Below are 72,089 nucleotides of genomic sequence, written 5' to 3'. Positions count from 1 at the left end.
GTTAAAGGAAACAAACAAAACCAAATGGCAAAAGGACAAGGGGGGGAGACACAAGGGACTTAGCCCACCACTTCAATCAGTCCTAAACTACTGTGTTTAATCTGAGCTTGACATTTAGTGCAGCCATGACAGGCTGCAGCCTAATAATACTGGGACTAGACCTCACCATTACAATAACCAGGAAAAGCCACAAACCGTACCCTGTGGGGAACCAATTAGAATTGAGACAAACAAGTACTGGATGCTCCAAGACATAAAGGATATCTTACATCACTTGTATATAGGTTGCCAATTTTCTCGCAGCAATGACAGTACCAAACCCCATTTGACAAAGACTTCTGTTACTTCACTCCTGCCAAAACAGGAGTTCAAGCCCCATCTGAATCTGGAATTGCCCTGCACCCCCATCCTTTACTCCTTAAAACCCCTGCCATAACTGAGCTCAGTGCTCCCCCTGATTCAACTGCTGTATCAGAATGGACAGGAAGCCCAAGCTTAAGCTTCAAATAAGGGCTCTTTGCTTTTGCATATGAACTCAGACTCCTGGTGATCTCTGGGGGGCTCATGATGTGGCATAACAAACACCAAGTTTTATAGAAATGGTTTGGAATAGAAATGAATGTTCTTTGGATACTAGACATTTGGGAATCCCACAAAGAAGGCAAAATTAGATTATATACATCAAGGATCCACCGACATTCCAAAAAAACATGAAGAAAAGCTGATGCAAGTGGTAATTAAAGACATACTCCATCTGTGAGTCAATAATGTGATTATCATCTCATTCTGAGCTAAGTGGAAGCGCTGAAGAAACAGCTGTCGCTTTGGGTAACAATCCACATTTTGATGTTTTCTAGCCAAGCTCAGGACGGATGACCTTCAACACAATTAGCTCTTTAATCACCAGGATGCCTCATGATTATTTGATGTCATCCTGCTCTCTACATTTACACAAAACTCTATTATTAGACTTACTTCTCTCAAAGAGTGCAGGCACAAAGCGAAACCAACCTGAACATTTGCATTTATAGGGAGATGCTGATTTATTCAGTGGGGAACCCAGTGAGAACTGCATCTGGCTAAGTAGCATGGGGATACAAGCGGACATGTTTATCAGATGAAGAGACTTAGCTTCCATAGTATCGTGAAGTGCCATGCCCCTGGCTTATCACATGTCATACATTGCTTTTCTTTCAGTCATTGTTTACCAGATAATATAAAACTTGCTGTCCACATAGTCAATCACTTTCTAGAAGTCATTGTCTGTGATAGCTCACTATCTACAATGTCACTTGAGGCTAAAATTTTGGTCCTTGTCTATTTTCTTGTGACTGAGTTTCTCATGTAGCTGGTGATAATGGAAAAAACCGTGTTGGTCTTCTCCCTTTCTTGAATGAGTCTGACCTTTGGGAGAAGCTTTCTTCATCAAAACACATTTAAATGGTTCTTTTGATCTTTGTTGTGATTTTCTTTTGGGAGGAGGATGCCTGGAAGGACAACTTTGTGACAACAGAAAGACACTGGTTTGCGGAAGGAAGGTAGAAGAGAGATGGAAACAAGGGCATGATGGACTGGGGTGTGGTTGGAAGCGGCTTGGGCGATGCAAGGATGGGGGTGTTGCAGGAGGAGTTAATAGAAAGTACAGGAGGACCCTGGATGGTTCACCTCATCTTGACTTTGGACTCAGGTTGATAAAAATACCTTTGCTTTTTTTCTCCTTTGGATACTGGAGGTCAGTTGTTGTTATCCATGCTGTGTACTTGTGATGGTTAGTTTTTCCTGAGTTGATACAAACTATAGTCACCTGGAAAGATGGACCATCAATTGAAAAATTATTTTTATAAGACTGGCATGTGGGCATGTGGGGCATTTTCTTAGTTGGTGTAGGAGGACCAACCCACTGTGGGGGGTGCCATACCTACACATGGAATCTAAGTAGCATGGGGATACAAGTGGACATGTTTATCAGATAAACTATTTAAGAAAAGTAATTGAGCAAGCCAGAGGGAACATAGGAATAAGCAGTGTTCCTCCATGTTTCTGTTTCAGTTCTCTCTGGGTTCCTGTATTTAGTGGCTGCCTTAGTTTGTCTTAATGATGCCCTAGAGATGAAATGAACCCTCTCCTCCCTATGTTGCTTTGTGGTGGTCCTAGTGTTTATCACAGCAACAGAAAGCAACCTAAGATGGTGGTGCTATCTTTGTGGCCCACTTTGCTCTATACTTCCTCGTGGTTTACCTCAGGCCTCCTGACCTCTCTAAATATACCCATCTTCAGGACAAGGAGTGGCTGTACTCTCAGTCGATATTTGGTCAGGAAACCACTCCCCTGCCTGTGCAGTCCAGGACTGGGAAAGGCTTAGACACAAAAACACCATTTTCACTCCACTGTAGGGAAAAGGAAGGCAAACATATTTTTGTTGCAAAGAGGGATCAGCATTCCAGACATTACTTTGAAATGTGGTACTTGGTAAAAGACCCAATTATAAGCTTGGGACCTATGCACTTAAACAGAGGCAATAAAGTACCCTATGAAGAAAGAGAATAATGTTCATTGCGAAGGAGCAATTTACTAAAAAGTTGCTTATAGATTTAATGAATCCTCATTTTATACTTTCTTTTTGTTTAGTTTCACATGAAATAATTTAAAAAAATCTCTACTGGTCTTGAGTAAAACTGACTCAGAATATGAAAGTTACAGGACAGTAGTGGCCAAAGATGAGAAGGCGACTGGAGGAATTAGGAGTTCCCTCCACACAGCTTAGTTTTTGGTGGTAAGCAACATCAGAGACAAGTGATACGAAGAACTACAATGGGGATAGAATAGAACACTACAAACAATTGTTTACCCCCCCCATTTCATAAGTTCAACAAAATGGATGATTTCCAAGAAATGTGCAATTCACCACAAGTGACTCAAAAAAAATAAGAAATCTGAACTGAGTAATAAGAATGAAGAATCTTTCAATAATGAAAAATACTTTAAAAATATTCTTAATTAATTACTATATAAGAATTCTTAATGAGATATCAGCAAACTGAACACAAAGAACATAAAAAGATTCATACCTCATGACCAAGTGAAATTTATTTTAGAGAAAGCAAGGATAATTTTTTTTAAATTTATTTATTTATTATACAGTGGAATGTCTGCATGTATCCTTGCAGGCCAGAAGAGGGCACTAGATCTCCTTACAGATGGTTGTGAGCCACCATGTGGTTGCTGGGAATTGAACTCAGGACCTCTGGAAGAATAGCCAGTGTTCTAAACCACTGAGCCATCTCTCCAGCCCAAGGATAATTAAATATATAAAAAATTCAATCTATGTAATACACTACATTAACACAATCAATGGCAGAAACACATGATCATCTTGAGTAATGCAGACAAAGCATTTGATAAGATTCAATATTCTTTTGTGATTAAGTCACTAGAACTGGGAATAGATAGAAACTATTCAACACAATAAAGGTCACAAATGAAAAACCTATACTAACATCATATTTGCTGACATGATGAAAGTTTTCCTCAAGTATAAAGAATAGGAAAAAGATGATAATTCTCATCATTATTATTCAACATGATATTAGAAGTCTAGCAAGAACAGTTTTGAAAAAATGAAGAGTCATTGCAACCACTGTGCACTGTTACTGGAACTGTGAACAATGCAAGCACTATGGCAAACATGATGTTCTAATATTTAGAATGTAGAAGCGAAAGGATTGAAGATTCAATGCAGACCTGAAATACATATTGAGACTGTTTCAAAATCTACTGTATGATTCAGTAACCCTACTTCTGGGAATATATCCCAAAGAGGTAAGATGACATAAGATGATTCAGGCACAAAACAGCAAATCCTTCATGACTCTATTTTCATATAATGGTCAAACTCTTAGAGAAAGCTGAGACATAGCAAGGATGGGGAGAAAGGTGGCAGCTATCATTTACTGTGCATGGAGTTTCAGATTCATGTAACAATGTGAATTAGCTTTACAGTGTGGAAACTACTGTGCTACCTATTTTCTCTTTCTCTCTCCTTCCCTTCCTTCTTTTTGTCAGCTTGACATAAGATAGTGTCATCTGAAGCAGGGAACCTCAACTGAGAAAATAACTTCATAAAATTGGCCTGTCATCAAAATACTTGACTTGTACTTGTTAGCTATGAACACTAGTGACACACTTAGGAGACAGTCTTAGAGTAATGACCTTTTCCACAGTGAGGGAAGCAACTAAATCTGGAACCATGCTGAGAAATTCATTCTTACCCTGTCCTTTCGAGGACTTCATCTGACTCAGAGAAGTGGTCTATTTAAATTGATAAGCTCTAAGGATAAAGCAAATGACCATTTAGTCTACCAAATGTAGCAGATAAAGACTTTTCGTGCATACTTTGAACTCACAACATTTCAGTGCTCTTTTTTCTATCTCTATAAAGAGCACTCCTCTGATTCAGAAGGGACAAGCTAGTATTCTGTGGCACCAAGAAGGTTTAAATACATGGAACTTACATACTAGTTCTTCTTGTCTGAAATTTTACTTAAGATTTTAGCGTAATTTTGCAACAGTTTGTGCAGATGTATAATTGGCTAGAAAAATGAGCAAAAGTTCTTACTGGAGTGTTATAGAAATCAAATAAGATAACTGATACATACTCACATAACGTACTGCCTTGCTCACACTAAGCACTTAATACATGTAGGTATTAATGTTAGCCAAGACAATGCTTGGATCACAGTCTGAGGGAGCCATTATGCTCCATGCTATTTGGTGTAGACATCTTCTCTCCATTGTACGCTGTTTCCATTACTTTTTGGAGAACTTTTGTGTATCAGGAAAAGTTGTAGTCAGGAGTATGGAAGACCTTCTTATCCTACACAACTCCACACCTTCTTTCTCTGTAGCAATAAATATTCTGCTATCCCAGAGTTGCTGTGGTTCTCTGCTCTTTGATTTTGAAGAGTCAGTTTCTAAAGGGCAAACAAAGAGCTGTTCCTAGCTCAAAGAAACCAAAGAAGACATTTAGCTGTTCAGTGAAAGGGCATCATTATGAGATTCAGAACTTCATGTGACTTTAGGAGGATGACATCCTTCCCTCCTTTTCTCTTTCAATGTTTAAAACCCACAGAATATCACTGAAATGATACACACAGGATGTAATCCACTTGTCCAATCAGATTTTACCCTTCTTACAGAACTGCACAACCACTGCCCTTAGCTTCTGTTAGAATGTTTTCTTTATCCCCAAAGAAGCTTTATCTATTACACAATCATGTCTGTGAGAGAACAGATCTATCTATACTATCCAAGTGACTAAATTTTGTGAACATACTGTATTTGACAAAATATCTACTCAGATTCTTTCTCCATTTCAAAGTTTGGTTGCATTTCTGTTTTTATGTACTCTCTGTACCAGGCCCTTATCACATCCATTGATTTGCAAGGATTTTCCTCATTTTGTGGTGCATGTCTTCTTCCCTCTTCTGATAGTATCCTTTGATATTCAAAAGGATTTAAATTTGCTGGATTCTAATTTGTTTTTTTTATTCTGTTGCTTATGCCTTTGGTGCCATATTTAAAGCATACTGACTAATTCAATGTCACAAATGTTTATGTCCCTCTATTCTATGCATTTCATGATTTGGTCTTTTGAATTTAGTAAGGTTAGGTAGAGATTGAGTCCATTTTAAAACACTTGGTTTAAAATTGGTTTTAGTTTTTTAATATCATGATGTCTCATTATTTGCAGTTCTTTTCCATCCAGACTTGTCTTACCAAACCAATCTTTATACAGTGAACTCCTTTTGATATGTTTAGGTCTCATGTCAAATTTTACCTCACAGTGTTTCTTAAATATTCCATCTAATATAAAGCACCTCCCTCAGCATCCTACTCTAAGATCAAATTTTGTTTTTGCTAAAGAATGTAGCACTTGGTTTCACTAATAGTCCATCTGTTTTATTGCATGTATTCACTATTAGAATGTGAGCTTGCCTTTTATTACCTTTTCCCAGTGCCTGCCACAGTTAGATGCTAAACAAGTCATTGAAGAACAAATTTGGTGGTCCTATAAATAGTAGCAATAGTAAAAAGTACTCTCTAAATGACTTTTCAACTAAATGAATGGCCTGCCCCCTCAGTGTAATAAAATGATTTTTAATGTTATAAATATTTTTCATACATGAGAAAATTAAGTTCTGGATGAAAGTGACTGCTTAAGATAAAAAAGGGAGTCTAGGGTTTATAGTGATTCCCATAGCAGTAATTTAGCTTGGTGGTATCCCACAAAAGTCAAGAAGAAAGATGTTGAACTTGATTCTAGTTTTCAATTCATTCCTGGAAATTTGTCTAAGTCCCAGAGGGGCAGGAGACAACACACCAGGTGGTAAGAGAGTAAGAGTTAATGGATGGATGTCAGGAACAGCAAGTTTTAGCTATTTTGAGTGGTACATTAAAACTCTTAAAAATGAAACATACTTTTACACAAGTTGGAAATATAGCTGCACTTCTGAGTGAGACTGGTTTCTTAGCTCATCCTTGGTTATCTCTGCATAACACCTGGTCGATAAAGCACTCAAAATGGGAGGATTTTTAACCACTCTGCCTCCTCCAATCCACTGCCCTCACATTACCACATCCTTCCCGAGTCTGTCCTTCCTGACCAGCCCTTGTCTTTAAGAGGCTGTGGTATGTGGGAAATAGGATGGAAAGAGCACTGAACAATATTTTTCTCCTCTGCAAGTCCTTGTCTCTTTACCCATTCTTTAATTATAGGTTATTCTTAGAATTGCCTCTGACTTTGGTCCTCACAGATTTTTGTTTGTTTGTTTTGGAAAGAGAGAGGCTTGCATGTATCTCTCAGGTTAGCCTCATTGGCCACGTAGCTGAGGATCCCCATGAACTTCTTTCTCATCTACTTGCTTCCACCTTCCAAGTCCTGGGATTACATGTATGTCTCACCACAACCCATTTATGTGGTCTTAGGCACTGAACCCAGAGCTTCATTCATAGTAAGCAAGTACTCTGTCAAAGTGAACTATATCCTTAGCCTATTGGCTCTTTTTATTTAATAGACACCTTGGTCATATCATCTACTTTTAGGATTAGCATCTTGCATATGAAATTTTATCCCAGAACCTTTGTTTCATCTCTAGACCCATGCAAATTTATATGTGCTACACATCTCTTCTGAGAACCTTTAGAGACATTCAAATCTAATAGCCATGATGAACTCAATGATTTGCTCATGGTCCTACTTTCCCATCAAGAAGATGATATGGAGAGGCAAGGGCACTGCTTTGTGTTCCCCAAAATACTGTGCACCCTAATAAACTTATCTGGGGTCAGAGACAGAACAGCCACTAGATACAAAGGCTAAAAAATGGTGTCACTCACACCTTTAATCCTAGCATTCCAGAGGCAGAAATCCCTCTGGATCTCTGTGAGTTCAAGGCCACATTGGAAACAGCCAGGTATGGTGACTCACACCTTTAATCCCAGAAAATGAGCCTTTAATCCCAGGGAGTGAGGCAGAAAGCAGAAAGGTATATAAGGCGTGAGGACCAGAAACTAGAAGCATTTGGCCTGGTTAAGCATTTGGCTGGTTAAGCATTCAGGCTTCTAGCAGCAGTTCAGCTGAGACCCATTCTGGATGAGGACTCAGAGGCCTCCAGTCTGAGGAAACAAGACCAGCTGAGGATCTGGCGAGGTGAGGTAGCTGTGGCTTGTTCGGGTTCTCTGATCTTCCAGTTCACCCCCATACCTGGCTCAGGTTTGATTTTATTAATAAGACCCTTTAAGATTCATGCTACAGCTGTGTACTGTTTTATTCTATCTTATAGAAGGGATATCCTTATGATCTCATTTTCTAAAAGCAATGTAGGTTACATACATACTTCTCCCTTTCATTCATATCCATTTTGACCCTTCCCTGAAGTTCTCACTCAGCCTGTCTTTCTCTGAGTACTTTTCCAAACCCATCATTTAGTAGACCCAAGAATCCCATGGGCCTAGGAAACCTTTCCTTTTATTAATTTTTATGCAATATATTTTGGTCATGTTTCCACCCAACTATTCCTAGATCTTCTCTAACTTTCTACCCACCCAATTTCACATTCATTCTCTCTCACACACACAATAAAAAATACAAACAAGCAATAAACTTTCCTAAACCCAAGTTTCTTGTTCTAAAAAATGATTTTTCAAGGTTGTTTTGAGGATTAAGTTTACTATTCAAATTTGAGAGGATTCCTCTCATAAGCCCTGTTGATGAATATTAGATGACATTTGCTGAAAATTCCCAGCAAATATTCTTGGGGACAGCCTCTCAGAAAGGCTTTCTAGACACAACATTTTTAGAACAGTTGTGAATCTATGATGTCTCCAGAAAGAATAAATACAACCCAGGAAGAAGTGAATGATGTTTTTGACTATCTTTTTTTTTTTTTTACTTCCCATTGCCAAGACAAAAATGAACCACACTGTAAGTTACTAGACAAATTGCCCAAATGTTCCCTGGAGTAGTGTTAACCTAGCACATAAAACTTTACCCAAAGTTCAAAGGTGAAGTTCTTTGGCCAGAGCTTTTCTTATGTGGTCTGTTTCCAGCAGCTGTTGCTTTATGGTGTTTTGTGGACAAATTATCTGACTGGTAGTGCTGTCTCCATTGGCTGTCCAGCTGTCCTATCAGATTACCACTGTGGAAAAGTCTGCTCTATGCTTCTTGATATGGAAGACATAGTCATCTGTTTTTTTCCTTCTTTTCCCTCCCTCCCTTCCTTCATTACTTCCCTCCTTCACCTATCCATTCATACATCCCTGCCTCCCTCATTGCTCCTCCTCTACATTCTTTTGTGTTTGTGTATTAACCTGTCAAGCTATACCATTCAACAAAAACAGAGAAGTGTAGCAAAGTTGTCAGAAACTGATATGGATATCTAAAAATCAGTCTGAGTCATTCAGGTCACCCAATTCTCAAAGCTCAGTGACTTGTCTCAGGAGATACAGGTAAAAATAATGATTTATTGTTTCTGGAATGCTATCTCTTGTTTCATAGAAGTTTCTGAAACCAAATTACATTATTCTCTAGGAAATGAATTGCAGTGGATTGGAAACTAAAAATACTGTCCTCCATTATTTGGCTATCATGTGTGGTAGTGTTAAAAATGTTTCAAAAGAGAGAATGATGAAATATAATGATATATGTGTGTACAAGCGCCATAATGAAACCAAATACTTTGTATGCTAAGTTTTAAAATGGTAAGGTAAGATGCAATAAAAAACAATATGAAGATTTTGTAGTTAGTGTCCTGGGGAGGGGATGAATGACAGGGAGAATTGAAAAAGTTGGGAGGCCATTTCTTTTTAGTTCTGAACTATGATTTAGGTTACTGCTTTAGAAATAAAATTCTACAGAATTGTTCACTGACTGGAGCATAAGAGATGGTAAACTTTTTCTAGGCAAACTGACCCTATAAACAGTTCAGTATAGGGTACCATAAAAAGCAGTAATAAAAAGATATGAAAACTGAAGTTTAGGGGTTCTAAATGCAAGATGATCAGTAAGAGAAAAAAGGAAACTTTGAGACATAAAAAACTGTAACCTTGAATTGCGTATATTACAGCTTTTTCCTAAAAAGAAAGCTTCTAAATATGTTGGAGAATGTTTTTGTTCAGTCAGGGGTCATGCAATAATAGGGACAGACCACCAAAGTCGATCTAACCAGAAGCAAACTTTATTCTAGAAACAAGCAAACAAAGAAGAAAAAACTTTCACAAAAGCTTGTCAGCTAGCTGACACCATAGCCAGTGTTCGTGATTCTGAGGCGATGGCAATGGAGGCAGTAATAGTAAGGGGGAAAGCATCGGGCATAGGGTACATGCTAGGAGTCATGTAGAAATATCAGGCATGGGATGCGGCATGGGATGCATGCTAGAAGTCACATAGAAACATAGAAACATACATTAAAAGGTCAATTTTGGTTCAGGCAGTTGTTGGCTATAAGGGGCAAGAGGGTTAAAAGTTAACCCCTGGCTGTTAACAGAGGAGCTGACTGTAAGCAGAGAGTCATTGTTAGAAGTTAGCCTTTAGAGTGATGACTGTCAGCTTTTATTTTTTAGGTTCACAATTTTATATTTCTATATTCCTGGACCCTTCAATTTTAAACCACTCAGTGCTTTTCCTTTAGTCTGAGCTATGCCATACCTGAAAGCCAGGTGGACAAACACTGACAAGGATGATGACTTCCTTTATTAACCAAGTACACTAATTGTAATCCTGAGAAATCCCTGAGATAAAAGCATAAATTGATAGTTTCCTGTAGCTACTCCAGTTTCCACAAAGGTATGACAGAGGTCATGTGGTCCGCCATTAAGGGTTAGAGCAGGGGACAAGTGACATCAGCAACTTGGGGTTTATCCTGTTTAGACACGGCTCTTTATTTGTAACATAATTATTTTTGCCAAACTGCAATTGTCCACAGGCATCCAGTATAAAAGAAAAACTTGTCAGTCTGCTTTATCTGTCACCCATATTTCCAGTCTTAGTGGCACCAGTGCTCATTTCACCATTAATGACCCCACTGACCTTGTAATTTCTCAGCATGCCAAGACCCTTCCCTTCTTTGAGTCTTTAGATTTATAGTTGTCTCTTGGGTTCTCGTAGCTCTTTATTACTTCTGATCTCTCTTAGTTACATTTTCATTGCTGTAATAACAAGCCCTGACCCAAACAAACAAACAAACAAAAAACAAAACAAAACAAAAAAATAAGAAACCTTAAGGAACAAAGGATTGATTTTCACTTTCAGTTTCAGAAGGACAAAGTCCATCAAGGTGAGAGAGACATGAAACCTAGGAAGGAAGGCATAGTGGTATCCATTCTCAGACAGTAAGGGGGCCTCAGAGTCAGCACAGAATACACCAAGACACAAACTTTTCAGCACAAAGGAGATTTATTTACATTGGAGGGGACAAACTGGGGGCTGCCTCTGAATCAGGCAGCAGGTGTCTCTGCAGAAGGGGTTTTTAAGGAGAAAAGGGAGAGTCTGTGCTAGGATGAGTTAGTAAGAAGCCCTGATTGGACATGTTAGTGAATGTAGCCATAAAATGAATTTTGGTTGATGGACCATGGTGTTTTGATAGTTGCATCTTGGTGATCAACCTCAGGAATGAGTCAGGTATAAGGAAGTGGCAAAAAAAAAAAAAGGAATGGATCTTGGTGGCTAGCTTTGGGAACGTGGAAGTGCCTAAATAAGGGAATCTAATTGTTATTTATTAGGCAGCGCAAAGTTATTTATTGAGTGGAACTATTTTAACATGTGAGAGAAGCCACGAGGCACAACAAAACCTTCTATGAGTTTATTAATAGAACGAAATAGAAGAGGTATGCATAGGCCTGTGGAATGCAGGAAGAGAGGGAAGGAATAGGTGGAATCTGCTTTGTTAGGTTCCCCCAACATACGCATATGGGCTTACCTAGCTACGCTACACATGCACATAGTTTACATGACCATGCTGCAAGCAGATTATGTGATAACAAAGTGGATTATGGAGGACATAAGGTCCTAGGATAACTAAGCATCTTGCCTGGCTACTGGACTGTAGCTGATGTTTTCCTGTGTCCCACCTGGTCCACAGCTGCTCAGACCCAAGTAAATACGCAGAGGCTTATATTAATTAAAACTTCTCAGCCATTAGCTCAGGCTTACTACTAACTAGACCTTACACTTAAACTCAGCCCATTACTGTTAATCTACATGTTGCCACATTTTCCATGGCTTTACCTGTATGTTATTACATGCTGCTCCCTGGATGGTGGGCTGGCATCTCCTGACCCAGCCTTTCTCTTCCCAGAATTCTCCTTGTCTGCTTATCCCACCTATACTTTCTGCCTGGCTACTAACCAATGGACATTTTATTAAACTAGTGTACAAAAGCATTATTCCACAACATTTCCCTTTTCTGTTTAATTAAAAAGGAAGGTTTTTAACTTTAACATAGCAAAATTATACATAACAAGCAAGAATTACAGTTACAATACTGGACAGCACACTTTTGGTCATGTAGCTGGGGAGTGGCTAGGAATTCTAACACGAATAGTTTAGCAAGGGAGAGGGAAGTGGGAAGGGCAATGCCTGCTGGTACCATGTTTGTCATACTTAGGCCTCTAGAACCCTTCAGTGAATAACCTCTATGTGGTAACAATATATAAGGTCTTAATGATCACCCCAGTGACCAACTACTCCAGGGAGCTCCCACCTCTTAAAGGTTCTACCCCCATCTTAATAATAGCCTTATTAGCCTGGGACCAAGTGTTCAAACATTTGAGCCTATGATGACATTTCACACTCAAACTATAACATTCTACTTGAGATCCCTCATACACTCATTGCTATCTTTTGAAACAAATTGCATTCAGTGGAACTTCCAAAGTCTTCACAGTCTTCAACAATTCTAACACTGTTCAAAATCCTAAAGGCTCTTCTTAGATAAAATGGAATCTATTAACCATTAACCTATGTAAAATTGTATACAATAGTATAAATATACTTTCCAAATCCAATGGGTGATTAGCAAGGAAAAATTCAATCAAAAATAAGGCCAAAAAAACCAACAGAACAAACATCAATTCATGAAGCTCCATGTCTGACATGTAGAACCCATAATGGAATCATCTTATTTCCAAAGGACATAAGTAGCCCTGCTACTCAGTTTAGCCACTTGTAGCATATATAGCCTCATTTGAGAGTTAGCTGCACCAGGTACACAGCTTTCCTTGTTTGACACCCCATGGTTCTATTCTCTGCAGCATCTTAGGAGGGCCACTGAACTTAGGTATCACCTCCATAACTTCCTACAATGGTCTCTCAGGCACTCAGTGGTCTCCTTGCAGGGACTCTTATTCTGCCACTTGTTACTTGGCCTTGTCAATCCTGTAAAACTAAGATATAAGACTCAATTACTTCCTCAATCTTTTTTTTTTCATTCTTGAAAAATTAGTACCATGTAGACTATATCACCAAAGTTCTGCGGCTACCTCAGGATATATCCCAACTGTCATGGGCAATAGTAACTTGTTGGCAAGAGCCTTTACTCATCAATAAATATTGCCAGTTCCCAATTATGACTTTTGTATAAAATATATGTTTCATTTATAAGTATACAGAATAGAAATAAAACTTTTAAAGAAAATTTATATGGTGTGTTTGGTCAGAAAGTTTCAGGGGTAAATGTGTCTACACATTCTCAGTGATGGGATTCTAAACATATACCACCACAAAGGACTTTTTACACAGCTTCTAGGTTTCAAACTCAGGTCCTCATGCTTGTGTGGCAAGCATTTTAACATCCAAGTCACTTTCCTAGCCCTTAGAACTAAAAGTTTTTCATTGACCTGAGAATCTTCCTATATTCAGTATCCATGGGTGCTGGAGCATGGAGATTGCTTTCAAGTTTTGAAAGCATTTACATGCAGACTTCTCAAAATTCAAGGGCAATGAGACTCTAAAAACGTAAGCTTGTGGGACCATTTCACATTCAAGCCATTTTACGCTTTGGGTTTGTTTCTCTGTGACACATCAGAGAAGCCTCTCCTAATGGTTCCATTTGAGAGGCATCCTCTCACCCTTACATTATCAAATAACTATTTTAGCCACTCATAGAGGTCCTTACTATTCTTACATTAATTATTTTCCTGTTTAACCTTCTCTATATCCCTGACTGCAAAGTAAATATTGTAAGGTCAGGGTTCTTGTCTATCTTCTTAACTCTGTGCTTCCTAAAGTTCCTACAGTGTTGGACACAAGTTGAGGAATAGCAAACTTCTTGATGTGTTTGTATTGCTATAACAAAATTCTGCAGCTACTTATTTGTGATGAACAAAATACATTTTTCCACAGTTCTAGAGGATCAGATGGCTACAAAGCATTGGATGGTTGAGTTTCTGGTGAGGGTTACTCTCTGCTTTGGATATTGGCCCTTATTTCTGCATGTTATTGAGCAGAAGAATGCTGTCTTCACGTGACAAAGATGGAAGGGCTACAGGCCAGGATCATTGTGTCCTCACATTGCCAAAAGGAAAGGCTAGAGATCTTAATACTACTTGAAGCCACCTTTATAATCAATTCCTAAGGCTTCCACCTTATAATACGAACACATTGGGAACACATGAATTTTGGAGAATATACATTCAAATGGAGGCAGTAAGTAATGGTTCACTGGTTGCCTTTGGCAACAATTAGCATGAGTGATGAATCCTTGCAGCATATATAAGAATTTTTAGAGAACTTAACAGCCCAATGGAAATGTTCTCTAAAATTACACTTTAGCATAAACATGCATTCATAGCAGTTAATATAATGCAATTTTGTTTAACTTATTCTATATAATTTGAACCAAAAATCTTGTACATGGGTTAAGTTTTTAGAAAAAGAGTCCTGGTTTATTTTTATCTGTTATAAATATAATAAATACCTTCCTTCAAATGCTGTTAAAGCAAGCAGCAAGAAGCATCAGCAATTTTATTTTTGATTTACTTCCAAATAACACATAAATTGCATGCTAAAAATTGGTACCCAAGCAAAACATCTTTAAAATGTTTTGGTGCCAGTTAATACATTGTATGGTGGGGGAGAAACCAATGTGTACCTTATGACACAACTGTGATAGCTATCCCATTTTAATAGTATATACAGCTTATAAATTGATATAGGCCAAGATGTGTTTTGTGTGGTTATTTTAAACTGTAAGTTCCAGTGGTATGTTGGAGCTAATTTATATTAGCTTGTTAAAGTTGACTATTATCCCTTCCCAATATCATCTTCATTGTAATCAAGCTAGTATCTTGAAATTTGATATCATTGGACTACAAGAATCATTGTCACAATTCAGGGCTTTGTTGTACCTCATCTTCAGACTCTGAAGGCAGTTATTAAACATTTATTACTATACTATGCATTGTTGTGATGGTTAATGTTCATCTTTACTTGGCTATATGTAGAATCACCAAGACACACATACACTTGTGGCCATGTCTATGTAGGTTTAAGTTGAAGAGAGATATACCTTGAATATGGTTGGTACCATCCCATGAGTGATTAAAGCCCTGTTGTGCAAGCATGAGGATCAGAGTCTGGGTACTCAGAACCCATGTAAAAGATGGATGGGAATTCAGAATGTAGAAAAAGGATCAGTGGAACAAGTTGACTAGCCAGACCATCTGTGTATCAGCAAGCTCTGGGCTCAGTTGAGAGTCCCTAAGTCAATATATAAGGTAGAGAGAGCGTGATCAAAGAAGACTCTTTGCATCAACTCCATGTCTCTGTACATATATGCTCATACACATACCACACACATATACATGGAAAAAAGAAAGAGAGAAAATCAGATGAGCAATTAAATTCTCTTTACTCTGCTTCTTGATACACTTCCTACCACAACTGATTGTATCTGCCATACACTCCCTACCATAATCAATTGTATCTGCCAAACTCTAAACCAAAATAAATCTTTCATCCTTAGCATGTTATTAAATAACTGATAAAATGTATCTAGTCACAGCAATGAGACAAATAGCTGATTCAACTTACAACTAATATCATCCATTTATCCACTGAATTGATAATAAAATTCAGTAAAGAAGTTGTTATTTCTGATTTAACTTTTTTTTACATTTATTGTTTATTTGCATATGTGTACATATATGTACAAACACATACCATGGCATACAAGTGGAGATCAAAGGACATCTTCCAGGGATTAATACTTTCCTTTCAGCACGTGTCCCAAGGATTGAACTCAAGTTGTCAGCAATGTGGCAAGAACCTCTACTTATTGAGCAACCTCTACAGTCTCCAGTTCTGATATTCATATAAAAAATGTAAGTTTCATTTCTAGGTTTTCAGTATAGAGCTAAAACTTTGGGGGAAATTTCATAAGGCATATATGGCCAGCAAGCTCCAGGGATTTATGTGTTTTCACATCCTTAGCACTAGACTTCTAAGCACACATCACCATACTAGGCTTTTTACTTGGCTTCTAGCATCCAGACAAGGTATTTATGCTTGTATGGCAAGCACTTTACCAATTCACTTTATCAGCCCCAAGAATTAAAACTTTTTCACTGGCCTGGGTATCTTCCTATATTTAACAGGTCATGGAGTCTATATGTTTTTGAATTTGGAAAGCACTTACATGCCAACCTCTCACAATTCATGGACAATTCATGGTCTTAATTATGACCTTAAAATAAATGCATTCTTCTTGGAATATATATATATATATATATATATATATATATATATATATATATTACATTTTATAAAAACCCAAACAAGGAAGCAACCATAGAAGAACAAACAACTCTGATAAAAAAGCAAAAATTAAGATGTGAGAAATATGAATATAGCTTCAAAGGATAAGTTACCAGAGAAAGTTTCACAGTGCTACTAACTTTCTGGCTTATAGTGCACACTAATGTATTGTTAACTCTTAGTTGGTAGGATTTAAAGAAATGGTATGGGTTGGCTGGGAGTATACCACACCTGAAACCAAGAGGCATTTCTACTTTTTGCCCTTCCCCTCTTCCATTTTAACCAAACAATTGTAACACCGTGTCTCAGCTATAATCTATAGATAATGAGTCAACACACTTTTTTTCAGTAAAGGGCCAGATAACAAATCTTCAGGTTCTATGGGTCATAAGATCTCTTTTACAACTACTCAACTCTGGCACAGTAGCATGAAAACATCCATAGATAATACAGAAATGAATAAATGCTGTGACTGCATGCCCATAAAACTTTAAAAAAACAGACAGCCTACTAGATTTGGCATGCACGAGCTCTGGCTTGTTGACTCCTTGTCTAGACAGCAAAAGGTTGTGGGAGTATTACTCTTTCTTGAGAAAAGCTACTGTATGTATAAGGCAATGTTTGTGAAACTAGGGCTAGGGATGGACATGGGAGTTAGAATCACCCATCATCCATGTGTTCTCTTTGTATATTTTAAATAGAAGATTTAGATGTTCCATGGTCAGTAGGAATTTTAATATTATTATAACTACTGTATATCATTCTATTACTTAAATATGTCAAAAAAGTATCTACTTCTCAATCTATGTCCATTGTCTTATGGAAGCATGTCTTAAAATTATTTGTTTTGTTTCCATTTGTTTGGCCTTGTTTTTGAGATAGATAGTCCAGATTGGCAAGAAACTTGGGATCTTCTTGCTTCAGGCTCCAGAGCTCTAGGATGATAAGTGTAAATTTCATGCCAGCTGAACAGCATACTTAAATGAACAGAAATCAAGTACTGTAGCAGGAATCTTAAAAGTTCTTATTCATAAAATCAAACCTGAGGCAAGTTATTGGGGTCCATGCTGGTAGATCAGAGAGACAGAACAAGCCACAGCTATCTCACCTTGCCGGATCCTCAGCTGGTCTTGTCTCCTCAGACTGGAGGCCTCTGAGTCCTCATCCGGAATGGGTCTCAGCTGAATTACTGCTCAAAAGCCTGAATGCTCAACCAGCCAAAATCTTCTAGTTTCTGGTCCTCACGCCTTATATATCTTTTTGCTTTCTACCACCACTCCCTGGGATTAAAGGCTGGCTTTCTGGGATTAAAGGCGTATGTCACCATGCTTGGCTATTTCCAATGTGGCCTTGAACTCACAGAGATCCAGAGGGATTTCTGTCTCTGGAATGCTAGGATTAAAGGTGTGAGTGCCACTATTTTCTAGCCTTTGTATCTAGTGGCTGTCTGTTCTCTGACCCCAGATAAATTTATTAAGGTACACAATATTTTGGGGAACACAATACCACCACAAAGTACAACAAGATCAAAACTAGTTCTTTCTGAGACAATTTTCAACTATTAGATTAGATATAATAGACATTTTCCCAATAAAGTACATCATTATTCAGTATGTACATAAGTACCTCTACTATCCTATTCAAGAGAACTGGAGGCCCAGTGAAAAGGGATTGGAAAGAGGGAAGTGAAAAAGGTAGTCCTCTCTGAGTTTCAAATAGTGATGATTCCCCAAGTGACAAGTGTAGTTACTAAATGCAAGGTAAAATATACCAGAGCACAGAGTAGAACCAACTATTTTGTATTTGCCTGAGTTTTTAGTCATATATCTCACACAGGTTTATATGCCTGTACATATTGACTTGTTTTTCATGAAAGAAGGTATGACCCTTCTCTCTACACCAGTGGTTCTCAACCTTCCTAACACTCTGACCCTTTAATACAGTTCCTCATGCTGTGGTGACCCCCAACCATAAAATTATTTGTGTTGCTACTTCATAACTCTGATTTTGCTACTGTTATGAATTGTAATCCAAATACCTGATATGTAGGATATCTGATATGAAACCCCTGTTAAAGGGTCATTTGACCCCTAAAGGGGTCTCTTCCCACCAGTTGAGAACCGCTACTCTACATAGTCCTATATCTGAAGCAGCGACTCCCAAGCAGGTAACAACTGAGAGATTGTTGAAAATTTCAGATGAGTTTACACTGCCAAAGTCAGACATTCTGTGCAAGAAGTCATCTGTCCCTCCCTGCAGGAAGTGCCTCAGTAAGCTCTTATTACAGTTGGGAATGTGGTTTATCAGTGGGTTGGGAAAGAAACAAATGGTTAAAAATTGCTGACAGGAAATAGCTTGATAAATGAATGTGTTCATGAATATAGATGATAAAAGACAGGGTAGGATTTATGCATGTATCCAGGCAGACAGTTTAGAAAGTTTAGTAGGCTCATTAAATAATTATAGTACAATGAATATATCAAGCTACTAATTCATTTACTTTTGCCTTTTGTATTTTTGCTGTAAAATGCAGAAAAACAAGACTGACAGCTTTTAGAGCATCCCTTTGAAGGTCATTGTAAAAGCACCACTATTTTGCTCTGTTAAGCCTTCCTCCTTATAACTCATTTTGAGCCAAGTTCCTTGGCATCTAAATAGAAGGGGAATAAGATCCATATGCAAAAGTGTTCAAAGGGGATGATGACGTTTCCAAAAATAAATGCAGTGTGCCAGGGTTACTCAGACATGAGAGAGATGGCATCAGGCTGAAGCAGGGCTTCAGGAAAGTTATTCATCTGCAGACCACTCAGTTCTTTTCCCAAGGAGAAAAGAGAAGTTCCTTGTGCTTTAGATAAGTTAGACCCTGATGGTTGGTGCTACTACTATTTCAAAAGATATTACTATTCTTTTAATGTATGACTTAAGTATGTTCTTTGGTTTTGTTTGTTTTCACGATAATCTAGCTATGTAATTCACATTAGCCTTGGACTTGTGATCCCTCTGCCTCAGTCTCTGGCATACTGGGATTACAGTTGTGTGCCAGCACATCTGGCTTGCCACAAATTTGTCTTTCAAAAATTTAATTCTATGCATTATACTTACTGTTTGTGTCGATGCTACGGAAATGTGAATGTATGCATATGTGTGCCATAGCATGTTTGTAGAGTTTGGAAGTCAACTTTTCAGAATCTGTTTTCCCCTTCTACAATAGGTTCTGAGGATCAAATATAAGTCCTTGGCTAGTGCAGAAAGCATTTTTATACATGGACTAATCTCTCCAGTCCTCAGTTTTTTCTTAAAGTTTCCATTGCATCATCGCAGAGTCAAAGATTTCTCTATTGGAGTATTATTTTCCCCAAAACAACAGACATCAGTTTGAAGGAAAATTATGTTTAAGGGTTAGTGTGTTCTCTCAGTTTTTTTTCAACTACCTAATCCCCGTGGTATCGTTTGGAATTTTGGCGAAAAAGTTAGGGAGAAGATCAGTTCCTCACCTGGCATTCAGCAGGTAAGGAAATGAGCCATAGAAAGTGGGTGTAGACACAAGTGCGCGTGTGCACATGCACACACACACACACACACACACACACACACACACACACACACACGAGGGGGGAAGAGAGAGAGAGAGAGAGAGAGAGAGAGAGAGAGAGAGAGAGAGAGAGAGAGAGAGGGCGCTGACATGGCAGCTGGGAGGTGGGAGGTGAGAGAGAGAAAGCTCAGTGCCCGCTGAGCTGGTTTCTACATCAAGTGCCTGCATGTCAGAGGCTGAGATTGAAGCCTCCAGCCTCCAGCGGAGTTGGAGTTAATTCCCATTACATTGGACTCCGCCCCTCTCTCCCAAAGGTAAAGCTAGGTTTGCAGGCATCACTGCAAAGAGCAACTGTCTGACAAGCTGTGAGGAGAAGTTTTCTTTTTCTTTTTTCTTTCTTTCTTCTCAAATCTGAATCAGAAGAAAGGGAGCAAGTCAATCAGCCTTCATGTTTAGAAGGTAAATATGCATCTTGGCCAAATGCAACTGAAGCAGCTGAACAGAAAACCCCGCTTTGCTCCCCCCCCCCGCCTCTTGCTCAGCCCTTCTTCTGCTGCTTCCTTGCTTAGGCTTCCTGTCCTTTCATGACAAAGCGCAGCAGAGAAGCTGCTTTTCTTCGCAAGGGCAGCCTGGTGTGTTTTTACTTTCCCATAGTTGGTTGTTTGCACAGTCTACGAGGGATCAGTGCTGGATTCCTATTTCATATAGACAAGGTTTGAAGGCCTAAGGGTTAAGAGCTAGCTGCTTTCCCCCAAGGGAGTTGGTAACCTGAGGAGAGGAAAGGCAGACTTTCTCTGGGAGTAGAGGGAGGGATTTTGTTCTGACTTGTCCATCCAAGGAAAAATGGATCTGATTTCCCAATGTGGTAGGGCAATGTCTTAGACTTGCTGCAATTGAAATTATGGGACTGAAACAATAATCAGGTTAAACTGAAATACAGATGTTGAAACCAGTAGAGCTGGAGTTAAATAATGGCATTCATTCAGAAAATGTTTATGAGTTCCTACTATGTGCCAAGTGTGATGATTTACAAGGAAGCTGAAAGACGTTAACTGTTAATCCATGCTAACAAAGAGCATTCAGCCAAATGGTTTCATTTTATAGTGGGAAAGGAAAAGTTGAGAAGCCCAGGAGCAACAACTGTCAGAAAGGTTTCAATGAGAGAGAGTGAGGGGAAGGTAGAGGAGACTTTCTTCTTCTGAGTAATATCAAGTTTCTCTAGTATGAAACAATGCTGTCTTCCTTGGTAGCACAAAGAATGGTTAATACCTACCCTCGTATCAGCTATATCATGTATGTTATGCTTCACCTGAACTTTGTGCTATTATTTCCAGTATACATGAAACAGAAACTCAGAGGTTTGAAGTGATTTCCCCTATATTCACATCACTTTTAAGAGGCAAAGTTCAGGTGTCTGCATCAAATTTGACTCCAAAATTTCATTCATTTCTACTAACAGAGTATTCCTCAGTCATAAGTTCCCATCAGAATGAACTAAGGATTTAAAAAATGGCAAATTCTCATTAACTCAAATTCAGTGAATCTTGGAGAGAGAGAGAATTCAAAATTTCTACTTTGAAAGAGCATCTAGAATGATTCTGATGCCGGGGAGTTGGTGTTCCCTAACATCAGGAACGTTTTTGATGTGCCAGGTTGCATGCCAACTCTGAACTGATTGGAAAAGCATTTAGCCTGCCTTCTTTTCAGCTGTGGTGGCATTTTATTCTATCTGAGGACATGGAATAGAAGGTTCATTGTACAGTAATACCAGGTTGCAGTTATGAACCTAAAGGTGAAGAAGAATACATGCTTTGCTAGTCATTCCCTTGTGACTAGGGTTTAAATCGAAAGAGCAACTGAGGGCAGTTTTGAACTAGCTGCTAGTGTAAGGAAGATTCCCTATGCAACCAACTGATCATTGAAGATGGGGTACTGGTCTATCCAGCTAGATTCCTCGCTGGTTGATAATGCATTAGACAGATGGGTGCTCAGGAAATAGATTTCAGAGTCAAGAGAAGCTCATGTGAAATTTGGGGAAATCATCCTAGCACTCACATTTTCAACCTCAAGCTCTTGAGAAAAAGAATGGCTTAGTATTTAATGTGGAGTTTTTCTGTTTGTTTGTTTGTTTGTTTGTTTGTGAACTCTCCCCACCTCTGTATGGCTAACTCTATTATTTAGAGGTGACCTTCTAGATTTTTGATTAAGCTGATTGAGTGCACTGCAAAGGTTCAGAGGGCATGGCTGTATCAGAAAAAACACCTCAAATTTCCAGATTTTTTTTTATTGCTCAGGTGGTTCTCTGTATCCATTTACTCTCTTGCTTCTGGATTTCGTCTCAAATTTTCTCATAAAGATCTGTACCTAAGGATGATGATATATAAACAAATCAAACTAAGACAACAGGACTGGTTTTGCAACTCTTTCTATGTGAGAGAAAAAGAAAGGGAATGGGTGAGGCAGGAGGCCTGGAAGAAGTTTCAGCAATCTTGAAAACTGAGGTCAAAAATAGTGAGATGTTCTTAGAGTCAGAAAGGTACACGTAGAAAATAAAGCCCACTAGGTGACATAATTTTGAGAGCGAAGCAGTTGTTATTGTGGAAGAGAAACTTCTAAGAATGTAGGTGACAGAAAAGGTATTCAGGAAATGATGAGACATGGTAGATTTATTTTTGAGGGCATGTTTAAATGAGAAAGTTCTAGAAGGTGTAGACTCGCTATAAACTCAGCCTGATACATGAGAACTTTACCTATTAGACACATATGTCTGCATATCGTACTCATTTCCCACAAATGTGTCAACACCAAAGAAGATGTACATGTAGCAGGATTGGCAGGTAGGCAGTACACACTGCCTAGGAGCTGAGGAGAAAGACTTCTCCATATTGCTTTACTCACACTAATGCTAATAAACCTACTTCTCATACAAGCAGGCTTGCAGCCATTATTGCCTCAGCACCTGCAGCTCAGAGTTTCTTTTGTGTGAATCCTGTTGCCCTTGGGAACTGTTTTATTTATTTTTAACTCAGAGTTTATACAATGGGCTCCAGTGGGAATGAAAAGATTTTTGTGCCTTTCTATCAAGACTGGAAAAGAGATGAGATGGGTGAAGATACAGCCGTACCTTTTCCACTATGCAAAATATAAGCACAAAATGCTTCTAGTTTAGTTGATATTAAGTGATCACATCATAGTAGATACATATGATAGCAGAAAATAAGAAAAAAATGTATGATAATGGTTGCTATAGCGATAGGGAGAGGACTCATTTTGACGGATGGAAAAACATATTAATAAAAGAACACGTCATGCCAAAGTGAATGCTCTGTCTGTCAATGCTTGGCCAATGGAAGCACTGTGGTGATGTCTGGATTTCTAAAATGCAGTGTGTCTGTATGGCTAGGTATTTCAGGACAGGGAAAGAGAGTTATTGCACATAGGAAGCATGTGGGGCATTAGGATACAATGAAGAGTGGCATTGTTTGTGATATTTATTGAAGTGAGAATAAAATGACTTAACCAGCTTCTGGGAATGAACTTGGCTTGCTTTAGAAGGCCGTCATAAAGAAGATTACCCTGTTACAGGGGATGTAACCAAAATTAGTTGCTAAACTGTGCTTCCCTGCTCAACAACTGGGAACATGTAGCAATGTGGGTGTACATACTCCACACGCACTTCTGATTCTCTGTCCAGCTATGGGAAATCTTGGCCCACTTTTATTAAGTGCACCATAAATAATCAACAACCAAACCCCTGCAACCTAGGCATTGATCTGATAAGGTCAAGAGTCCATGATTCAGACAGGCATGAGGCAAAATGTATACATTTTATCTTTCCAGTGTTAAATTTTGTGGTCAGTTTAAACTTCCTATCATTGGAGTCATGGAGAGAGCTCAATAGAGGGTTATTGGTGGCAGTGATTCTCAGCTTGCTGCCCATTGATGGTGCTGACTTACTACATCTCTAATTATAAATATGGTAACTGTCTCATCCCAAGTGATTTTGGAGTTGTCTGAATTTGTCACAGACAATCCCACATTGCAGAAAACGCTTCAGTCCCAGACAGCTTTTGTTGCTCACATAAGTCTTAATGGAAATGAGGAAATTTATTTTTTCCAAAGTTTGAAGTACTTAATTTAAATTCTAAAAGACAATGAGTTTTCTTTAGCTAAATACATTTGTACTAAAATGTAGCTAGAGTTTTTCTGCTTTGCCCACAGTCAGGACAAATCTTTGTCACCCGCCAGTCCCACAGCCGCTCAGTCCCAACCAAGTAAACACAGAGACTTATATTCCTTCAAACTGTATGGCCGTGGTAGGCTTCTTGCTAACTGTTCTTATATCTTAAATTAACCCATTTCTGTAAATTTATACCTTGCCACGTGGCTGGTGGCTCACTGGCATCTTTACATGCTGCTTGTCCTGGCGGTGGCTGCAGTGTCTCCCCCCTTAGCCTTCCGCTTCCCAGAATTCTCCTCTCTCCTTGTCCCACCTACTTCCTGCCTGGCAACCTACTTCCTGCCTGGTCACTGGCCATCAGTGTTTTATTTATATAGAGCAATATCCACAGCACTAAAAATTAAGGTTCTGACTTCCGACATCTTGACTTCACATTTCCACTTTTGAAATGAAATCGTGGTGGCAATGTTTGGTAGTGTTACACTTCAATTAGCAGCATTATTTTTCACAGATGAGGTAAGGTTTACATTAGAATCTCCTCACCCCCATCTTTTTGTATATATCTGTGTAGCCCAGGATGGCCTTAAACTCTCAATCCCCTTGCCTTACCATCTCCAGTGCTTGTGAGTTTAGGTATGGACTATTATGCTAGTTTTCTCTTCTACCACAGTCTAACCATTACTGATGCTACTGTCTTCCTCTGCTTTATATTCTCTGCCATTCTTACTAGTTGTCATGCTGGAACTTTTTAATTTCAAGGTAAAGATGTTGATGGGAGACATTAGTTCAGACTACAAGTGCTGGGCTTGAAGAAGTCAACATTCTTGTTATATACTATGTCTTGAAAAAGGACATTCCTCTTAACTTCTCTGCTTTGCTTTGTAATTCTTCCCCCATTCTGAATTACTTTTGTGGATATGACACCATGGAGGCTTTTAAGTGTAATAATACAGGGTGATGCTATAATTCCATCAGGGTAACACTGTGCAAGAAGAGAAGGTTGTAGGTAGAAGAGTAAAAAATGATAACTTTGTTACTGAATTTCTGTGAATCCTTGTGAAAATCATTTGTCTTTCTGACCCTCAGTTTGCCTATTTATAATTGGAGGGCTAATGCTTACAAACCTGAGATTTCTGAGCACAGCAAATGAAATAATGGGTCCAGAATAGGTATTGATGATGCTGCTAGCAGCTGCTTACTAGTTTTCTCTTTCTCCGCATCTGCAGTAGGCAAGAAGTCCACTGTGGAGCACTGATGGTGCTTTTCATATTCTCACACACTCCAACATTAACAAGCAGAGGCATTACCTCATTGTGGTAAAGGATACCTGCCTTATAAAAGCAATTACTCAAACCAGTTCCACTCTTTCCCCTGTTGGCCTTCAATCCCTCACCACATCTTTCTTTCATTTTCCCAACTCTCAGGCAGAAAGCCTCATCCTCAGGGGACCAGATCGTGGTACTTTCTTTTCAAACCTTAACATTCCATTGTAAGCACCTGCAATTTATGGTCTCGGTTCCCTTCCTGCCCAAAACACACAGCACAAAACACATATGCATCAAGAAGGGAATCATGATGGAGTGAAAAGAGAGCACAATACTGGGAAACCAATAACTGCACCCTAGTTTGTCCTGTGTACCCCACCAGCTTTTAATTCTTGGTTAAAGAACTTCCTCCACACACTCACATCTGTAAAAATTATAGGGGGAGGGCAGGTTAGCCCCTGAGTGGTCCCCAAACTCTGGAGTAGTAATCTGCAGATCAAGTTTCTGGTTCCGGTGTGTCTGGTTACAAACTGTGACTGGAAAAAAAAGCACTTCCTGGTTTGCTTAGCCAAACTCACCCATATGTAAAGCAAGAAGGCTGAATTAGGTGATTCATTAAAGTCTCTGCCAGTCTGGGAATTGAATGTTTTTTTTTTTTAAAAAAGAAGTTCATTAAGCAAACATGAATTGTAATGCCTACCCTGTGCCAAGCACTATTTGATGATGCTTGTAAAATCACATACAGCTAGATCCTGAGACCACCAAATACAGGTTATGCTTGCTCCTGTTGATCTCCCAAACTGGCATGATGATGGCTTCATACAATTAATCTCTACACTCCTCGTGCTTTGGGCCCCTCTTTCCAATATCACTACTTAAAATTCTAAGCAGTGGTGATGAATCAGAGAGAAGTTTCTGAAACATTCCACCATCTGCCTGTTAGAGACATTTACAATGCTTTCATCAAGCTACAGTGTGGTCTCTAGCTGCATTAGTAGAGAAACTAGCCAGAAAGCAATGGCAGGTTAATGGAGTGGAAAGGAAGTGGTTGATTTTTGACAGCGGAGTCTGGGAAAGCCATTTGTGAGCTGGGCTGAAGCTACTAGCACTGGAAAGGCAGTATCCTGAATCTGAGATTTCTTGTTCCAAAAGGGATCTTGAAAGGCCCACGCAGCTCTGTATATGTTCCTTCCCCAGAGAAAGCCTGATCTTTCTATGTTTCTGGAAGATGAGAAACTTTCTTAACTGGGCCCAGCAAAGGATGTGGACGAATTTTCTTGGTAGTTGGAGTCTAGGCATAAGCGCAGAGTCTAGGCATAAGGCATAAGTTAGCAAGTTGCCCTTCAGTTTGTGTGTGGGCAGTGACCCAGTAATAAATAAACAACAAAAAACTAAGCAACTTTTATTTTATCCTACCAGTTTCACTTTGAGATTTCTGTTGGACATGCTAAGTCAAAATGAAACATTTTACACTGCCCTCTTACGTCTAACATAGGGGCAGACCTGTGACTTGTATTCCTCTTTATTTTCTGAACAACTGTGTCACAATATCATTTAACTGGAATCCCCAGGGAATCTTGGGATAGCCTAACTCTCAGATTTTCTTTTTATGATTGGTTCCATATTGTGTGTCAAGAGTAATAAGCCAACTGAACAGGCTCCATTTGGATTGCCATAGCAGTCACTAATTCAATTCTGTGACTCTTCCACTGCAGCCTAGCGACTATAGAACTCTGAACTAGGCAGAAGGAAAGGATGATGGAAAGCAATATCCCACAAAGACCCAAATGACATTTGAGAAAATGATCTCCTCCAGAAGCAAGAGCCACATGGCACGTCTGTGAGTCCTAGTACCTGCCAACCTGATGAAAACAGGCCAGTGGAGCCTACATCGTAACTTGTCGCTTTTGCTGCTGTGAACCATCTCATCTTCCCATCCTTTCAGAGAGACCTGAGACCATGAGGAGCAGCCTTACCCTGGTAGGCACCTTCTGGGCCTTCCTGTCCCTAGTTACTGCCGTGGCCAGTTCTGCCAGTTACTTCCTTCCCTATTGGCTGTTTGGATCACAGCTAGGAAAGCCAGTATCTTTCAGCACATTCAGGAGATGCAACTATCCGGTGAGGGGAGATGGGCACAATCTGATCATGGTGGAAGAATGTGGGCGCTATGCCAGCTTCACCGCCATACCAAGCCTGGCATGGCAGATGTGCACAGTGGTGACAGGTGCCGGCTGTGCTCTGCTGCTCCTGGTGGCATTGGCTGCTGTCCTAGGATGCTGCATGGAGGAACTCATCTCTAGAATGATGGGGCGTTGCATGGGAGCCGCACAGTTTGTAGGAGGTAAGACTGTCCCAGGGATTGAGGAGGTTGTGGAGATTTGGGGAGATGGAAGTAGGGAATATGGCAGTATGGGAAAATGCACTCTCATCTCTTCTACTCTGAGTCCAAAGCTATGAATGAGAACTTTTTTGAAATTCATTGAGAATTCACAGCAAAATAAGATAGTAGACAGAGCTGATATCAATAGCTTTGTCTGCTTTTGTCACTTACGGGTTGTCCACTTAGTAATATTGTCTAAAATAGATGTCAAAGTAGAAGAGTAAAGAACTGTGATCAATTGAGGTAGAGTGCTAGAGACTGAATAATAGGCACCAAAATACAGTTGCATAGGAGCAATACATTCTATTTCTATAGCTAAATATGGAGACTGTAGTTAACAGTACTTCATTATATATATTTGAAATCTACAAACTAGAATGAGAAGAGCCTTACTTCTTCCAGTTATATGTCAATTAACAATAAAATAATACCAAACAGAAAATATATTTAATTATGTAGTTCACAGTTTAGTACACAGTTATAGTCTATGCAACAGAACACTTCTGAATGTAGAATATTTTTAAAAGACTATTATCCATTCTGCCTTCCAATAACAGCATGCTTGTCTTGTATAATATTACTGCTCCTGAATAAAGGTGATCCATATAAACTGTTTTCTTTGGTGGTTATCTCAGAGGACAATGATCAGATAAACATATACATAAGTGCTCAATACCTATTATTCCCACCAAAGAAATATACCTGTAATGGTAATAAAAGGCTATTTATTTTCCAGACAGACTACACATGAATACTTTTTGGCCTATATCCAAGGCTAGCCCCATCTGGTAGCCATTAAATAAATTTAGCCAGATTTCTTATGGCTCTGACCTACCCTATTTTGTTTTTGCTTTATTCAGGCTCCTTTTAATTTTCGTGCAGTCATCCTGGTATGCAGGTAGCTGGACAGTGCTCTAAAAAGGAGCAAAATGCAAAGCTAGAAGACTACAAGAAGATGATGAGATTAGCTGAATTTGAACCAAGGATAAAGACTAAATTTAGATAGGTAAATGTACGTGAATATTTGTATTATTTCATGTTTCCATGGGGCACTGGAAAAACTACAGTAGAACCTACTGCCAAAGTTTGTTGTTACAAGTTTTGGAGTCTTCATCCACTCCATTAACATCATTTCTATTAGTATAACAGTGTGGTAAGAAAGGTCAGGATGCTTAGATTCCAGTTGCTTTACGACATGGAGCAAATGATATGAATTTTTCTGTTTCACTTCCATTGAATATATCCCCTGGAAATATAATTCATATCTGCATTTCATTCTTCTCTCCAATGACTGACTGTATTTAGGTGGTCTTGGAGTAAGATGGTAGTGAATTTAAGCAGTTACTCTCAATGGAGTAGTGATGGGAGTGAATTGGTTCTTCATCTTCTTTCCCACTGAGGGTATTTAGTTATGTCTGGAGAAATTTTGGTTATTAAAATTCAGAAAAAAAGTGCCACTGAGAAGCACTTGGCTTTCTAGCTCCTTCTTGACTCAGATTCACTATAAACCTTTCACATATGTGTTATAGTTCTATTTGCTCATGTCTTATTTTTTTTTTTTACTTTTTTTTAAGCTAAAAGGTTTTCTAGAGACATCAAACATAGAATTTTGATTCCTCTTGCATGCTATGGTACCAAACACATTGCTAACACTGCTAGAAAGAAGTTACTTGATTTCTCTTGGAGAGTTCCATGAGTATCACAAATCAGCCTTTGACTCATTTTTAACCTATATTTGTGGGCATGCTACAATTAACCCAACATTTCCTTGAACATATTTCCTCAGCAAGTGGAAGTTGACTGATAAGAGAGAGAGTGATTGCTCTCTGCTGGGATAATGTGAACATGTGAGACTTGAGTTAGTTTCCATCTTTCCTTCTTTTCTAGATTTTTTTCCTTTGTGTTTGGTTTTAGAGACAGGGTTTCTCTCTGTAGCCCTGGCTGTCCTGGAATTACTTCTATAGACCAGGCTGGCCTCGAACTCACAGAAATCCACCTGCCTCTGCCCCCCAAATGTTGGGATTAAAGGCGTGAGCCATCACTGCCCGGCTGTTTTCTAGACTTTTATTTATGCCTATTACGTCCTGAGCAACCATCTCTTCTAACAGGAGACTGACAACTGAGCTCCACTTGCATCTCTAGGAGCATCCTGCTGAAAGTCAGGAGGCTAAAAGTGGCAGAAACCAGAAGGACGGTAGCAACGGCCCCTACAAAACTGCACTATTAGCTCCTTCTCTTCCAACCTAGCTTCCTCTTTGGTATTGGAGAAATTATTTTGGCCACTCCACGTAGTTAAAAGGATATTTATTTAATGGCGAAACTCACAAATTAAGTAATGGGTAGGTCGCAGGGTCTGGGGAAGGTGTAATGCAGTCCAACGGTGTTCTCCGGAGCTCTACACAGTCAATCTGCACTGGTCAGCGTCCCGCACAGAGAGCGCCAGAGCGAGCGCTCGCCATCCGCCTCAGGTCCCAGGCGCCCCCCCGCCCCGCCTCGTAGGCGTGACAGTTGCCAGAGTCTCAATGGGGGTTGGAACTTCCAGAACCAAGTTGGAATGGCTACCCAATACACTTTGGAGCCCAACTGAGACTTTTATAACATTCAAGGTTCTCTGTATAATGCATCTTTATTGATCTCATCTTCGAGATCTAGAAACTTGAAGAAAAATCTTGTGGCAAGATGTGGAATGATAATGGGGATTTTGACATGCTCAAGATGTCTGGAATAGAACTTTGGCGAGGTGACAGGTATCATTTGAAAGGAAGTCAAAAGTGAATCACATTTGGGCTTCAAATGATTCTGCCACCATATATTCCCTAAGACCCTGTTCATAGGAATGTAGTTACAGTGTTTACATCTAGTTGAGTATCTTTAAAATCAAGAATTAAATGGCATCTACAATAGTCTTATAAAGGGCAAATGGGACTAGATGAAATTTAAAAAAATTCGGCACAGCTAAACTATCATTGGAGTGATTAGAAAGCCTATAGGATGGGAGAAATTTTTTTGCCAGTTATTCTTCAGACAAGGAGTTACTATCTAGAGTACATAAAGAACTAAAAAAATGAAACACATGCGCAGACACAAATAAACTGTGAATCAATAAATGGCCTAATGAAATGACCAAGAAGTTCTCAAAAGAAGAAATGCAAATGGCCAATGAATATTTTAAAGTAGTCAGCATCCTTAGCCATCAGAAAATGCAAATTAAAATTGATTTGGGAGTCCATCTCACCCCATTGACAAAGGCTACCATCAAGAAAAATATGGTAATAAATGCTGATGAAGATGTGGGAAAATAACTCTTATTCACCATTAGTAGGTGTTCAGACTGTTGAGACCACTATGGAAATAGCTTAGAGTTCTCTCAAAAAAAAAAAAACTGGTAATAAGAAATGATGTAGCTATACTATTATTGAGTATATACCTACAGGACTATATTTCTACCACAGAAACACATAACCATCCTTGTTTGTTGCTGGTCTTCATGATCGCAAGAAAAAAAATCAGCTCAGATTCTTATCAACAGATGAATTCATAATGAAAATATGGGTATGTAAACACAAAAATGATTCCACTGCACAGAAAAGTTAAATAATAAAATTTTCAGAAAATAGATGGATCTTGAATTTATGTTAAAGCAAGATAGCACAAATTCAGAGAGACATATACTGAATGTTTTCTCATATGCAGATCCTAGCTTTTAATGCACATATGCACATTTGTGTGCACGCACACACACACACATCACATACACATGTATATCATGAAAGGATGTCATGAGATGTAGATCATGAAAGAAGATGACAAGAAGGGAGAGAGTGGGAAAGAGGTGCTGAAAGAGGGAGGGAGAGCAATTGAGCATGTGTGCCATGTGAGTGAACAGACTACTGGAGGTGGAAGGGTATACGGCTAGGAATGGGTGGAGGAGAATAGTCTAAGAAGATCAACACGAATTATATTTGAAGACAACAGAATGAAACAGAATACGCTGTATGCTAGTTTAAGGGAAAAGGAGCAAGAGTGTGTTATCGGGATTATCCCCTGACAGTGGAATGATATTACAATAGACTGCTAGACTTCTATAGTTGCCCTGTCTGTAACTAGACAGGTAGCAGCCATCCAGGCCTCCTCTATAGAGACTGATGACTGTTAAGGTTGTATCCCATGTGAAGGGGATAGCTAAGAGTGTTTTGGATTACTAGAGTTTCTAGGATTCACTTGGCATTTCACTACTCCTATGTCTCTTCAGAGCTCTTGGGTCAGGCCCAGAGAGAGAGAGAGAGAGAGAGAAAGAGAGAGAGGCTTTGTCAGCAGCAGGAAGCCAACTATGGGCCGCATTTAGAGCTCCGTGGCTAGTAGACAGATAAAAGTATAAATAAACAAATAAATAAGTAGAGAAAGAGCTGTGGGTGTTCGATTTGTGCTTCTTGTTCAGCTAGGGGAAATTGATTTTGTTGCCCTAAGCCTGACTGCTTCTCGGCAGCTAGTGCATTAACCGAAATACATCAGGGGAGGAGCCAATTTGTTTCAGGTCTGGATTATCTCTGCCAGACCCCAAACCACTGAAGACATGGAGGATCCATTAAGAAATACCTCCTCCCCCTGCCTGACTCTTGTTCCCTGGTCTGGCAGCTGCCCACAGAGATGAGTGGTGGGAAGCGGGGGAGACAGGAAGAAATAAAGAGCTGCTGGCCTGACTCATACTCAGCAAGGTGACCTGATGGGGCCCATGGGGCCCATTTGCTCCACCTGCAGCTAATCCAGCTGGCCAAGCTAGGGTCCAGAGAGTCTTCCACTGGGACCTCTGTGCCCTGTTCCAACCAGTGAAGGAAACATCTGGCCAGGAGATTATTTCAACACTGGGGATGCTGAGGTTTTCAACCAGCTGGGCCTCCATCCCCAAGAAAACGATCATTATTCACATTCCCCTGTGTATACATATGTAAGATGTTTGTGAATTATCCTTTCTCTTCAGCGAGAACTAAACAAAGAAAGAATAGGTGAGAAGTAAATATAAGGAACTTCTTGGCAGGAAAAAAAGTGTAAGATGTTGGATCAGGTTACTCGAGGTAAGCCAAGAATCTTTCTAGAACAGAAAATGTATTGGAATCACCTGGAATGCTTAAAAGAACATGAACTCTCCAGCTTTCCAGTTTTTTTTTTTTTTACATTTTGATATATTCAGCAACAGGTGGAAAGTTGTGTGTTTTAAAAAATATCCCCAGTGGCTCTAATGTGGAGCCTTTCCCAAACCCAAAAGCAACCAATTGCCTAGGACATATACTTTTTGTTAAAGGGACAGAATTTTACACACCAAGACAAATGCAAGTCACCAGTGCATTTCTATGTATAAGGCCACAGCATTAGATGCCTCCAGCTGAAAACATGTTGGCACTGAAGAGAGATAACAGAGAACTTGATCTCAGGGATGATACTGTCTTTCTGAAAACTGTTATCTTTCAATACATGTGTATACTGTGTAGTGTCCAAATCAGGGCAATGAACATTTCTATCATCTCAAACATTTTACCAGTTACTGGGGTTGAAAACGTTGTAATCTCACTATTTTCCTTATTTTGAAACATGCAGTATAGTTACTACATTTATTGTTACCTTATTGCCACACTACTGTAAACAGGGCGTCAGAATATAGTCTAACTGCAAATCTTTGAACTGATTCCTTATCAATGAAAACAAAGCCACTTTCGTTTCTTGAAATTATGAATTTCTTCTAATGTTTCACTAGACTTCATGCAATTTATTCCTCCTATGCTGAGAAAGGATTTTAAAAGTTGCCTTTTGTTTGTAAAATAACAGTCAAGGAGGTTTACCTACCAGCCAACAGTCAAGCAGCAAACTAAGTTAGATTTTTTTAACTTCCAATTTGGGCTCTGAAAGTACTTTTTACACTCTATTTATTCTCTCTCTCTCTCTCTCTCTCTCTCTCTCTCTCTCTCTCTCTCTCTCTCTCTCTGTGTGTGTGTGTGTGTGTGTGTGTGTTTGTGTGTCAGAGGACAACTTGAAGAACTCAATTCCCTTAGTTCTCTCCTTGTACTATGTGCAGCCTGGGCATTGAACTGAAGTTGGTAGGCTTGGCATCAAATGTCTTTACCTGTTGAGCCATCTCAGGGGTTAACAGATATTTTTAATTTTTCCTTGTTTTTATTTTAGAAATGAATGCTAGCGTATTGATTTGCAGAGTGGACCATGATCCATGTGCATACGAAGTACTTGTAGTGTTTGTTGATGCAGATTTCTGATTGTTTCAGTGCTGACCAGGGCCCTGGTTATCTGCTTTTGCCACAGCCTCTCAGGCTGGTTTACTTTTAAACATACACTGCAAAATGTTTCAAACATTCACACAACCCTGAACTACAATAGTCTGGTGTAGTTGAAGCATATTACATACCCCTAATCACATTCCCAGGTCTCCACTGCAAAGGTTCCGAGCAAGACTCCAGAATCCACTGAAAGTGTTTGAGGAAACAGTCTCACTTCTGTTCATGAAATTGCATTTTTCTGTAACTATCTCTGCCTGTAACTATTTACTCATTGCTCAAAGGCCAGATCCAATTCAATGTCTCTGTGTGAAGTTTCCATCAATTTTTCACTATCTCTAGCAGATATAAACTATCCCACCGCTCTGAAAGAATATCAGGTCAAGTGAATGGAGGTGAACTAGAAGGGAAACAGATATACTCAGAGTGCAGCCTTGTACATTATTTCAGAGTTACATTTCACTTGAGATTTTTGTGAGAGAAATGAGCTAACAAGTTAAAAACCTTAGCACTTACTATGCTTTTGTTTAGGATAGTTCATTCAAGCATACCTAACAATCTGGATGAGAAAGGCAAGGAACTTGGTGGTGATGGTGGAGAGTTAACAAAATGGCTGTACAGTTATGGATGAGGAGAAAGGAGGAAGCAGGTTTGTAATGCCCAGTGAGAAGGCTTATACTGCCCATAAATAAATACTAGGCACAAACCTACTGGGGATATGTGCTGGAGGGAGGGTTGCACAGCTGTGGGGCTAGGAAGATGATCATTCTGGGTGACTGAGGGTCTAGGACAGAAGTAACTAAGTTAAAGGGAGGGTTTCATGTTGTTTGAGATTATTTACCTCCTTAGAGGGTTTGTTATGATGTGGAGGTTGCTACAAATTCTGAAGCTGATCAGCCCAGGCCTCTGTGTGGTCAGTGCAGGGAATTCAAACAGTACAGTACAGTAATACAAATGTACAGTAATACATTTGCTTTTGTGTTAGCCACTATATTAGAAGGGGAACAGGTGAAGGGACATCAGAAGGTGTGATGGTGGTGCATTGGACATCTGCTCTCCTAGTAGGAGACAGGAAGGATAAGAAAAGCTGTTCTTTGCCTTCTTAGTGGCAAGTGAAACTAAGTTGGAATAGACGACTTCTTCCTTCTTCCTCGGTCCTCCCTCTTCCTTCTTCCTCCCTCCTCATTCTTCTTCCCTTTTCCTGTCTCTTTCTTTTCCTCCTCTCTCTCTTCTTCACCTCTCTTCCTTCTTCTTCCTCCTTCTTCCTCCCTTGTCCTGTCTCCTCCTTCTTCCTCTTTCCTCCCTCTTCCTTCTTCCTTCTTCCTGCCTCCCTCTTCCTCCTCCTTCCTCTTTTTGATAGGTTATCAGTACATAGTCCTTACAGGCCTGGAACTTGCTATGTAGAACAGGCTGTCCTAGAACTCACAGAGATCCATCTGCCTCTGCCTACGGAGTGCTGGGGTGAAAGGCATGAGCCACTAATAGGGGTAGATGTCTAATGGTTAGAAAGACACTAAAAGTAGGAGTTAGCAAGAACATATTGTGGTAATGCCAACCAGAGCTACAACTCGTATGTAGCAGGGCTAGGATTTTAAACTAGTTTTTCACACTGCCATCAGATCACCTGCTTTTGCAATTATGATTGCATTTTTCTTTAGTATTGATACCAGAAGCAGGTACATCTACACCACAGGGAGTTTTAATAATGCATATTCCTAGGCTGCATCTAAACACCTGGTGATAAAACCCAAGAATCTACATTTTTCTGCTAATAACTTTAATGTTACTTTATATAAAATAGCATGAAAAATAATGGGTTTCACTATGGTGATTTTCATACTCTTCCCTCTCTTGTCTCTCCTCTCTATCTTTAGACTCTTTCCTTCCACATAGACGTCCACCTACATGTTGTCCTACATATACATTTAAAAAATTAGGTACCTCATATGAAGAAAAACTGTATTTGTCTTTCTGAGTCTAGTTCATTTGGCTTACCCTAATGATATGCACTTCCATTTTCATTCAAGTCTCATGATTCTGTTTTTCTTCATGACCAGATAAAATCCCGTTGTGTATATATGTGCTATGTTTTTTTTTCATCTACTGATAAACATCTCCACTGGTTTCACATCATAGCTACTGTGAAGTGCTACAACTAACCATGGGTGTACAGGTGTCTCTGTGGCATGCTGATTTAGAGTCCTTTATGTGTATATCCAACTACATATTTTATACATTACTTATTTTTAATTTTTTCACTTAAATTACTATTTTAAAATCTACATACAACATATTTTGGTCATATTCTTCCCCTTTCCCAATGCCTCCTAGATCCTCCCCAACTCCCTACCCACTCAACTTCATGTTCTTTTTCTCTCTCAAATAAACCTCAAAAGAAAGAAAAAGCCAATTGAAACAAACAAACAAAAAGACAGTAAAACAAAAAGTATCAAATGTACATTTTTAATCTGTTGCCACTGTCTTGGAAAGTTCCAGGTTTCAGCATTGGCAAATGACTTTTCTGTTGCTAGTTACAATCCCAAATAGAGAAGGAGAACTGTTGGGGACAAATCTAACTGAGGAAGAATTACACTGTGATTTCATTTTGTCTTTTTAATGTGTCTCCCAAGGACAAAATTTTCCAGCTATGATAAAATGTATTGAGACAGTGTCAGTCACACATCAAAACGTACATGAAGTGTGTTTATACTTTCCATCTAAAAGACAGTATGAGAAATGGGCATTGGGGGAGTAGTTTGAGTAGAGCATGTTTGTATGTGTGTTGGGACAGGACCTACACCTCACAGAGACCCCTGGTCTGTCACTAGTTACTTCTGCAGAACTGTAAAATAACAACTTCAATTTGGTAGCTTTTGAATGGATTATTGTTCAACTTTTGGCTTTTCAGCTGTTTGTTATGAAGACAAAGTGAGGGAGAAATTAACAGAGGAATATGGTTAGAAATTGGGAGAGGAGCCATGGAGAAAAGCAGCTGTTTAATAATTACAAATGTTAGTTGAGTACTTTAAGTGTCTGTCACTTGATATTTATTAATCTTGTTGGCTATTGAAATATCTGTATAGGATATATATATATATAGTAATGTTATTATTTCCACTTTAAAATTGAGGGAAATGAGGCATAGAGAGACATCAAGTTGCTTGTCTGAGGTCAGGACTTTGAACTGAGGTTTAGACAGATTTCAGAACTTGTTCTCTTAAGGTGTCATGTTTTGTTGTGTGTCCAGATCTCATGCTTGCAAAATTCCTAAGGCCTGGTAGAGCTTGTCTTCCCAAAAGGTAGCCACTCTTGAAAATTAAACTCTGGAACAATAGAGCCTGTAATGATTGATGATTTTTTGATTAGAAGCATCTTGCCAATGACCAGCTGCACAATCTTGTGAATGAAGACCTAATATCTAAAGGTCTTTTTCCATGCAGGATTCTATGACAGGAGGAGTTGAAGGGTAGAGAGTGAGGAGGGAGATCATGCCAATACAGTGCTCATAAATGAAATTCTCAAAATAAAAGTACAGAGCAAAGTTAAAAGTAAATATAATGTTTTAGACTAGAAAAGATGCTATTGACTACACCAGATATCCAGAATTATTTCCCAACCCAGCTGAGGAAATTCCTTCAGAATGCTACCCTTAGAGAGTCTGGGAAAACCTAGTTTGTCTTTCTTTTCTCTCTTTGTTTGCCTGTCTTCCTGTCTGCTTGTCTCCCTTCCCTTCCCTTCCCTTCCCTTCCCTTCCCTTCCCTTCCCTTCCCTTCCCTTCCCTTCCCTTCCTTCCCTTCCCTTCCTTCCCTTCCTTCCCTCCCTCCCCTCCCCTCCCCTCCCCTCCCCTCCCTCCCCTTCCCTTCCCTTCTCCCTCCCTTTTTCTTTCTTTTTTGTCTCTGTTTTCTTTGAGATAGGACCTTATATTATAGCTAAGGCTAGCTTGGAACTTCCTATGTAGCCCAAGCTACGCAGTCTTGATGACCTTCCTGTCTCAGATGCTAAAGTGCTAGCATTAGCAAGGAGCACTACCCCAACTTCTCTGTCTTTAGTAACTATTCCTATGGCAACAAGAAAGGACTCAATTTTCTTTTCCACTTTTGTCTCTAACCATTGTGGGTACTCTGAACTGTCTCATATTACAGCATTCCAGTTCAGCTAGGGTGAAAAGGAAGGGTATTGTTCTATTGCTACTGGATAAATTCCAAAGTCTAGAAAAGTCTCTGAGTGACCACTTTAATTTCCTGGAAGACTACACGACAGATATGAATGTGTTCTAATTTTAAGCTTTCCATTGAAGGAGGATTCAAGCCTTAATTGGGTCTTTCTTTAGTTTCCAAACTTCTTCCCACTGTCAGTCAGGAAAGTTCTTCTTCTTTCCATATTTAAACCCTTTTTGCTATAATTAAGATCCTTCTCCTGTAGCCTCACTGGGGATGGAGAGAAGCTGATGTCTGAGAAACTCACTTGCTCAAACTGAAACCTTCTTCAGAGAAAGTGGGCTTCTTGAACTTCTTAGGATATTTATGAGCGAAGAATGAAAAGTGAAAATAAGGGCAGAAGTTCATGGGATGGCCTTACTTTCACTGTCTGGCTGACACCAGGACTTAGAACTTGCAAGTTTACCATTCACTCACCACTGATGGCACACTGCTCCCATGTTCTACAGGTCTGCTGCTTCCTGTCAGCACATTCTTGACAGGTGTCCTTTCCTTGTCCCTTAGGTGTGGCATACAAGTATAATGTTCTTGAAATCAGGCCACTTTGGTGGAAAATAGTACAGATTCACTTGAGTCTTCTCGGTGGAAAAGGACAATATACATGCCATTAGGAAATTGAAAGCAGATACCTATCAAAAGGAAACAGCTTCTGCTTTTTATGTTTTCAATTTTATGGACAGTAAGGCATTTATTTCACGATGTATCTCATTCATGTCACTATTCTGCCTAGTCATTTTTTCTACCAATTGCTTTGCTTAACTTCCTCAGATTTCAATCATAAATTGTGGTTTTAGTGCCCTAGAGACTTGATCCCACCTCTTGGGCTTTGTTTTGTTCCAGTGTTTATGCTCTCTGTGAATTATTTCAGCAGTGCTGCGGTGATATTGTGTTCCCCAATATATTGTGCACCCTAATAAACTTATCTGGGGTCAAAGAACACAACAGCCACTAGACAGACATGGAGGACAGAAAATGGTGGCACACACACCTTTAATCTTAGCATTCTGGGATCAGAGATCCAACTGGATCTCTGTGAGTTCAAAGCCACACTGGAAACAGCCAGACATGGTGACACATGCCTTTAATTCCAGGAAATGATGGTAGAAAGCAGAAAGGTATATAAGGTATGAGGGCCAGGAACTAGAGCTGGTTAAGCTTTTAGGCTTTGAGCAGCAGTTCAGCTGAGATCCATTTGGATGAGGACACAGAGGCTTCCAGTTTGAGGAAACAAGATCAGTTGAGGAATTGGCAAAGTGAGGTTGGATGTGGCTTGTTCTATTTTTCTGATCTTTCAGCATTCACCCTAATACCTGGCTCTGGGTATGTTTTTATTAATAAGACCTTTTAAGATTTGTGCTACACAGTGCCATGTTTGGTTTGGTTTTTTTTTTCCTTGCCTGTTTGTCCCTTCTTTTTATTTCAGGACAGTATCTCCATAAGTTGTCAGGCTAGTCCCTTGAACGTGGCAAGTAACCCAGCCTGAACCATAATGTTCCTACCTTAGGGTGATATATTACCACTATGCATCACTATATGTTAATTCCAAGTTTCAGAAGTCAAAATCTGGTGCTGCTTATTTCTTGAGGTCTGGCTATGGGGATACACATTACTAGCCAGCCAATGAATTGGATTTCATTTAGTGTCAGGTACCAATGTTTGCTCCAAATTACTGCAGCCAAAGGCCTGGTAGGGTTGTGGGTTATTTATGTGAGTCTGGTGCTCCTAGGACATGGTGGTGGCAAGTTAACCCAGGCTTATAACTGTGATATGAAGAGTAAGGTTTTTATTAAAGTTCCACAGCATTTCCCTATAATGACCAAAAGATCTAAGCCAATGGGAGATGACTGAATGGGGCTTTTTTTTTTATTACTTTTCTTGTTTCTGTAAAGAAATAACTTACAAAACCTTAAGGAAGTTTATTGCACCTCACAATTAGAAGCTGTGGCACTGAGAAGTTCCCTAGAAGTGGTGGCTGGAGTGTGAAGTCACATTGTATCTGCAGTCAGGAAGCAGAGGGTAATGAACACGGCTGCCCACACTTTCTCCTCTTTGTTCCATCCAGCACACCAAGGCACAGAATTACCAGCATGATCTACATCCAACATAGTTCTTGCCATCTCAATTAAACCTCCCTGGAAAGGGTCACATAGACATGCCCAAAGATGTGTCTGTTAGGTGACTCTAAATCCTACCAAGTTGACAGTCAAAGTTAATCATTACAGGGGCATAGAAGCCAAAGAAGGCTTGGGTTTTGGTTGAAATAATTACTTTGAAGAAGAGAGAGTATATACCAGTTTACCACGTGAAGCATCTGTAACATGTATGCAGTGTGTATCTCCGTTGGGTAGCTTCAGAGAGAGTTTGGTGCCAGAATAGGACTCATAGTGAGACATTGTGTGACCAACAAAGAAAAAGTGGCTGTAAGTAATATTGACCTATCTTAAGTTAGATTCATATACCATTCTCTTTAGAAGTTGTCCACTTCTCTATCTATCTATCTATCTATCTATCTATCTATCTATCTATCTATCTATCTATCTATCTATCTATCTATCTATCTATCTATCTATCTATCTATCACACTCCACTACCTGTGGAATGACACAGTATTCCTGTGAATTGACACTATAACAGAAATGCAGCATTTAAGAAGTGAGTGTAAGGCTTGAATGGGGGGAGGCAGAATTGAATGTGAAGCAGTCCAGGGAAGATGATAGGATGACAGAAAACTCTATTTTCCTACCTGTGTGTGTGTGTGTGTTTTTCTTTCCAGGGCTGCTGATAAGCTCAGGCTGTGCATTATATCCTTTAGGATGGAACAGCCCGGAGGTGATGCAAACATGCGGAAATGTCTCCAATCAGTTTCAGTTAGGTAAGGCGGTATGGCATGAATTGCACTGATGGTTTATGGGAAAACTTTCTTCCAATGTTTATGTCTTGGAGAGTTCTCTGTTACTAATGGCACTTGACCATATCTGTCATGCTTCTAGATGGTCATGGGTTTGTCTGAGTTCCTTTGCCCCTTTAAACTTATAGGGATTGCCTTGAAAATTCTGTTTCATTAATTCTCTCTCTATGTCCTTTATACATTTTTATCCAGCATCTTTTGGCCAGTGTAGAGAAACTAACTACAAAAAAATTTGAAGTATTTGGCATACAGACAAATTTTTGGTGTGTGTTATTTTCTATCATTTACCTGAGGAGGAGCATAAAAGAATGAGACAGAAAATGAGAGATTTATTCTCAGAATTCGTATTCTTTTCAAGCTTACCTTTGTGTGGGTAGAGGAGAATAAAAGTAATGTTAATAACAATTAAAATGCTTTTGAGAATTTATTATATAAAGAGGAAAGAGGGGAAGGTGGTTCTTAACTTGCACATGAGCTTTTAGTGAACAGAAGCACGATTTAATTCAAGTCTATATATGTTTATTGTTGCACTGTTCACAATAGAGAAGAAATGGCATCAGCCTAATATCCATCAACATACGAATACATAATGAAAATGAAGGACAAAATGAATATATAGATCAAAACAAAGACAATAAAACAAGAAAATATGACATGGAAAAACAATGGAATTCTTCAGCTTTGAAAATAGAATGAAATTGTGACACTTTCAGGAAAATGAATGAAACCTGAGATAATTATGTTAAGTGGAATAAGCCAAACTTACAAAGACACATATCATGTATTTTTCCCTCATGCAGAACTTAGATTTAGATTGAGGTGTTGCGATGGCTATGTGAATAGAACATAATACTAAGAAGAGGATTTTGAGAGGAGGGAAGGAGGTCTACAAGGAATGAAAAAAGAACAAGAAAAGATAACAGGATGTTTGTAACATGAAAGCAGGGGCCAGAATGACTGGCAGAGGGGAGGAGGACTCACAGACGGAAGGGATAGGAAGAGAGCGGGTGAGGAGATTCAGTACAAAGTATATTGACATATATACATTAGAAAATGTCACAATGAAACCTATTACTTCAAATAGTAAATAAATAATAACAAAAGGAAAAACACTTAAAACAGAATTGTTTTATTTTTACATATCCTGCCCTAATTGCATCTTTCCATATCTCCAGCAGAGGTAGCTATTATCTGTAATTTACAGGTTTTAAACATTATATGTACCCAAAATGGTGATTGTACTATGAACTTTATATTTATTATTATATTTTATTCTTCAGACAACTATGAGTTTGCTTTTATATACTAGTATTATTCTGAGAAAAATGTAAAAAAAAATACTTTCATATCCTTTCATCAAATAAACAAAGACCTGAGTATCAGTTTTAATGAAGCATCAACTCCCTTTACAGTGCTTGGAAAATTTAGCATATTTTTATATAGAATCATAGACTATCATAGACTATTCAAACAAAAGGAGATTTAGCTATATTATTTGGTTTATGCTGTTGTTTATTCTCCTTATCCTTTATATTAAACACTACGACCACTGATGTAGGAGGTGACTCAATGGATGATGTGCTTGCCATGCAAGCCTGAGAACCTAAGTTCAGATCCACAACAGTCATGTAGAAATCTGGGCATAGCCATGCACATCTGCAACTCCAGTACTGTGGAGAACACATGGAGACAGACAGATCTTTTGAGCTCACTGGGCAGTGTTCTCAGCTAATAGGTGAGCTCCAGATTCAGTGAAGAAACACTGTTTCAAGAAAAATCAGATGGAGAATGAGTGAGGAAGACACTCCAATCATCAAATTCTGAACACAACATATATTAGCATATATTTACACCCCTACATGGATGCACCTTTCCACATGCATACACCATAAACACACACACACACACACACACACACACACACACACACACACACACACCACAACCTTGAAGGTCCTTTACTGCGATATATTTATTTATTGATTTCCTTTGTAGCCCATAACATGTAGTTACTTGGTCTTCTTATTTGACCACCTGTTTTCCTTAATAGAATGGAAGCTCTGTGATAAAAGAGACTTTATCTTTTTTTCATAATCAAATGACACTTTTTGTATGAACAAATCTAGTCTCACCTCTTCAATTCAAAGACGAGGAACTAAAGGCCCAGAAACTGATCACCTAGTCCAAGTTTCCTAACTGCGCATCCTTGTATTCTCAGGCTAGGATCCAAATGTATTGCATCTGTTCTTAAAGGGACAGGGACTATTGTAGTGCCAAATGACAGTGTTGTCGATGCTGTGATGAGAAAGACAGTTTCTGTGAGAAAGAATAATAGAGGACATTCTTACTTCAACTGGGGAAAGAATACAGAAGATCTCCATGAAAAAGTGTGGTTTCTTTAGAAGGAAACTGAGAGATTAGTTGTATTAACAGGGTAATTTCAGGAAGAAGAGAATTCTACATACAGAAAAAGACAGTATTCTATGAAGTGGGCATGATTTAGCTGGTAAGAACTGCAAGATCAGTGTTGCTGAAGCTGAGTGACAAGAAATGTAACAGACAACTGAAGGGTTGTGAGCAGCAATCTGACTTAACAGGGCTTTGGGGTTTACCCACCACTGCGAGAAGCCATTGCAGGATTTTGTGAAGGAGGGAGACAAGATGTGACTTCCATCCTAGAAGGTTCTTCTGACAGAGTTGCAGAGAATACCTTTGGAGGTGGTGGCAAGAGTGGAAGATGCCAGAAGGGAGGATAGCCTCAGACTAGGAAGAAATAAAAGAACAGGTATCAGCTATCTGAATAAAGTCCATTGGTTACAAATAGAGTTGACATGCTGGCATAGAGAGAGGAAAGCCCACAAGGCCTCATCCCTAGATGAAGAGCTGTAGGTGATTAATATCTGCTGAAAGAGGGAAAATCCATCTTCTTTCAGGATGAGCCCTCTCCCAAGTGGTAATCAGCCCCCAAAAATACACATATGGGCAACGCTAAAACTCAGGAGTTTGTGTTTATATATTAATTCATATATATGCATGTATGTATGTATGTATACACACAAGTATGCATGAAACAATAAAAATTTAAAAAGGAGATCATGAATTTGATGGGAAGTGTATGGTGGAAGACTTGGAGGAAGGAGAGGGAAGGGGAGATGGTAGAAATACAGTACTCATATATGAAATTTTTTTAGATGAAAAACACAGTTGTCCCTTGTATCCTCAGGTTAAGTTTTGTATTTTTTGATTCAACCAACTATGGAAAATTAAATTTGACAAAAAATTGCACTTGTACTACAAATGTACATTTTTGGTCATTTATCTATATATAATGCAGTACAGCAACTGTTCACATAAATTGACATTATATTATATAACCAATCTAGAAATGATTGAAATATACATAATGAATGTATAATTCTTATGCAGCTATAATTGACCCAATCTCCAGTAGATAGTGAGGGACAGCTATGTATTTTAAAATGCTCAATCAGTTGTAGAAGGTATTAGGTTTGGTGTGGGTAAAAGAAGACAAGAAGTGGAAAGATGAGAGGAGAAATAGCTATGGTTCGAACAGGAAGAGGAAAAACAGAAACTCAGTTCAGATGTTTGTGAGATGTCTCCGTGTAGCCTAAATGCTAATGTCAAGCAAGTGGTCTGAACCTCACTGAGGAATCTAGTCTCATGTTTAGAAATTGAGAGTTCTTAGCACATATAGAATACAGGTATAAGGATAAATAATTGTGATAATAATGACTATCACCTTCTGAGGATGAGATTTACAAACAGGTGGAGTTACTTTTACAAGATCTGTTTACCTATGGAAAAGGAGTGAAAAGAAAGGTTAAGTCAAAGTCTTGGAAATTCTCAACACATAAAATTGGCAAATACAAATTCCTATGTGGCATTTACTAGCCACATAACTACCCTTTACATCTTTGCTTTAATCTGCTAGGAAAGGATTATTATCCTGTGTCTTAGACTATTTTGTATTGCTATATCAGATCACCCATTCCTGGGTAATGCATAAGGACCAAAGATTCAACTTGGCATAACATCAGTGTCTGGATGTATAAAGACATGGTAGAGAAGCAGAAAAGGAATTGGATATGTGCAGAAGGGTCATGTATACGTGCAAGGACACAAGGGAGCAAAGATTGCTCATTAATGACAGCTTGCTTTTTCTTGTGAAATAATCTACTCTTGGAAGGTCTGAAAAAGTCCTTTGAAACATCATTCATCCATTTATTGCAGTGGAGCTCTCAGGACCTACTAAGACTCATCTCTTAAAGGTTTCAATACTGATCCTGGGGACCATGCTTCTAGTACATGATTTTCTGGGGACAAACAATACCCAGACCATAGCAGCCTTATTGTTTGCATGGAACTTGTGTATATTGTCATAATCATTGTGAGTTCTTTGTGTTCATTATCTGATGCTAGATCCTATAGTCTCCCACTCCTTTTCTGCAATGATCCCTAAGCCTTGTGAGAAGGAGATATAGTATAGATGGTTCATTTATAGCTGAGAATGCTGCAGGCTCTTGTTCTCTATGTGAGGGGAGGTAGATATGAAATCCTACCACTAACCAAAGAGCTCCCAGTAAGAACGTAAACAATCCAAATACTTCTAATGGAACATAGCTCTTTTTCATGAAAAGACTGTTATCATAACACTTAATTCTTAGGTAAGTTCTATAGCATCTATAGATGAATCATATCACTACATATTCTACAAATTTGTATTTGCCAATTTCATGTGTTATGTATCATAGTTTAAATGATACACACCATTGGTTTGTGAAGACAGTGAGATTTACAGTAGGGTCTGAAGATGACTTGAGATATAAATGGAAAGGAAAGTGCTAGCTTATTTATTCTGATATATTTTTTGCTTACATTTTTATTGTCTTAGGAAGATAGTCATATTAAAATATAAATAATACCACTTTGGTTTCCTTTTCATTACTTGTGTTTATTTTAAAATCTCCTATGACAACAAAATTTCAGTAAACTTTAATGACAATAAACAAACAAGGAAATGTATACATACCTAATCATACCATGCTGTTGTATAATGACGTAACCCTGGGACATGAAGAGGTAAAGTGATTTATGTAAAGTTACTCAGGAATATAATGGCAAAACACTGACTAGAGTTTATTTTCTAATCCACTGTCCTGTACACAGTACCATGGCCATTTTTCCTCTATATTGGTGAAGGTATATATTGAGACACTTGAGAATTCATTATCCAATGGATTCTAGAAGAGGCTTCAAGTAGAATGGATATTTATTGGAATGGATGGGACTTATACCCAAATTGTACAGATAGAGACTTCATAAAAAAGAGACACATAAATTTTTTATGTTCCACATATTATAATTTCATACAAACACAGTCTTTCTGGAACTTATTCTGGTCTTTTGTATAATCTACTTATGCCTTCCTTATCTCAGTCTTCCTTCCTAAAAGAAAGAGATGGAGTGGATTTAGGGGTGGCTCTGATAAATGATTAGAGAAGAGCTGTATAAGAACAGCTCCCAAAGACTAAAGCATGTGATTGCAAGTTAAGTATAATGATGTGTACATACAATTCCAGTACTCAGGTAGAAGGAGCAGGGACACTGAATTCCAGGCAACCCTGCATTACAGAAGAAGACAATATCTCAAAAATCAAACTAAACAAAATACAAAACAAAAATCTCTATACAATTGCAAAGGAATGTCAATGCTCTTCATTTACATTTGAGTCCTGCCCACTGCCTTTCCGGCTTCTAAGATTTTATCTTGCAATGTTTCCTATTCTACCAGTATCCTTGCTGTTCCAATAGTCTCCAATATCTGCTCTAAACTCACTCTACTGACTCTTATTCATAAATGTCTTTGGTTAAGCAGTTTAGGGAACTAACTCCCTTTCTTCTTTTGTTCATAAAGATGAAACAAATAATCAAATATTTAAAGCACAAAATCAATGAACATTAACTATGACTTTGCACTGAAGCATAAGATGGAATCTACCTTCTAGATCAATTGCTATAGCTATTGAGTCCTAGTAAAAGCAGATGACGGTTTTTTAAGTGACTAATGACTTGAAAGTAGCTTCCAGGCTGCACACTGTCATGCTGCAGTGATCCAGTATCTGGGAGTTGAGGAAATTACTCATTCACTAAGAAGAGGAAAGGCAGGTAAAGGCTCCAAACAACAGCCTTGTCAAGTACAATGCCTTTCCCTGAGAAAAGTGTTTGGTTTGCTGTTATTTGGACTTTTGCCATTAAATGAAGAGTTCATGGAACTGATTCCACAAAGATGAATGTCTGAAAAGTCTAATGCAAAGATAATGTATTTATCTCCTTCCCTGCAGCTATCCTTCTCCTAGGCTTGCTTGAATTGACATCAAAAGCAGTAAGAAGCAGGGAAAAGATCAGAACCTATGCCAAAGATGACTGAACATGGATTGCTTAAAGTTAGCAGTGTGGCCTTTGTGGAGTGGGGGTGGCTAGACAAAGGGCTCCGTGGTTAAGAGCATTGGCTGCTCTTCCAGAGAACCTGAGTTGGATTCCTAGTACCTGCTTGGTGGCTCACAACCATCCACAACTCCAGTTTCTGGGGATCCAATGCCCTCTTCTGGCCTCCATGGGTACCAGGCACACATATGGTAAACAGACATGTATGGAGCCAAAACACCAAACATGAAAAAAAGAAATAGTTTTTTTTAAGTGGGTGTGTTTTTAGCACAATGAAATACACAAATATGTGACATGGGAAAAATTATTCATAATTGTGAGCTTGTTACTATACAGGTTTTGTGAGGGTTATATAAAGTCACTTATGAAATATACACTGTACAGTGTTTGGTGTGTAATAATCTGTCAATATTTGCTTTGTGATGTCATCATTATCATTATATTGATACCAATTTTAAATGAAATTATTCTCACGTTTGGTGGTTAACTCTTATTACCAACATGACTGGATTTAGAATCACCTAGGAGACACATCTGTGGGGGTATTTCAGAGAAGTTGAACTGAGGGAGGAAAACTCACTCTGAATGTAGAACAGTGCCACAGACTGAGGTCCTGGCCAGAATTAAAAAAAAAAGAGGAAGCCAGATTATTAGCATTCTTGTTTCTGTGTCCTGATCTACCTAGCTGTGAGCAAGCTGCCGGTTGCCATGCCTTCCCTGACCTGAGGGGCTACAGTCATTAAACCATGAGCCAAAAGACATCTTTCTTCCTCTGCAGTACTTTCTCTTGGGTATTTGGCCACAGCAATAACCAAAGAACCTAATGCATCATGCTTTAGTTTTCAGAAAAATAATCAATTATAAGAAACAGATATTCCACATCTATAGGACTTCTTAAACTTTCTACTCATGAACCATTTCCCTGAGGAAATTTTCATACAACCCCAAGTATTTAAATATAAAAATAGATATGTAAGTCAAACTACTGATAATAAATAATAAATCAATTTATTTTAAAACAACTTTTATTCATGATTTTACCATTTATTACAGGTGAAAGGAAACTGGTGTAATAGTGAAATGATACACTTGCTTTTAAATAAAAAGTAAATTGTGGCTGAATATTATATAAGAAAGTACTTATAGCATCTTCCACATTTTTTATTTGATTTGTATTTTTGTTTTATAATTATCAGTGCTTGGAGTACAACTCCATATAAATATGTAGCACAAAATAGCAATGTGTGTTCAGGGCCATTTCAAAAGCCGTTGTGAATTCTGTTCTAATGCCAGGCCAAAATTCTCTGACATTTTATGAAACTCAATGCAGCAACTCAAGCAGCAGTTTTTATTTTTATTTATTTATTTATTTATTTATTTATTTATTTATTTATTTATTTTGGTTTTTCGAGACAGGGTTTCTCTGCGTAGCTTTGCGCCTTTCCTGGAGCTCACTTGGTAGCCCAGGCTGGCCTCAAACTCACAGAGATCCGCCTGGCTCTGCCTCCCGAGTGCTGGGATTAAAGGCATGCGCCACCACCGCCCGGCAGCAGTTTTTATTTTTATTTCTCTTGTTATATCAAATTTTTATTTTAATCAATTTTGATACAGTATATTCTGATCATGGTTTCTCCCTCCTTATTTCACTCTAGATTCTCCCACCATCCCACACATACATATCTTCTTACACAACAAATAGGCCAATAAGAAATAACAAACCAACCAGGCTAAAACAAAGCAAAGAGGCAGGAAAAGAAAAGCTAAAGAAACACATACACATGTAGACACACATATGCACACACACACACACAATCCATAAAAAGACAAAATTGGAAACTATAATAGATAAAAAAAAGATGGGTAGGGTTAAGAAAATGTCCAAACGAAACATTATGAGACAAAACATCTCTAAAGATACCATTGAGTTTGTTTTGTGTTGGCTAGGAAGGCGGCCTGGCCTTAAGAGTGATTCGTATACTCAGTGAGACTCCATTGGAGAAAACTGCTTTTTCCTTTGTGAGTGGTTGTCAATTAAATAACTTTTTGATTAGGGATGGGGCCTCATGTCCAGTTCTCCTCTCAATGCTAGGACCCCATTTGGCTTGGATTTGTGTAGATCCCATGTGTGAAGCAGCAGTTTTTACAATCAAACTTTACTAACACAATATAATCCATAGACACACTGCTTTGATGGTTACATGCTAAAGAATGATGGTAGAAAAATATTAAGAGATTCTGTTTTCCTTAATTAAAGCACTGTTTCTGTAAGTTCAGCAAATTTTGCTTATATAGTAAAATCCCTGTGCTTTATAACAAGCAGCAGCAATTAATCCGAGCCCATGTTTCAGTCTGTGACATGGTTGTGTGGTGAGGGTATGCACAATGCTAAACGTACTGTGTTGTAAATTCAGAACCATGACTGCAGTGAAGTTGCACAATGCAGCTTGGGCAAAGTGGTACCAGAGATACCTCAGATTCATTGCATGTTTGATTTTGAATTAATTTGTGCCCATTGTGCATTCAGAAACAATTCGCTGTTGCTACGATTTTCATTACCCTCCCATATTTTGTTACATGACCCCGCAGGATAATGCCCAACAGCTTTAGAATTTGTGACCTACATAACACGAAGAATAAACACATAGGTTTATTTTACCACTTACTAGTTTCGAAAATCTGGGCACACTCCTTAACCTCTCAGTATTTCATTTAATGGAGACTGGTAATAGTATTTATCCTTGGAGGATTATCGAGATGATAGAGGGAAGCAATAATTACATACAAAGCACAATGTTGCATTAATGTAGCTTATTAGTAGATAATCTGCCCAGTTGTCAGAGTCCCTGTGGAGGGGATGCCCCAGACTTGGCTTTCAGAAAGGAGGGAGGCAAGGAAGATCCATCCAACTTGGCAAAGTCTTGTCACAGAGGCTAACCAAAGGCCACGTGTGTGTTCCTTGCATTTCCTTTCTCTGGGGTTCATTTCCTTTGCTCTCTCAACATTTCCGTTCATTCTTGCCAGTTCAAAACCTTTTATGGAGACTTGGGGTTTGACCATTGTAGGCTCAGTTTCCAGGCATTTCCCGTTACCTTGCCTTTCTGTCAGTTTCCGTTGGCATGGACAGTCTGTTGTCTTGTGCTCACCAGAGCTCAGTCAGGCAGCTTAGCAACCATCCTCATGTCCACAGTGGGGCAGTAGAGTGTGGGAGAAGTCAGCCTCAGCAGGGTACCTCCTTACTCTGTTTTCAGTTTTCCTAAGCTTGCTTGGGCACATCACTTTCCCCCTTGGAGACCTGATTTCCCTGTTTTTTTTTTTTTTTTTTTTTTTTTTTTTTTTTTTTTTTTTTTTTTTTAAGTAGAGAACACTGAACTAGATGGGTGGATAGCCATGTGGTCAACTCCAGTAATAAAGCCTGACTGTGGGTCTGAATGTTTCTCCACTTTCAGAACATCAAAGGCCCTATATACCTACTCAGCTCCCTGTTATGATTTGCTTTCCACTAATCATAATTAATTTCATAATTGTCTCTTTTTTTGTTCTCCAAGAGAAAAGTAGATTTTCAAGTGGTTTTAGTATACATATAACTATAGTAGGAGATGAATGTGTTATTTGTTTGACAAATAATCATTTTATTACATATATATCAAAATATCATGTTGTATACACCAAAACATGGAGCAAAAAGAGCCCATTGTACTTAGGATACATCTTATAAACATGGATACTTCAAGGACACTGCTGGTAGCTGTCATTGAGAGAGATGGATTTAGCCAAGGGCATTGCCCAGAGTCACATTCCTTTGGGGTAGCATTAACTGGAATGTTGACAGTCCTTGAAAATCTGGCTCAGACATTGCTGAAAATCACATTGTTATGTGCACTAACTACCACAGAGATCTGTCTCCATCCAGAAAAGAAATTGGGCTAACCCGGATGAGGCAGGAGGGAATCAATGGGTCAGGGAACAACTTCATTCGACTGCACATTTCTGGTGCCTAACAAAAGTTTACATTGTGCAATGGCTGTATCCCTATCTTACTGTCTGGGCTATAGATGACCCATTTTACCCTTTTAAGCCTATTTCCCTATAGGCAATGCAAGATATCAATTACCTTCGAAATGGTTCTGGCCTTGCATTGGAAAAGTGTGCAGAGAAGTTCTGAAGCAATATCCTTATGAGTGAGGGGTGAAAATTAGAAAGCTAATCTGTTAGATCTTCTTGCTGATCACCTTCTAGATTTAAAATAATGAGACCGTTAAAGTAACGATCTACCGTTGTCAGGGAACATGAGGCTATTTTCATTTTGACTAGGAAAAGTAACAATGGGGCTTATAAACGGTTTTCTTCTTCCTGAAATGGTCTGCATGAGAAAGGGTGTTCATCCCTGAATTAGTTGCTTGTTCCAGTTTCAGTTCTGCAACTCCAGAGGAAGAGAAGACTCTTACAAAGGCCTGAAGGGCAGGACCTCTGCTAGGCCTTATTTTCTTCCTGTTGACTTATTGAGGGCCTCATAGTCTCAGTAACAGAAATAGAGGTCTATGAGCTGGTTGTCTATACAGCACACAACCACACGATGGCAGTAAAGCAAGGCAAATTCATTTTGTTTAGCACGCACTTGTGGTCTTCAAGTTATAGAATGTGAATCACAATTTCTTTGCTTCCGTTTCCTGCCCTGGAGTTGCTTCTGTAAGCATCAATGCCAATTTCCTCTTCCTCTTTTGCCTTTATTGTGTGTTAGTCTTTTCCCTTTTACTGTAGAATGATACTATATCTTCAGCCTTTGTCTGAAAGCAGAATCTCAGACTATTTTTTAAGAGCAGATGTTAACACTGCAGCACCCAGGTTACAGGGCACTGACAGTGAGGATAGAGTGAGAGAGTGTATAAAATATGGTCAGTGCATGGCCCACAGTCTGGCTATGAGAACGGCAATGGGTATTGCTGCAATTATATAGGCCAGACGAATTCAGAGCTTTGAGTGTAAAGTGAAGTGGGTTGTAAAGGAGAAGATCAAGCACAATCCTAGGTTACAGTTACAGGAGGGAAAGAATGTTAGGGCTATGTCGTAGGACTTCCTGTATACAACTGTCACTAAACCTTACCTAAGTGAATTGTAAAAAATGGTGAGAAAGATAAAAATTTATCTCTCAGATGAAAGCCCCTAGCACAGCACCAAGAAGAGGGTAATTTTTTTTTTTTTTTTTTTTTTTAGACAGGGTTTCTCTGCGTAGCTTTGCGCCTTTCCTGGAGCTCACTTGGTAGCCCAGGCTGGCCTCGAACTCACAGAGATCCGCCTGGCTCTGCCTCCCGAGTGCTGGGATTAAAGGCGTGCGCCACCAACGCCCAGCGAAGAGGGTAAATTCTAAATAAACTGTGGATTCCTTTCCACATTTTCTCTAATGGGCTGATAATACACCCTACTTCAGGCCCCAATGGGCTGAACCTAAGAATCCACGGGATTCTCCCACAAAGTTCCAGGCACAAAGGATCTGTAGAGAAGCCTAGAAGTCTGCATCTTAAAGGACTCTCAAGTTTCCATAGGGATGGTGACAGAGAGAGCTGAAAAGTACTCATGCTAAGCTCTGCACTGAATGTTGTTTTTGTTTCTTTTGTGCTTTTTAAAAAAAATGTGCCATCATAGTTGACCTCCTCAGCTGCACTGTAAAGTAAGGAGATCCACTTCTATTTTCCACATGAGGAAGAGCAGCTCAAAAAGGCTAAAATGACTTGCCCCTCAGGATCCAGTTTGGAAGGGGCAGGACACGGTTTCAAATGCAGTTCCCTGTAACTGTCATGCCAGGCTCTTCTCCCTGGACCACACTAACTCTCCAGCTCCAAACCTGCATAATCGCAGTCACCATACCTCCCGAGGAACTTGGAGAGGCACTTCATCTCTCTGTTAATTCCTTCGTGTAGAATAATATTCCTGCCTACAACTGTGCATTAGTGAATGAATGAAAGTCAGAAAACAGGATTAACTGGGTAGTGGATGGAAAAGATATGCTGTCAATTGTGAAGCACTATACTCATATTGGATGGTATAATTTGAGGAATTTGTTATTACTGAGGGGTTTGGGGCTTATCTGTTAGGTGAAGAAGTCTGGATAGAAATTGCCAATATAGGTCTCAGTAAATTGTTTGAATGAGAATTCACTTATTTCTGATTCCTGGGATAGGTCCAGTTTCTAGGTCTGGTCCTTTAGCATTCTTAGTGTTTAAGGATATATATATATATCTCAAAATAAAGATAATGACAATTGAATCTCGCATATTCACGATATATAAAATATTGAATAAATCACTATAAAGGCAGAGTCCAAAGAGCTTGTAGTTAGTTTGGGGAGACAAGCTGTAGAGACATATAAAAAAATTAAGTGATGACAATGTTAATCCAAATGTATAACATCAACAGCAGTAGCTGTGACAATGCTAAGGAACACAAGGAGAACTCTAGAATCTTGTCTTCCTTCTCACAATACACACTCTCATTTGGCTTACTGGAGTTCTCTCTTTCTTTCATCCTTCCCTCTTTCTTCTTCCTCCTCTTTTTCTCCTATGTCTTCAGATTCCTAAAGATTGCTCTCAAGTGACATTGATGCAATGTGAGTCTAATGCCATTCTCCTTCTTCACCAACTGTCCCTTCCACATCACTTTCAGGATGGAGTCCAGACTCCACAACAAGGCCTGCCTGGACCACAGCCAGGATTTCCATTCACACTATCTCCTCTTGCCTAGCTAGCCTGAAAACACCAGTTCCTTCCCACTGCTGCAATTTTGTAGCTGTCACTTGGTTTCATAAGAATGTCTCTTTTCAGCCGGGCGTGGTGGCGCACGCCTTTAATCCCAGCACTCGGGAGGCAGAGCCAGGCGAATCTCTGTGAGTTTGAGGCCAGCCTGGGCTACCAAGTGAGCTCCAGGAAAGGTGCAAAGCTACACAGAGAAACCCTGTCTCGAAAAAACCAAAAAAAAAAAAAAAAAGTCTCTTTTCCCTTCCTGGCCTTGCTAGCTTCTTAATTTACTTCAAAATCTCCTTGTCCCCTTTAAACTGGATTCATTCCCCCATCTGCATCCTTGTATGACTCTGCATCACAGCACTTGCCAAATATGGCAAGTAGAACATTTCCTCACAGTACTCACTGGTTTTGATCTTACCTATGTGAGAACAACTTGTTTAAAGATCTTACCACAGTATCTGGCATGTCGAAGTATTTGACCAATATTAATGACTTCTGTTTCAGTTACTGGCTTGTGCTGAGAAAGTTCAAGTGGATGCAAGCAGAGGGCTATTGAGCAGATATGAGAGGAAAGGGACCAATTGCTTAGAAGCTAAGTGTCCTAGAGAACTCATGCTGAATGAAAGCAGTCCAATATTTGCTTAGCTGGTTTTTGACTTCTCTCCTTAGGGAGGATGTTCAAAGCTATTCTAGGAAGCTGTTTTAGGTAGAATTAATGAGCTGTACAAAGGGCAACAGGATGATATGGGCAATTTTTAAGGGGCAGGGAGTGGGGGTCAGTCTGAAGAAAGGTAGAGAAATACAGTTTAAATTGGTCTGAGGCATACTTCTCCCCACTAAAGAAAAAGATGAGCAGAGACCGCTAAAACTGATAACTATATGAGAAATCAAATAAAAGGAAACGCAGGTTGGCCTGGGAGATTTCAATAGGAATCAATTTCCTTGGCTGAAATGTGTGTCTGGGAGAGAAAAATCAGACAAATGAGGACATTTCTTTCATCATGAAGATTTGTCTTTTTTGTAAGTGCCACAAGTCTGGTCTTTTCTTCCCTTCAGAGCATTGGGTTGGACCAAGATGAGTTAGTGAGCCCGGAATGTCTTAATCCTTAGCAGATCTGATTGGGTGAAAGTTAGTACTATCAGCAATAATGTGCTTACCTAAACAACTGAAAATTTCTTTTTTTCCTCTCTGCCAAGGGAGCTTGGCAGAATTCTGGAATATTCAATGGGTTCTGGGCCTCCAATCTGGGCTGCTGGTGACATGCATACCCAGCTTGGAGTGTGAGTAAAGAGATGTTTTCCTAGCCTTGGCTGTCTTCTCACTGGGGGCTGTGGGGGGAGAGGTATTTGTTTGGCAGTTGTTCTTGAAGTCGTTGACTTTGCTTTCTCTTTGAAGATCATTCATTTGTGTTTGCTCAAACCTAGTGGAGAAAGTTCTCTGCTCATTTAGCTTTTGCTCCATTGAAAATCTCCTTGTGTTGCTTCCTATAGAAACCCTGAAAGTCTAAAATCTAAAGTCATCAATGGGGCAAATGAGAACACCGGCTTCTTCCAAAACCCCTGCTTCTGTAGCCAGAAGAGCCAGGCCCGTGAGGCACAAGTATACCACATTAGAAAATGACAAACCTTTGTTTTCCTCATCCCCACCTTACACACCAAACAGCAGCTTGGAAGAGAGGTTGTGACCAAGTATCATAAATGTAGGTGGGCCACAGAGATGGGAGGAGCAGTTAGCTTTCCTGAGTTGAATTTGCTTTGGAAAAAGAATGTCCTCAACAGGGAGAAGTCTGATACAGGGCTCAGTTCTCCCTTCTTTGTGCTCATGTACCATGGTCATGGTGTTCTCACTCTCTTTGATTTGCCTCATTTGCCCTCTTTCTTTTCTTTCTATTCTTTGATCCCTTCCAAATCCTTATCCTCACTTTCTACTTCACTGATTTCTATGGGTGTCTCTTTGTAGGGAGTCTTTCCCTTGGTGTCAATATCAACAGCCTAGTTTGACATGGGGACCATTGTTTTTTTGTTTGTTTTCTTTTTTATTTTTTTATTAAGAGATTTTTCTATTCATTTTACATATCAACCATGGATTCCCCTGTCCTCTCTACTCCCACCCCCCAGCCTTTCCTCCAAACCCACCCCCCATCCCCACCTCTTCCAAGGCAAGGTCTTTCCTGGGGAGTCAGCAGAGCCTGGTGCATTCAGTTGAGGCAGGTCCAAGCACCTCCTCTCTGCACCAAGGCTGAGCAAAGTGTCTTAGCATAGGCACTAGGTTCCAAAAAGCTGGCTCCTGCACTAGGGACAGGTCCCGCTCCTACTGCCTGGCAGCCTCCTAAACAGTTCAAGCTAAACAACTGTCTCACTTATCTAGAGGGCCTAGTCCAGTATCGTGGGGGCTCCTCAGCTATTGGTTCACAGTTCATGTGTTTCCACTAGCTTGGCTAGTTGACATGGGGAACACTGTTAAAGCTACCTGAGTTGGCTGACAAAATTCTCTGTTCATCTGTCTCCTTGCTTTATACTGGAGATAAGGGTGAAGAAGATATGTAAATTTTTATTTTATACTTTCTTCCACTTTTTCATTCATCTCAAGTTAAAACACAACCTCATCCATTTTCCAGTCCTTTGGGAAAAATAGATGTCAATTTTACTCTCTGCCATCTACCTGAAACATTTCCTCATTCCTCTGATGCCAAGAATCCTTACAATCTGGATTTCAGTTTTTTGTTTTGTTTTATTTTGTTTTGATTTTTGAGATAAGGTCTTACTATGTAGCTTTGGCTGGCGTGGAACTCACTTCACTGTGTAGACCAGCCTTAGCCTTGAACTCAGAGAGATCTGTCCACCTCTGCTAGCCCACTGCTGGGATTAAAGGTATTTGTCACCACACTAAGATGGATTTCCTCTGTACAGAAACACAAATTGCTCCTTACATTCCTGAATTATTTACATTCTCCAAACAGCTTTGTGCCTTTTTGTCCTATTCTGGGTTTCCAATCTCCATTACAATGTTATCCTTCCTGCCAGTCTCTCCCAGACCACAGTGATATCCAGGATACCTTACCACTGAGGTTTGCTCACAATCATGGGCTTCCCTATATAGTAGTCCTGCTCAGAGCTCTACGCTTAGTAACACATCAAGTCAAACTTTTATCTACCTGAAAGTTTCATCTATCTCATAGCCCTTGTCAGTTTGTAAAATATTTGTAAGCTAAGGTTTTCCTGTGCTCACCCGGCACCAAGGACCCCACAGCTGCTTATAAAATAATCACTCAGAAACTTATGTTAATTAAAACTGCTCAGCCATTAGCTCAGACTTATTACTGACTAGCTCTTACACTTAAATTAACCCATAATTCTTATTTATGTTTAGCCACAAGGCTTGGTACCTTTTCTCAGTTCTGCCTTCACATCTTGCTTCCTCTGTGTCTAGCTGGTGACTCCTGACTCAGTCTTTCTCTTCCTAGAATTCTCCTCTCTGCTTGTCCCACCTATACTTCCTGCCTGGCTATTGGCCAATCAGCATTTTATTTATTAACCATTCAGAGCAACACATCTACAGCACTTCCCCTTTTCTTTTCTTTTTTCAAAAAGGAAGGTTTTAACTTTAACATAGTAAAATTATATATGATAAAACAATTATCAAGCAAGAATTATAGTTATAATATCTAGTATATTTGTATTTGGCAAAATTAAAGATATCCTATCTATCCTGTATTTGTGAGTCTAAGGTTTCATACCTAACTTATCCCTCATCATAACTAAGGAAATTATAACTATCTAGTTTTCAACTACATCAAAGACCTCAGAAGGATATAATATTACATAAGCAAACAGGAAGTGCATTATAAGCAACTTTCAAAAATCTGGAAGGACAGCGAGAGCTGGCTGCCTGGACAGTCATCCAAAGTTTCTCTGTAAAGTTGGGGCATCTGTCTTCAGCCCACAGGCCTAGAGTCTCTCAGTCACTTCTCTCTGTGTCCTGTAGAATGTCTGGCAGTTTCCTCTGCAAAGCAGAAACCTGAAGGACCATTTTGCCAAGCAAAGTTCAGTGGTCACCTTCCTATGGGTCCTGCACGTCCAGTCAATACATCATTTTGTCAAGCAGTCCAAGCAAGAACAATTTCTTGCCCAAATGGCTATTTTTGCCAAGAAGAAGATAAACTCCATATAGAGTGTCTTCGATGCCCATCCTCCTCTCTGAAGTAAATTGGTGCTGCCAGGAGCAGACATGTCTCACTGTCCAGAAAGTCTAAATTTTTAAAGCATTTTAAATGCCATATTCTGTAGGTCTTTGAAGATTACCTACTTAATTGAATTATATCTATGTATACCTAGAAAACTTAATATGACTATAAGTTTGATTATCATGGAAGACTAATTATTAATCTGTATTTTTTAATTATCCATTACAATCTAAATGAGTTACATAAACACAATACCTCAAACAAGAGTAGAAGTGTATATATATTATATATATATATATATATATATATATATATAATAACAAAATTAAATTTAAACTTGTATCAATAAACTATAATCCATAGCAATGCAAAACATTTCTAAACAAGTTGTTGCTCTTTAAAAGTAGGTTCATTAATCTACCCTTTCATCCTATCATATCTATACTGTCCCCTTTTCTTCTTTAGAAAGAGATTGCATTTATAATCAACCTGTTTGTTGTTAAGTGCTTACAATATTCCTGATGCTGTAGCTATTTCTCCAGACTTTCAGGGACTTGAAATAGCATCAGATAATTTTCTACAAGAGAAGACACAGAAAACTCAAAAGACAGACTTACCCTGCTTGATTTGTATGTCTGTCACCATCACCACTCATCTCTTCTCCCTCTATGGACATCATTCTTTGAGCACGTTCTTGAGAATTTTTTTTTTTTTACATCTAAACTAGCATTCTGAATATGGCCCCTTGAAGGAGCAGACTTTCTCGCAGACTCTATCCTGTTCTGATTCCAAAGTCTGATGCCCACACCATTACTCCACAATACCCACCGTTAATCTACAGTACCCATGGCTAATCCATATTACCCACTGCTAATCTATACCACCTGCTGCTAATCCATAATACCGACTGTTATTCCACAGTATCTATTGCTAAACTACAGTACCCACTGCTAATCTATAGTACCTACTGCTAATCCACAGTACCCATTGCTAACCCACAGTTTCCATTGCTAATCTACAATACCCACTGCTAATCCACAGTACCCATTGCTAATCTATAATACCTACTGCTAATCCACAATACCCACTGCTGATCCATAGTACAAGCATTAGTTTGGGGCTAACTACTCCCAGGGGCTCATAACAACTTGGCCACTGTCAGGCACCATTCTCCTAAAGAGCATAGTATTGGAGCTTTACAAAAGATGAACAGTTTAAGTAGCATCACTGCCTTTTCTCCACCCCCCACCCCCACCCCCCCACCCCGGTTCACAGCAGACAGCGATAACTTAATGCTGAATCAAAGGAAACAGTCTCAAACTCCAATCCAAATTGATTTGCAAGTTGGAATAAAAGCAACATGTCTTGATTTAAATGTCAAGCCCACTGTTGAGTGATGATTTAATAACTTTTATGAGGGTTTCTGTCACAGCAAATTCAACACTGGAATAGAATGACTCAGAAAGGGTGTTAGAACTGATGCAGGAGCACACAGAAAGGAACAGACTTATCTTAGTGCTCATCCGGAAATTGTGCATAAAGCTAATTTGCAGTAAGAGCCTATTCTCTTCCCCTATTCTGCCAACCAAGCTTCCTCTTTGCAGACACCCATGTACAGATGTGCAGAAAACCTCTAGGTGTGATGCTGACCCATTAGGGTTATTTTCTGAGGACACGGGCCTGGAACAAGTTTAGAACAGAGGTTCAGAGGCAGCACATTTGATTCAAGGGCAAGGAACAGTAAGCATCACTGTTTCTCAAGAGATTTTTAAGAACTGATCTGGTTCCAGTGTCCTATCTTTAGAGAACTACTTAATTACTTTTCCCCATCTTAATGGAGAGATTAGACCCAGTGGATTTAAAAGATATTTTCCTAAGTCTACAGTCTCCTGACTCCAAGGAAATTGGTATTTTTCCCTCAACACCTTAAGAAATTTCTTAACTTAATGTTTTCTAGCATTCCTTCTTGTGCAGTTACTTCCTAATCAAGAAGGAGCCAAGCATAGCTATTCAGAACTGAGAACTTCCCATCTTATTGGGTTAATCCCTTAGTTATCAAGATGCCTTTTGAAGAAAATTTAAATCATAAACATCTGCTGTTTGCCAAGATGAAGGTTCTTCAGTCTTGATAACATTGATATCTTGGCTAGACCATTTTTCTCATAGGGAATGGCTTTGTGTGTTGTTAGATGCTTATGTACAGTGTGCTTGACTGTAGGTCAATGGTTATTCTCTGAAGTTGCCACATACTTTCAGTCTTTTTCATATAGCTTTAAGGTTCCCAAACTATGCTTTGAACATGAGGAATCTCAATGGGAAGGAACACTGTTCTACCTCACTTATATTTGTAAATATATATGTGTACGTACGTACACATATATATTTACAAATACATATGTAAATATATTTATGCTTATATACTTAAATATATATATATATATATGTGTGTGTGTGTGTGTATATAGATTTACTTTTTGAAACTGAAGTGGGGGAAGTAAAAAGTTATTGTGTACAACTAGTTGGTAGATGCCAGAAAGGTACAGTGACTAGCAAAACTATTCTCTGAATATCACTTCTTTAAACAAAAGAATTTTTCATCCTGAAATATAAATATAAAATATAATTGAGAAAGCTTGCTCTATCTAATCATCCTTTGGTTAAAAACAAAACAAAACAAAACAAAAGAAAACAAAACAAAACAAAAAACACCACCACCACCAACAACAACAACAAAACCAGTCCATTGTTCCACACTGCTTGTGAGAAAGGTCAGAGCTAGCTTCTTTCCTAATATAGATTTGGCTTATCATATTAGTTACTTTTGCCTTGCTGGACCCAAGACATGTGACAAAAATAAGTTAAGGGGATAAATACTGACTTTGGCTCACAGATTCAGTCCATCATGTTGGGAAAGTAGAGTTGCTATGCCTATGACAGCTGTTGCCAAGACCTAGAAATCAGGCAGAACAGGCAGAAACTAGGTATGCTAGCCTCCAAAATTCCACTATGGATGGTAGTGGAATTTGCCAGCCATATCTTACCTTCTGAGGACTCTACATCCTTCAAAATAGCACCATAATTTTGGGGAACACACATACCCAAGCCAGTGAGCGATATTACAGTTGTAATCCATAGCTATATGTTATTTGCAATTTTACCCTATGTCTGAATGGTAAACTACTTCTAAACACATTGTATTCCTTCTCATTCATGTAACTTTGTTCTCTCTGCCTGAAGTGCCTACTTCCCACTAGATGGAGGAGATAGAAACAGAAGGATCTCTAAATCTTTCCAAACTGACAAACTCCAGGTTCAATGGCAAGTGATTGAGGAATACACCTATGTTGACTTCTGGCCTCCATGATCACTTTTGTGCCTACATACATGCCCCCCACACACACACCACAAGGGATGGGGTACTGGAGCCCAGAAAGTGACATGATTGATTGCTTCTTTCCATACAATTTAGATCACAATAATTTGTATCTCCTAACTTTTTTCTCCTGCTATAAATGAAAGGCATCTATTGAACTTTAAATCAAGCCTGGTCTTGACACCTTACCTCTGAGATTTTGAAGTTGGCCAAGTCATTTGACTTCCTGAAACTCACTTGAACAGACATAAGCATGATAACTGTGAATATCAAGTGAAATTGTAGTATTCAACATATTGGCTGCTGTCTAGGACTGATGGTATATGCCTACAATCCAGCACTTGGGTGATAGATGAAGATGATTACAAGTTTGAGGCAAGACTGGTCTATATAAAGGGTTTGAAACCAGTCCAGGCAGCAAAGAGAGAGACCATGTCTTTAAAAAGTTGATACATAGTTGCTATTAGATAAGTAGTCGCTAGCAGAACAGGAGTATCAACAGTACATCTAATAATAGGGTTTAGAGTTGATAGTCTAGTGGACTTCCTTAAAAGTGGTTAGAAGTGAAGAGTGGCATCCCATTGGTATTGCTCCCTGTTTCTCCATCTTTCCATGTCAGACTCTTCTATCATTGTCCAAGCACTTGTTGGAGTGCCTGACAGTGATTATTAAAATGGAACAATGGTTCTAAAAATATATATTTTTGCTCGTTTCCTTTTGGCAGTACCAGATATGCAGCTGCCCTGTTCACTCAAGCAGATAACATGTATGGTATGAAAGATCTATTTATTTTGTTTCTCTTTAGCTTCCTGTACAGCAGAAGGCTGAGACTTCAGTATTACTCAGTGGCTTAACTAGAGTGTTTGTGAGAGGAAATTCAGAATGCACTTGGGATGGCTATAGGAGGACCTTGGCATTGGCTTACCACCCAGTGGTAACTGGTTCTTCCTTTTGAAAGGCTTATTGAGGCCTTTATTAACATATATTTGCCCTGTATAGCTGCTCACACTGTCCATTTGCTTCCTGATTAGGGCTTTGGAGTAAGGCCATGTTATGCATATATTCTTTTCATCTACAGAAACAAGTCTTTTTCTGGTCCCAGAGTGCATGTACCTAATAAAAATATTCCTGCTGCTCTAATGAGGGGATGACCTGATGGGAGAGTGAAGAGACAGAAGTGTGATGCCCTTTCTATACTAGATAAGGAAATGCTGAGGGGCATGAAGTTGCTTAGCAATGGGTACACCTCAGGGATGTCATCTCACCAATGGCTCCTGCCTTTTCTGCAATGTTAGCAGATTTTAATTTGAGACGCTAGAAGAGAGGTTCATTAATTCTAGGGTCTCCTATTTAGAGCTGATCAAGCCATAAGAGGTAACCTTGTGATAGATTAAGAACAAGGCTAAGAAAACCATAAGGGAGCATAATATGAGACTGAGTATTAGAGATTTGGTCTAAATTCCTGACTCTGCCTCTCTGCACTTGAGACAATTCCTAAGCCTTATGTTTATTTCTAAGCCTTATATTCCAGTCTGGAAAAATGGTTAGAACAATATATATATATATATATATATATATATATATATATATATATATATATAATATTATGCTAGCCAAAGAAGGTTTGCCCAGCTTCAGATTTCCCTGAATTTCAAAAGCATGTGTTTGGAATGTATGAATGAATTGGGAAAAAAATCCCCATCTCATATATATGTAGATGTAACCAATCGTCTTATTAAAATAAGAAACACAGAGCCAATCTGTAAATCAACGATTTCCAGAATTTAAAATCCTGAATCATGACATGACACTAGTGGAATTCAGGTGTTTCTGGTACATGGACTGCTCTCACCCAATGTGAGGTTGAACTGTTGACCTTGTGTACAACCTACTTCACAAATGAGTCTGTCAGATACGATAAGCCTATAGGCTGAAGATGATGCCCCAACACTGCGGAGAAACCTCAGGTGACTGTCCAGGCAGCTGGCTGTTTCTGTCAACTCACAAAATTTTTGGAAGTTGCTTTTGTGCACTTCCTGTTTTTATTTTTGTTAGCTAATATTATTTCCTTCTTGGGTCTCTGAGGGAGTTGAAGATTAGTTAGTTATAGTTGAAGATTAATTAGGATAGAAAGTGAATTAGATACATTTTGGACTTACTAAAATAGGATAGATAAGGGAATTATTTTCTCTGATTTGTCAAATACAAATGGACTAGACATCGTTTAGGTATTTGTTACTTGTATATATTGTATATAGCTATTGTACTTTTGTATATAGTTTTTCTTTTGTTAGTTATAACCTTTTGCCTTTTTTCTTTTTATTAAAATAGAAAAGGGGAAATATGGTGATAATTTATTTGTACTGAAATGTGATTTTAATTTTATGTTAATAAATAAAGTTGCCCTGGGGTCAGAGCTATTAGAGCCATAGCAAGAGCGTGGTGGTTAGAAGAGCTAGGTAGATTTTTGTGTGTTCAGGGATACAGCCAGTATTGGAGACATATGCCTTTAAGACCTGGAGGGCGGTACTTACAGGCAGTGACAAGGCATTCATGTGGTTGGGTTTACAACCAATGAGAAGGCAGAACAGAAAGGCTATTTAAAGACAGACAAACAGGAAGAAGCTCTCTCTCTTGGGGAAGCTAGGAGCACTGCAGGAGGTAAGATTTTATCTCTGAGCTCTGACCTCTCGGCTTTCTCTTTTACATTGGCTCTGTGTTTCTTATTTTAATAAGACGATTGGTTACATCTACATATATATGGAAAAATAAGGTAAGAAATAAGAAAGAGATATTGGCAGATGACTTCAAGTAGACTGCCATATCCACACTCCACCATTGTTTTTTCATGCTGAAGCCACTTTAGAGATAGGTGCATTCTTTTCTCTAAGGAGGCATCTCTATCAAAACTATGCCCTGTCAAGGCATGGAGCATTGTGGAGGGTAGTGGGGCATGTGCACAAATTAGAGCAAAGATTAATGATACATGTGTATGAAAATATCATAATGCATAATAAAGCCAATTATTTTGTATGCTAGTGTCTTAGTTATGAAATAACTTATGAAAGAAAGTATTTAATATGGGGGAGGGCTCATGATCCCAGAGGGTTAGAGTCCATGACCATTACAGTGAGAAGCATGGGCATAGCCATGCACGCATGGTGCTGGAGCAGTAGCTGAAAACTTGCACCTGATCCTCAGGTATTAGTCATGGGAGTTAATTGAAAATGACACTGGCTTTTGAAACCTCAAAGCCTAATTCCCAGTGATAAACATCCTCCAACAAGCTCACACTTCCTAATCCTTCTCAAACAGTTCCACTGCAGACCAAACATTCAAATCTATGAGCATATGGGGGCCATGTCATTCAAACCACCATAGCTAATTTAAAATAGCAGTTTAAAAAAGTGTTTAAAAATCCTTTCTCATCTCTTTGATTGCATTAGTAATCTGACTTTCATTATTATTTTGGTTTGGGCCACAGTAGTTTAGGAAGAGTTCCATGACTCCCTAGGTCTATAGGCAAGGTACTACCCCTTGGAATGACTGACATTAGGCACATGTCAGGATAGGAGATAAGGGAATGGCTATTCAAGAACAAAAGAAAGGAATGGTGGTAGTATGATACCCTCTTGTGGGGGAATTTTAGTTAGGTAGGTCAGAAAAATTTGTAGGAAGTAATTAATGAGATCTTATGAATTACAGAACGCTGACCAAACAGAGAATGTGATGGGAAGTGTATGTATACATATAGATACACATGAAGGAAGCATTTTAGGCAGATGGAACACAATGTGCACAGACTTTATAGTAAAAGGGCCATGGGACTTTCAAGACATCAATGGAATATTACTTTGAGTTTTCAACATCCCTGGAAAATTTAGATGATCATGTTTTGTGTTGATGTGTGAAAGTGAAAGTGCATCCAGCTTCAAAACACTGTTAGAGTAGATCTGACATAGCAGAATTATACTCACTATGGTAACAACACTGGAATCATCAGCAAAAAAAGGATCAAAGACCCCTTTACTATGAAGGGAGGAACTGGACGATTGCAAACAATGTGAAACGCAAAGTTTCCTCCCAATATTTTCTCCAATAGAAGTAGTCATGTATGAGATGCTCAGATGGATTCATAGATCTTTATTGGTTGGAATAACTTGGGCCTACTGCAATGAATAAAAGCCTTCTAGTAGGTGGCAAGTCCTGAACAGTATTCTGTGTAAGATATGAATCAGTGAACAAGAGGACAGAAGGTGGCATTTTAAGGTGGTATGAGCAATGTCTTAGTTAGGGTTTCTATTGCTAGGATTGAACATCATGACCAAAAAGCAATTTGGGGAAGAAAGGGTTTATTTGGTTTATATTTCTGTACCACTGTTCATCATAGAAGGAAGTCAGAACAGGAACTCAAACAGGGCAGGAGATGATGCAGAGGCCATGGAGGGGCTGCTTACTTGGTTTGCTCAGACTGCTTTCTTATAGAACCCAGGGCCACCAGCCCAGGGATGGCACCACCCACCAAGGGCTGGGCCCTCTGCCATTGATCACTAATTGAGAAAATGTCTTACAGCTGGATCTCATGGAGTTATTTTATCAGCTGACTCTCCTTCCTCTCTAATGACTCTAGCTTGTGGCAAGTTGACAGAAAATCAGCCAGTACAAGTAATGACTTGGTAACGTAAAGGCTATTGAGGTGAGCCATTTGGTAAAAACTAGAAGGCATGAATGGAAAAGCAAAGCATCATAACTTGAACCCATCTGAAACTCTTTCCCTGACACATCAGCAATTTTGATGTGAAACTTAAGGTTTACTGGGTACCATGGGAATAAAAATAATTGGTATTTGTTCAAATGTAGACTTGAAAATACAAGTTGTTATAAATATCAATATTTGCATCTTTGACTTGATGTAGTCATACTGGCTTTCTGCCAAGACTGTAGGATACAGAAAGATCACTGCCTATTTCTCTCCTCAGGACCATACCATTTCTAGAGTCCTACTTGCTCAAGCGCTTTATTTTTATCAGTTAGTCATTCTAATAACTCATTAAATAATAGCTCTTTCTTAAAAGCATAGATCTGTCAAACAAGGTGACCTACTTTTATAAAATGGCAGGAGGTGGGGTGGATGTGTTTAAACATGTGACATTTTTTCTTATCTTTCAAATGGAAACTACTCCATTTTAAACTTAACTTTGATTACAATGTATACTTTCCAATAAGTACTAAAAGGTTAAGTTAAAATAGAGACATATGATAAGAAGGAAGGAACTTGATTTTGTCTGCCTCATCACCTAATGATTCAGGACGAGGATCTTTTAGAGAAGCATATGTATGGTAATATATCTCTTTGGTTAAAAATGTAGTGCTTGTGAAACATCATTAGGCATGGTCCATAGTCCAACTCTCTACTACTGTAAGTGTTCAGCATGCGCCTTGTCTGCCACATCATTTATAACAAGAGTATCTGGGTAATGACTGCTGTGATGATCAATGAGGTATATGTGTAAAAAAAACTTAGTATAATGTTTGATATCCTATTCGCTTTCTCCTGTCATCACTGCAATCAGTGTTGCTACAATGTCACCACCTGCACCAGTCCCAGCTTCCTACTCTAATAAGAAATATAGTTTTATAAGGTCTTGCTAAATCATGGACCAGCAAACAACAAAGGAGGAAACAGAAAACTTCGTTTACATCACTATTTTCTGTCCTTCCTTTAACCACACACACACACACACACACACACACACACACACACTCACTCACACAAACACACACACACTTACACACACACACTTACACACACACATACACACACGCACACACACATTCACACAAACACACACACACACACACACACACACACACACACACACACACACACACACATCAGTAGAAATTAGGGAAGAGGCCAGGAAGAAGGGGGTGAGTAGAGCTTGGGAGAAAGGAAAGGTAGTAGGTAATAGACGGAAATTGTGTGATTATATTTTAATTAAAAATATACTTTCAGAGATTATGTTTACACTTTATTACCCAAAAGGATATCTATAAGAAGACAAGTAAATGTTTATGCCTCTTTCCCTGTTTCCACAGGAACCTGTAGACTTGGCTGGGCCTATTACTGTGCTGGGGGCGGAGCCGCTGCAGCCATGTTGATCTGTACCTGGCTCTCTTGCTTTGCTGGAAGAAATCCCAAGCCAGTCATGTTGGTGGAGAGCATCATGAGGAATACCAATTCTTATGCCATGGAGCTTGATAACTGCCTCAAACCTTAAGCTTTGAAAGAAGATTTACTGAACAGGGTGGGAAGGGGAGGGAAACAAGCCCTGGAAAGAGGTACTAAGCCAAGGCAGCTACCTACTAGTAGTGTAGCTTAGTGCTTGCATGCTTTGGAACCACTTGCCATTCATTTTCACATTCCCATAGAACTCTTAAGTACATGCTAATCTATACAATCTAGCACAATGTTTCTCTCACTCATTTGACAAGAGTTTCCACTGACCACACAAGTTCCATTGAGGCCATTTATGCAAAACAAGATCCTTACTTGAAAAGAAACTCCTCAGAGTTCTATAATACTTCCTTCCTACTTACTTTAAACCTTAGATACTGTTCAGGAGCAGTTGTACAGGGAGGCACTAGAAGATGGACTAAGCTGGTTCCCATCCATTCATTTGCATGGTTCTCCCTGCAATATTTGTTGTTACCCACAAACATATCTCGAGTATCACTATGCAAAACTTTTGTTACTTTCTCAGGCCTCTACTTTGTCCTGTTTTTCTCTCTCCTCATGCATGGGAAAGCTTGGTGGAAGGGTAACTTCAGAGGGGAAAACATTAATCATACTTGCTTGCATATAGTCTGGGCACCTTTCACATTATGCTTTAGAATATTTATAGATTTTTCTACTCTTTCTGGGCAATTGGTATCAAAATATAATGGCAAAGTGTTCCCTAATCCCTTCTAGATATAGAAATGTTGTTCATTGACTATTTTGAGTCAAGGCTAACATTAGTGAGGTGTTCAATAAACATGCAGTCTCAGTGATGATGACAAGGATGTTTTCGCTGTATTCTCCTTGAAAATTTTTACCAGAGTTTATTATGTGACTAGGAAGTCTGCAATGACATTTGTCCCAGTGATCATCTGTAGTGTGATAAAAGTTTCTCTGTCTGCTTTAATGACTGTTCTTCAAATCATCTTGCTTCCATCTGGAATGAGTTAGATATGAAAGAATACAGCCATGATGTCACCTAGGGCTGAAGTATTTTTAGGCCTGGCTTCTAGCCCATCTGTGATCAAGGCTGATGGATGATGGAGAATTTGGTGTCTCCCTGGGGGAAATTAGTCTCACCCCTTCCCTCAGCTCATTAAGGCCAGTGTTATTATTCCATAACTCCAGCTTTAGGGACAAGGGAGGGATTGTAATTCAAAAGGCCAGCTCATCTGTTTTTACTCCTAAACATTCCACCATCGATTTGGTCCTCCTAGAGGGAAAACCTAACAAAGCTGGCTTGATTAATTGTAGACCATACCATAAAGAGTCTGAGTTCTTATGTTTGCCTCATGCATGTAACTGAATTCAAACATATACTCCATTCATAGTCATTCATAATTAATTCATTTAATCATTCATTTAGGAAACATTTCTTAAATATTCAACACTCTGTGACAAGCACTAGGCTTCAATGATGAAAATAGTTTCTCAGCCTAAAATGAGTACCAGCATGTCAATAAATAATTGTCGATGTGTTAAGTGCTAGGAAAGTTAAGGTGGGGGGAGGGGTTAAAGGATTACAAAACTAAGTTGGTGGCTTAAGGGATGATAGGGATGCCTTTTTTTTTTTAAAGTGATGACTAAGATGGGTTTGAAAAATGAAGAGAGGGAGCTAATCATCAAAGGGAAAGGTGCACAGGAACAAAAGCCTGGACAGAGTGAGGATGAACACCAAGTTTCAAAACGAACTGACAAGATGCCCCTATAAGGAAGGGACTCTTTGTCACTTGGACTTGCCTCAGCTGAATGTACCAGGCTCTGCTGACTCCCCATGGAGCCTTACCTTTTCACTGGAGGGACTGGGGATTTGATGGGGGAAAAGGCTGGGGGCACAGCGGGAGGAGGGAAGGGAGGGGGATCTGTGAATGAACAAAAAATTTCTTAATAAAAAAAGGAAAAAACCAAACTGACTAACATGGCACTGTAAGAGAACAGTTGCAATATTCTGTGTAACCCAAGGTAATGAGTTCGAATTGTAACCTAAAGGATGGCCAGTGAAAAGGAAATCACACGAATGCCTTTGTGTTCATCCAAAGATCTACAGCAAATAATGAAAGAGGATAGAGAAAGGCTAGAGATATTTACATAATAGAGATGCAAAATGAATAAATTGGGAACAAAGGATGGAAAAGGGGGATGAATACAGCAAAAGATATAGATTGAGCCTTTCCACTTCAAAATGCTTCCAAATCTAAAGTAATTTAAAATTGTTGTCCTCAAAAATAAGTTCATTTCCCATTCTATGTTTCTCTTGGGGATTAAGAATGAGCAATTTATATAATCCATGCCGACATTCCAAATCTAAATAATTCTGAAAATTCAAAGGCAGCCTTGGCTGTATAGTGAGTTCAAGACCAGCCTGAGATACACGAGAACTTGCCTTATAAAAGAAAAATAACAAAAATTACTCTGCAAAACAAAATACAGTAACTTAAACATGTATATTTATTTGTTGTTTATTAGCTTGGACATAGGTAATTTGGTTCTCACTGAAGTAAACTAATAATATCTTAAAATATATGTGCAGTATTTTTGTTTCATATTTCAACAGTTTATATTGCTGTGTGTTTTTTATGATTTCCAATGTCAGTAAAACATTAGACTAAATTTTTGTTCTCATAGTAGAAATTTCAAAGGGGATCCAAAAATGCTAGACTTTTAAATACATTTTTAGTGGGATTTAGCTTGTTGAATACATAACTTTTTAAATTGAAGAAAATTGGAACACTTACAGTTCCAAGCATTTTGGATAAGAGATACTCAATTATGTTCCTAGAAAGGAAATTCTTTGTCAACACATGTAGGTGAGGCCAAGTAAAAGTTTAGAATTATCACTCTGGAATATGGGTGATATCAAGATGGGGATTATAGATCATAAGCAACTGATGTTCAAATTCATGTTGAATGTGAATTCCTCCTAGAACACAGATTGATTAAATATTTAAGGTAAAGCATGTTGACAAAACTTTCTGGAAACAAGTGTATCTTGAGTTCATAGCATTAACTTACCCAAGTAAGATGACTCAGTATAGCTAAAACAAAACTTTAAACAGCTCAATCCTCACATTCATTTTATAAACATTGTAATGCAATCCTTATTTAAGAGGGTACAGTCTATGAAGAACATGTTAAATGGGCAGGAAAAGGCAATTCAACTAGGTGAAGTCACTTTTCAGGATATGGAAATTTCTGGAATTCTATGGGACAGAACTTGTGCAGGCAAATGTATATAATAGTATCCTGGAGAAAACACCAGCAATACATAAGGAGTTTAGATAAGTGTAACAGAAGAACACATGATGGTATGTGTCAGGTAAAGGGCACCTACAAGAATAAAAATTGACAGGCATAAAAATCCTAGGAATAGAAGGGTAGCCATTCCCATTGTTAAGACCGAAGGAGTAAGGGAGGAAATGACATTATTGAAAGCCAGCAATAACTGTATTGAAAGAAAAGGAAGAGGCCACCTGATAGGAGCTGTGCCTTTAGAGAGCACACTGCAGTTTATGCCTAAATGAAACACAAAGGGAAGGAGACAGGGTATGAATACATGTCTCACTCTCTTCCTGTTCTGATAGTCATCTAGTGCTCACCATTAGCTTGACTCAGCCAGATGCTAAATGGCAAGGAAATCTTTGCTATTGTCCACGGAAGTCAACTTCCTTTGGTAATATGTGGGTAAATCGAAAATAACAACTCCATGAGTGGTTTGTACTCTGCCAACTACCATTTCCTATTATACTGCCTCCAAAGACGTATCTATTCAGCTTCCCTTTAAGCCCAGCTATCCGAACACAGTGAAGTAGTCGCACTGACTGGGGTAGGGAGTGGGTGGCAGCGCTAAGAAGGAGGATGTTAATTTGAAAGAACCTTGAGAAAGGGGACTACAAGGAATGGAGAGAGGGGAAACTGCAAAAAAAAAAAGAAAGAAAAGAAAAGAAAATTTAAAAAATGAGTTGTAGGTAGAAGACAGAATGT

The 72,089-nt window shown here is 39.0% G+C and overlaps 1 protein-coding gene across 1 annotated transcript; it reads left to right on the top strand.

Annotated features, from left to right (window-relative positions):
* The first annotated feature begins 20,175 nt into the window (after window positions 1–20,175).
* On the top strand, window positions 20,176–69,945 carry Lhfpl1 (LHFPL tetraspan subfamily member 1). The gene is made up of 4 exons (XM_028876927.2): window positions 20,176–20,300; window positions 27,002–27,627; window positions 40,938–41,036; window positions 67,928–69,945. The coding sequence occupies exons 2-4, from the start codon at window positions 27,246–27,248 to the stop codon at window positions 68,107–68,109; spliced, it is 663 nt and encodes a 220-aa protein (XP_028732760.1). The 5' UTR covers window positions 20,176–20,300; window positions 27,002–27,245; the 3' UTR covers window positions 68,110–69,945.
* The last annotated feature ends 2,144 nt before the right edge of the window (window positions 69,946–72,089 follow it).

Source organism: Peromyscus leucopus, chromosome X, assembly GCF_004664715.2.
Source record: "Peromyscus leucopus breed LL Stock chromosome X, UCI_PerLeu_2.1, whole genome shotgun sequence".
In the NCBI taxonomy this organism is placed as follows: Eukaryota; Metazoa; Chordata; class Mammalia; order Rodentia; family Cricetidae; genus Peromyscus; species Peromyscus leucopus.
Note: the sequence above shows the minus strand (reverse complement) of the source record. Positions and strands in the feature narration are given on the sequence as shown.

What these genes read in the sequence shown, in the direction of transcription:
- Lhfpl1 (XM_028876927.2), top strand. Translation starts at nt 27,246, where the DNA reads ATGAGGAGCAGCCTTACCCTGGTAGGCACCTTCTGGGCCTTCCTGTCC. An exon ending in AGCCGCACAGTTTGTAGGAG is followed by an intron (nt 27,628 to 40,937) that starts GTAAGACTGTCC and finishes TTTTCTTTCCAG; the next exon opens with GGCTGCTGATAAGCTCAGGC. An exon ending in CTCCAATCAGTTTCAGTTAG is followed by an intron (nt 41,037 to 67,927) that starts GTAAGGCGGTAT and finishes CTGTTTCCACAG; the next exon opens with GAACCTGTAGACTTGGCTGG.